At 40.3% G+C, this 67163-nt stretch overlaps 3 protein-coding genes across 5 annotated transcripts in view; all 3 read left to right on the top strand.

The window, feature by feature from the left end:
- LOC127003973 (pre-mRNA-processing factor 17-like) overlaps positions 1-6478 on the top strand; it is a 14633-nt gene extending 8155 nt beyond the window's left edge. The window contains exon 3 of the mRNA XM_050871054.1: positions 5054-6478. Within this exon, the coding sequence (XP_050727011.1) occupies positions 5054-6396 (1343 nt within the window). The 3' untranslated portion in view covers positions 6397-6478. The remainder of the gene's footprint in view (positions 1-5053) is intronic.
- A 5497-nt stretch (positions 6479-11975) lies between these two features.
- LOC127003947 (uncharacterized) lies at positions 11976-43394 on the top strand. Of its 3 annotated transcripts, none has more exons than XM_050871038.1 (10): positions 11976-12293; positions 22942-23126; positions 23488-23616; positions 24521-24622; positions 24788-24973; positions 26565-26847; positions 35347-35445; positions 37334-37477; positions 38982-39226; positions 41192-43394. In XM_050871038.1, exons 2-10 carry the CDS (start codon positions 22962-22964, stop codon positions 41756-41758), a joined length of 1920 nt encoding a protein of 639 aa, XP_050726995.1. In that variant the 5' UTR covers positions 11976-12293; positions 22942-22961; the 3' UTR covers positions 41759-43394. The 3 variants fall into 3 exon arrangements, with proteins under 3 accessions (XP_050726995.1, XP_050726994.1, XP_050727002.1); XM_050871037.1 differs by having other exon boundaries at positions 24521-24634; XM_050871045.1 differs by lacking the exons at positions 11976-12293; positions 22942-23126; positions 23488-23616; positions 24521-24622 and having other exon boundaries at positions 24873-25010.
- Positions 43395-53550: 10156 nt separating this feature from the next.
- The window catches only part of LOC127003933 (uncharacterized), a 34594-nt gene continuing 20981 nt past the window's right edge, over positions 53551-67163 (top strand). Inside the window, exon 1 of the mRNA XM_050871035.1 lies at positions 53551-53822. The gene's annotated coding sequence lies outside the window, so the exon portion shown is untranslated. The remainder of the gene's footprint in view (positions 53823-67163) is intronic.

The following is a 67163-nucleotide window of genomic DNA, read 5'->3' as shown; positions in this document are numbered from 1 at the left end:
GAAAAAGCGCTTATTGGATCTGGCCCGTGGAAAAAAATTACTTTTTTTTTTTTCGACTTGACTCCCTTGTTATCACAATTTTTTCGACTTTACTCTCTTGTTATCTCAAAATATGTACCTTGGTAATAGGCAGAAAATGGGAAGTGAGAACAGGTCGTTCTGAAGCCACAGTTGAAGGCGGCTGCCTTACACTTGGCTGGCAGTTCTGAATACACGCTTGTGATCCATGTGGTGTCGTCTGCTAATGTAAGGGTGGTTGCTCGCGGTCACCCGTGGTACAGTTGGACAAACCTATAGCTTCTGGTAGTTTTCTGTGTGTTATGGTATAATCTGCTAACTCTTTATGTTATAAATCATGAAATCACTAACATCATGATTGACTTGTCAATGCCTATCGAACGTAAACCACTGCCGCCGCCGCAAAATAGCTCGCAGAGAGGTTCAACTTGCTTACTACTTCCATATTTCCCTCACCGCTCACAAAGACCACAAGCAGACAAAAAAGAACAAATCCAGGCAAATTAACACTTTTAATGCTGTGTATTCCCACAGCGCGCATGCGTGGTGGACAGCAGAATGACTAATTTCAGCGGGGAGATATTTCTCGCAACACCGGCCAGTGTATAGTGAACCTTCTTCTTCTTTTGACCTGTAACACTTTGTATTGCTTCTTAGGTCCTCCTCCTCCACACTTTTACACTTCACAACATACATTTAGGGCCGCTTTCACAGTCATTTTGTTTGTATTGATCATTATCAGTCGCGGGTATCGCCGCTGTAGTAGTATTTCCATGTGAAACTGGCCGGTAGGTAGTGATGTGATGTGATGGTGTCGGAGGTATTGCCTTTACAACGGCACCTCATGGCAGCTGCGGGGTTAGCCTCGCCCTGCACCTCACCACACACTCTCTACACCTGTCGCTTTCTCTGCAGCCACCACTATCCCATAGGCCAATTTCACGTGGAAAATTATAGCGTCGATCGCTGCCATTGGTAACGATCAAAACAAACAATGACTGTGAAAGCGGCCGTTATTTACTTCACAGTGTGCACTTATACACTTCACCCTGAACTTAGGTGTTTTTTCTGTTCTTTTCTTTCCCTGATTTTGGTTTTCTGTGCCCTTTTGCTATTTTCCACTGTTACTTTTCACCGTCGCTGCCATGCATTACAGGTCAAAAGTAGAAGAAGAAAACAACACCGGGAGATCTACAATTTTCATAGACTCGAGAAAAAAGTTTTTTGGACTGTGGTTCCACAGCAAGGGGTGTTCTCTTATCTTGTTAATCAATTAGTAAGCAAAGCAGCTCTGCCAGTCCATTTTACGAGTCTCTTGGTGGGCCACCTTCCACTGCTCCTCGCTCCTCAGCCACTGCCGTCGTCTGTTTGTTTACATGCAGCCATTTGATACCCAGGTACCCACGCTTGTACTCTCAACTGTTTTCCATTCATACGGACAACCAACAACTCGCTCCTGGTTGGGCATACAGGCAAACGCAGTTGCCCATAGCCCCAATAGTTGGACACCGCCTTTTAAGGCAGCACGCATGACGCCGACGGTAGGTAGACGTGACCCGAACATGTCAAAGCACCACGAAACTCGTGGCGGTAATGTGCGAAAGTCGTGATGGTAAGAATTTAGGACTAAGCGCTAAACTCGAGGATCGTGAAACTCGAGAGGGTACTGTACTTCTGTCTAATTTGGACTTAAATGCGCTTATTGACTTAGCCTGTACCACTTCCCTCTCCAGCCCATTCCAGACCCCCACCCATCTCCGTGGGAAGCTGTTCTTCTTGATGTCTCTTCTACAAATTCCTTTTCTCAGCAGTTTTCCATTTCCTCTTTAGTTTCTCTCTTCTCTTATCAAAAGGTCATCTCTATCCAATTTCTCTGACCATTCATCACCCTATACACTGCTATTAAATCTCCTCTTTCCCTTCTAATTTCCAATGTAGGGAGGTTCAGTCTCAGCAATCTTTCTTCATAAGGCAGGCCGCTCAGCCTAGGTGCCATTTTTATTGCGCTCTCTGTATCCTCTCCAGTTTTCTAACGTGTTTCTTAAGTGATGGCGACCAAGCTTCTGATCCATATTCTAGTCTAGGGTGTATCAAGGTCACAATTAATTTCCTTACCATGTCCTCATCAGGGTATGTGAATGCTGCTCTGATGTTCCTCCACAGGTTGTATGTCTCAGCTGATATTTTATTCACATGTCTTTCTGGAGACAAGTTTTCTGTGATCATCACTCCAAGGTCTTTTCTTCTTTCTTCTTGTCTAACTTATCCTTACCCAACTTATGATGTCCCTCTACTCTCATTACACTCTTTCCAAATTCAATAACTGCACTTTTTGGTATTATATTCCATTTCCCACTTCCTGCTCCACTCCCACACTGTGTCCAGGTCTCTCTGGAGCAGCAAGCAGTCCTCCTCTTTTTCCACTCTTCTCATTATCTTAGCATCATCAGCAAACAGACTCATATAGCTATCCACTCCTTCTATCATATCATTAACATACTGCAAACATAATTGGGGCCAACACAGAGCTTTGCGGAACTTCACTCATGACATTTTTCCAACTTGATTTCCTGTCTAATAGTTGTTCTCATCATCCTGTTCTTCAGAAAATCATCCATCCACTTTAGAAGTCCTCCTCCTAATTTACCCACTGTCTCCAGCTTCCACATCAACCTCCTATGCGGCACCTTGTCAAAGGCCTTTTTCGAGTCCAGGTAGACAGCGTCAGCCCATCCATCTCTCTTCTGTACAATATCTATCACCCATTTCACGTCCATTTCTTTTTTACAATTCTTTCACATATTTTTGACACTACGCTCGTAAGGGAAACTGGTCAATAATTAAGTGGGTCATTTCTTCTTCCGCTCTTGTAGATGGGGACTATGTCAGCTTTTTTCCAGTCCAGAGGGGCTACACCCTCACCCAATGATCTTTTTATAACTTTGTGTATTTTATCCACTAATTGATTCCAACACTCCTTCAGCATCCATTTGGAAACACTGTCGGGATCCTGTGACTTCCTCACATCTACTGTAGATTCTCCATTTCATTAGTTATCTCCTGCACTGTGATTTCTATGTCACACAGGAAGGGCCCTCTTGGGCCCTGCCCCCTGTGTGTGTGTGTGTGTGTGTGTGTGTATTTACCTATTTGTCGTCTACCGGGCGCAACCTAAGCTCTAATAGTCCTGTCTCCATATCTACATTCATCCAGCCTTTCCTTCATTTGTTGGACACTGCTCGCCTCCACCACCTCTTCCCGCAAGCTGTTCCAAGTGTTAACACTTCTATATGGAAAACTATACTTTTTCAAGTCACTCAAACAGGTTCCTTTATTAAATTTCTTTCCATGTCCTCTCAGCCCCTGCGTTCTCGCAGTTAAGAAGAAATTGTCTCTATCCACCTCATCAAACTTATTTACCAACTTATACAGCATGATCAGGTCTCCTCTCTCCCTTCTTTGTTCCAGTGTCGTCAAGTTTATCTCCTTCAATCTGTCTTCATACGTCATATTCGAGAGTTGTGGGACCATTTTAGTTGCAATTCTCTGCATCCTTTCCAACTTTTTGATATCCTTCTTTTTGTGAGGCGACCACACAACTGCAGCATATTCAAGTTTTGGTCTTATCAGTGTTGTTATTATTCTCTTCCTTTCTTTGTCCTTGAAATGGAATGCTACCCTTATATTTTGCATCATCCTGTAGGTTTCTCCAAATAGCTTGTCTATGTGCTTTTCTTGGGGTAGTGTGTCTAGCATCGTTACTCCCAAATCTTTTTCTTCATGTACTACCTATATGTTTTCATCAGTCTTTTTTTACTTTTCCCCATTTCCATAACATGGCAATTATTTACATTAAATTCCATATCCCATAACTGGCTCCATATATACACTCTATCCAGGTCTTTTTTAAGTTCTTCACAGTCTTCCTCCGTCCTTACTTTTCTTATTAACTTTGCATCGTCTGCAAAAAGGCTCGTATAACTTTTTATACCTTTTGGCATATCATTTATATATATATATATATATATATATATATATATATATATATATATATATATATATATATATATATATATATATATATATATATATATTATGAACATTATTGGTGCCAGAACTGAGCCTTGAGGAACTCCATTCTCTACTCTCCTCCAATTAGATTTCTCTTCCCTAATCACCATCCTCATTTCTCTTCCTGTTAAGTAATCCTTCATCCACTCGATAACCTTTCCCCCCATTCCTCCCCACTGCTGTAGTTTCCAGATTAACCTTTTCTGCGGAATCTTGTCAAAAGCTTTTTTCAAATCGAGATATACACAATCAGCCCATCCTTCTCTCTCTTGCACCACATCTATTGCTCTTGAGTAGAAACATAGTAAGTTGGTGACATACGATTTCCCTTTTCGAAATCCAAACTGTCCCTTATTTATCATGTTTTCCTTTTCTAAATGTTCAACTTTTTTTTTTTTTTTATTATACTTTCACAAATCTTGCACATTACACTTGTCAAAGAGACTTCTATAATTCAGTGGTTCAGTTTTATCTCCACTATAATAAACTGGTACAATGTTTGCTCTCTTCCACTCTATGGACACTTTTCCTGTATTTATAGAGCATGTTATTATGTCATAAAGTGGCTCCAATAATTCATTTCTACACTCAGCACTGCGTGTGTGTTTGTGTGTGTTTTCTCTCATCCCTAATCTTTTCTTACTGAATCGTGTCAAGCCTTTCTTTCTCTAACCAATCTTTTCTTTAATGCCCAACTCTTTCTGTACTTTCTCTTCAGTTTTTTTTTCTCTCTCTCTCTCTCTCTCTCTCTCTCTCTCTCTCTCTCTCTCTCTCTCTCTCTCTCTCTCCCCCCCCCCCCCCACACACACACACACACACACATTAGGGTTGATGCCCCATCTCCTCCAGGTAGCAATGGTAGAAGTTTTCTAATCAGCCTGTTTTTTTCATGATTTTTGGCTACAATTAATTAATAAAGATAAAAGGTTATAATTAATTTCAATCACTTTCTTTCCCTCTACAGGCTATGCTGTTGACCCATCCATATCTGGTGCACCAGAAGATGGCAGAAGATATATTGGGGATGTGACCAGTGCTGAGAAGACTTCAGGGATCACAGTGTTTGAAACTCAGCACAAAGCAGACTTGCCAAAGAAGAGGAAACGTGACAAGAATGATGATGCAGGAGATACTGAAGGATTCAAAGGGCCTTGGGCTAAGTTTGAAAATGAAAAGACTGTAATGAAGCCATCAGAGGAAGAGCAACATGAACTTGATGAGATACTGGCAAAGCGGCAAAAGAGAGGGAAGCAAACTGATGATAAGCCAATTGAGGAAAAATCTTTGTTGCATATCAAAGATGCATATGACTATCAGGGAAGATCCTTTTTGCATGTTCCACAAGATGTTGGTGTTAATTTGAAGTCCACTGATCCACCTGAAAAATGTTTTATGCCCAAGAAAATGATTCATACTTGGAAAGGTCACACCAAAGGTGTGTCAGCTATACGATGGCTTCCAAACTCAGCTCATCTTCTTTTGTCTTGCTCTATGGATACCAAAATAAAAATATGGGAAGTTTACAATAATAGGAGGTGCATTAGGACATACATGGGACATAAGCAAGCAGTTAGGGATGCCTGTTTTGATAATACTGGTAAGCAGTTTCTCTCAGCTGGTTATGACCGGTTTATCAAGCTATGGGACACTGAGACTGGAGATTGTATTTCCAGGTTTACAAGCAGAAAAATACCATATTGTGTTAAATTCAACCCAGATGATGATAAGCAAAACCTCTTTGTTGCTGGCACATCAGATAAAAAGATTGTGTGCTGGGACATTCGAAGTGGTGAGATTGTCCAAGAATATGATCGCCATTTGGGAGCTGTAAACACAATCACTTTCATTGATGAAAACAGAAGATTTGTTTCCACATCAGATGACAAAAGCTTGAGGGTATGGGAATGGGATATTCCTGTTGATTTCAAATATATTGCTGACCCTTCAATGCATTCAATGCCTGCTGTTACTCTTTCACCAAACAAGAAGTGGCTGGCCTGTCAAAGTATGGATAACAAAATTGTAATATTTTCTGCCTTAGACCGCTTTAAAATGAATCGGAAAAAGGTTTTCACAGGCCACATGGTGGCAGGGTATGCTTGCACTCTAGATTTCTCTCCAGACATGTCATATCTGGTGTCAGGAGATGCTGATGGAAAGGCTCATGTGTGGGACTGGAAGACAACAAAACTTTACCAGAAATGGAAAGCTCATGATGATGTATGTATTGGTATATTGTGGCATCCACATGAAACGAGTAAAATTGCCACAGCTGGCTGGGATGGTCTTATCAAGTATTGGGACTAAGCATTAAGAATTTATATGTACAAGGAAAGATGTGTACAAGATGTTTAATTTTATATATATGTATAAAAATTACACAAATGGTTCACTAAATATTTTATTTTTCCTGTTTAGGATAATTAATTTCTCCTAGGCTGCCACGGCATAAGAAAACATTTTGTGTGGGATGGATTACTCCCTCAAACATATTATTTCCTTTTGTAACTAAATACAATAGTATTTGATTTACATCCCATATTAAATATTCATTGTATTTGAATGCCAAATGTGTCTAAGAGAAAGGTTTAGAGTGATTGAAGGTGGGTATGAATGGTGCATATTTCTTAAGAGGTGAAGAGATGTCAGCTGATGAAATTGAGGAAGATATATAAATGAATGGTTGGTGTGTAACAAAATTATTTGTCAGTTAGAAATTATTGGGTATGTAGCCTATATAATGTAGGAGTTTTTTATGTGAGACACTGGAAAAAGAGGATGCAGATGATGTGAATAACCCATTAGTAGGGAGGATGTTATAAGAGGTGTGAGAAGATGGAAAGGCAGCAGAATCAGATTAAATCCGTTATGATTTAATAAGAATGGAGGAGAGGTGGTGATTGATAGAATGGGTGAATTATTTGATTGAATTAGGTAAGAATGCACCAGAGAAATGGGTTGAATATACATAGACTGACTTAGAGGAAGATACAAGAGAAAAGAAAAGAGTTGAATGATGCACATACTGCAGTAACAAATATGACAGGTGATTTTCTTTGTTGCAGTGAATGAAAGACTAAATGGATTGAGAATGCAAAGGGGCTGCATGAGGAGCAGGATGGTTTTTGCTTGGAGAGCAGAGGGCAATATATTTTTGGCAAATCACCTGATTAAGAAGGTAAATAAAAGCATGGAGGTAAGTTGTACCTCAGTTTTCTGGAATTTGAGAAAGTTTATTATAGGATAAGCTAGGAAAATGTGCAGAGTCTAAACACACCACCTGCGGTTATAGCAGCCTGGAAATTTCTTGCCATGTGATTTCCTTATGAAGCCATATTAGTGGCTCACGCCAGTGAAGTGAAAAGATTGAGGTGAGTGACGTCTCCAGGTTCTACTGAGTGCATTGGCTATGCCAGATTGTTTGTCCACCAGTCGGTCATATCGCATATCAGGAAAAAATGCATGAAAATAGCGTAATATATATTTGTGACTCCAGTGGGCATACTATATTTGTCGATATTCTCTGCATATGTTTCCACTCATCATAGTAGTACCTATGCTTATTCATTGTTGCTTCATATTTTATTGATAGATAAAATGACTGCTGCAGCATCTTATTTTTTTATTTATTTATTTATTTTTTACAACAAAGGAGACAGCTCAAGGGCACACAAAAAAAGGAAACAATAATAAAAAACAGCCCGCTACTCGCTGCTCCTAAAAAAGAATCAAAAGAGGTGGCCGAAAGAGAGGTCAGTTTCGGGAGGAGAGGTGTCCTGATACCCTTCTCTTGAAATAGTTCAAGTCGTAGGCAGGAGGAAGTACAGATGAAGGAAGATTGTTCCAGAGTTTACCAGTGTAAGGGATGAAAGAGTGAAGATGCTGGTTAACTCTTGCATAAGGGGTTTGGACAGTATAGGGATGAGCATGAGTAGAAAGTCGTGTGCAGCGGGGCCACGGGAGGGGGGAAGGCATGCAGTTAGCAAATTCTGAAGAGCAGTCAGCGTGGAAATATCGATAGAAGATAGAAAGAGAGGCAACATCGCGACAGAATTTAAGAGGTAGAAGACTATCAGAAGAGCTGTGTGAGTGGAGCCCCCCCACCTGTGAGATGCATACTCCATACGAGGGCGGACAAGGCCCCTGTATATGGATAGCAACTGCGCGGGGGAGAAGAACTGGCTGAGACGATACAGAACGCCCAACCTCGAGGAAGCTGATTTAGCGAGAGAGGAGATGTGAAGTTTCCAGTTGAGATTTTGAGTTAAGGATAGACCGAGGATGTTTAGTGTTGAAGATGGTGATAGCTGAGTGTTGTCGAAGAATAGGGGATAGGTGTTTGGAAGATTGTGTCGAGTTGATAGGTGGAGAAATTGAGTTTTTGAGGCACTGAAGGACACAAGGTTCCTTCTGCCCCAATCGGAAATGATAGCAAGGTCTGAGGTGGGCAGGACACTTTGTTATGGAAAGAAGATCATTGATGAATAACAGGAAGAGAGTGGGTGATAGGACAGAGCCCTGTGGAACACCACTGTTGATAGGATTAGGGGAAGAACAGTGACTGTCTACCACCGCAGAGATAGAACGGCCGGAAAGGAAACTGGAGATAAAGGAACAGAGAGAGGGATAGAATCCGAAAGAGGGCAGTTTAGAAAGAAAAGACTTGTGCTAGACTCTATCGAAGGCTTTCGATATGTCTAGCGCAACAGAGAAAGTTTCACCAAAACGGCTAAGAGAGGATGACCATGAGTCAGTTAAGAGAGCAAGAAGATCGCCAGTAGAATGCCCCTTGTGGAACCCATACTGGCGATCAGATAGAAGGTTAGAAGTGGAAAGGTGCTTTTGAATCTTCCGGTTAAGGATTGATTCAAAAGCTTTAGATATACATGAAAGTAAAGCTATAGGGCGGTAGTTTGAGGGATTGGAACGGTTATCCTTCTTAGGCACAGGCTGTACAAAGGCATACTTCCAGCAGGAAGGAAAGGTAGATGTTGATAGGCAGAGACGAAAGAGTTTGACCAGGCAGGGTGTCAGCACGGAAGCACAGTTTTTAAGGACAATAGGAGGCACTCCATCAGGTCCATAAGCCTTCTGAGAGTTGAGGCCAGAGAGGGCATAGAAAACATCATTTGGAAGAATTTTAATAACAGACATAAAGGAGTCAGAGGGGGGATGATTAGGAGGAATATGCCCAGAATCGTCCAGGGTGGAGTTCTTACAGAAAGTTTGAGTGAAGAGTTCAGCCTTAGAGACAGATGAGACGGCAGTGCTGCTGTCAGGGTTAAGGAGAGGAGGGAAAGAGGAAGAAGTGAAATTGGAGGAGATATTTTTGGCTAGATGCCAGAAGTCACGGGAAGAATTAAAAGAAGCAAGGTGTTGACATTTTCTATTGATAAAAGAAGTTTTGGTAAGTCGGAGAATAGATTTGGCACGATTCCGGGCTGAAATGTAAAGGTCATAGTTAGCGGGAGTTCGAAGGCTCTGAAACCTTTTGTGAGCTGCCTCTCGATCTATCTTTAATAGCACGAGAACAAGCATGATTAAACCAAGGCTTTTTAGCATGAGGAGTAGAGAAAGAACGTGGAATGTATGCCTCCATTCCAGAGACAATCACCTCTGAGATGCGCTGGGCACACACAGAGGGGTCTCTCTCCTGGAAGCAGTAATCATTCCATGGGAAATCGTAAAAGTACATCCTCAGGTCGTCCCACTGAGCTGAAGCAAAATGCCAGAAGCATCGCCTCTTCGGTGGGTCCAGAGGATGTACAGGAGCAATAGGACAGGAAACAGAAATAAGGTTATGATCGGGGGAGCCCAATGGAGAGAACAGTTTGACAGAGTGAGCAGAAGGATTAGAGGTAAGGAAGAGGTCTAGTATGCTGGGCCTGTCTCCAAGACGGTCGGGAATACGTGTAGGGTGCTGAACCAACTGCTCTAGATCGTTGAGGAGAGCAAAGTTGTAGGCTTGTTCACCAGGCTGGTCAGTGAAAGAGGATGAAAGCCAAAGCTGGTGGTGAACATTGAAATCTCCTAAGATGGAGATTTCAGCAAAGGGAGAGTGAGTCAAGATGTGCTCCACTTTAGAATTCAAATAGTCTAAGAATTTTACATAGTTAGTAGAGCTAGGTGAGAGATAAACAGCACAGATGTATTTAGTAATAGAATGACAATGAAGTTTTAGCCAGATGGTGGAAAATTCAGAAGAGTCAAGGTTGTGGGCACAAGAGCAAGTGATGTCATTGCGCACGTAGGCGCAACATCCAGCTTTGGATTGAAATTTAGGATAGAGATAGTAGGAGGGAACAGAGTAGAGGTTGATGTCAGTAGCCTCAGAAACCTGTGTTTCGGTGAGGAAGAGAAGATGAGGTTTAGAGGAGGAGAGTTGGTGTTCCACAGAATGAAAATTAGAACGAAGACCACGAATGTTACAGAAATTGATAAGGAGGAGGTTCGAGGAGTTATCAGGACACCTCTCAAGTCGGCAGCCAGAATTAAGGGGAGTCCTCCCTGGTGGAATTTATGGTCCCCCCCCTCCCAGGCGGGGACTCCGAGGCAATGTTATTTTTCGCCATTTTGAATTTTGAATTTTGGGAAAAGGTGTGTGTGTTGTGTGAATGTAGTATGGTGTAGAAAGAGAGAGGAACTGTCTTTAGTGAGCATGCTGAACTGCTCTCTGGTGTTGATGAGAAAAATGGGAAACGGTTCTATAGTGAGGACATGGGAAGGGCCTTTGGAGGGCTTCAGCACCCTCCTCGCTTCCCATATATACCTCACCGGGAGTGGATTACGCCCGTTCGGTAGGTGTCTTCCTACCTCCTCCTCCTCCTACTACTGGTAGCTACAAAGAGAAGAGAGAACAGCTCAGCTGAAGACTCCCCATTCTCTGATCGATAAGTGAGTCAAAACTAGAAACCTTTTATATGCATGACAAAACATAACCTTTTGCCTACAATATGTATAAGGCACAACTCTGGAAACATTTTACAAGTAGGTGAAACATTGGCCTAAATTTTTTTTCAAACTATTTAGCCAAGCATCCCCCGCTAGTTCCGCCATTGCTGAGCTGTGCGCTTACGTTTTCTCTAGTACCTGCTAGAGGGAGACCATTGTAAAACTATAAATGTGGCCATGGGTGCCCTATCATTCCCAACTCACCCTACACCTTACGAAGCAGTCTTCTTGCTCAACTGATAGTCTTTTCCATTCACAGAAAAGTAAGAACACTGTGTAAGAGCTTCACCTTCATCAGAAGATATGCTTTTGAATGATAATATATATAGTAAATGAAACTAATTGCTATGCAGGTCAAGCTAATCATAGGATATATCAAACAGCATTTTGAAGTACATGTCAATAACTATATGATTTTCTTGTGTTCTCAAAAGGAAAATATAGGATATAACATTTTTTTTAGAACATGCATATATCGGAAATCTGAAGGAAAATAAAAAAAATAATGAAAATTTGTAAGTCTATAATTTACATATCTTTCTTATATACTAGACTACTGGGTTGAGCAAAAGGAAATGAATATATGCCGGAGATGATACTATATATAATTATGAGTCGGCAGAAAAGCCATAAAGCCTATATATATGCTATATTATAGCTATATATACGTACATGATGTATGTACGCAGTAGTATATATATATATATATATATATATATATATATATATATATATATATATATATATATATATATATATATATATAAGTGGGTATATGAAAAAGCGAGTATGTAACTCAAATTGATGTTGTAATGGTAAATAGCTATTTTATAGGTCAGACAATGAATGAAATACATACCTTACTTCGAAAAAGATGAAAATTTCACAAGATTAATAAGAATAAGATCAATAAACATAAACAATCAGATATGTACGTGAAGAGGAAGGGTACCCAAGAAAGCCAGCAGGTAGAAGTAAACAAACCCGCGCCACGCCTCCCATCCCATCCAGAAGCAGCATTACCGTGGAAGGCTGATGAGTGCAGCAGTACACTATTATAAGATCACGATGGAAGCTGTTATACTCTCACCCCTTTGCTACTGAGAATGATATCAACACATCCTCCCCTCAATAACTCGGCTGAACCCCGCGGCCGCCAACTCAAGCCATCCCTGGTGACCTGCACATCCCTGGGCCGTGGTGCCATGGCCCGCCCAGCCCCCTAAAACACTGGAGGGGACAATTAATATAAGGTAACCTACAGATGATGAGTGCTAGCATTAAGAGCAGAGTAACCAAGGGTTTTATCCTTGGTATTACTTTTGAGTAACACCCAACTCTGGTTGTTGACATAATTATTGATCTTGATCTTTATAAATAATGCACAGGGCACCTGTGCAGGTGCATAATATTCATATTTGGGTTTGCATAGACTTTAATGTTTTAATATTGTCTGTCTGATAATAATTTGTTTCAAATCAAGAGTTAATGAAATTTGAACAACTTTATAAGCAACAATAGTTACAATTTCAATGGCACATCTTTTTATTCTTTATTGGGTTTACAGGCCCCATTCCACCCAAAGGTGTTCTATAGGATCTCCAGTATTATTCAATAATAAAATACAATCTTGCAAAACAGTAGACAATACAGATTTCGGTTAAGATTTGTTTTAGGTCCGTGCCAGTATCTCATTACCTACCTTATGAAACATCAGTATCTCTTCATATATCTTTTCTACAAACCTTCAACAGTCATGGAAACGCTTTGAAAATCCAATTCAAGGACTTTTTACTCTTGAAAATAGGGGATAATGTTTACGAAAGCGTCGCCTCCTCTGGTGCTGGCCACAGCGACGCTGCAGCCGGTGTTGCGAGAAATACCTCCTTGCTGAAATAAGTCACATACATGTGGGGGGGGGGTAGAAGGGGGGGTCGAGGGGGGTGCAGCCCCCCTGTTAGTAGGTCGTAAAGTTCGGTTGGAGTAGTTTAAATATGCTACCCGACCCTAAGCCCTCTGCGAGCTATTTTACGGCTGCGGAGGCTGCAGCGTCGCCGCGGCCAGCATCAGAGGAGGCGACGCGCTTTCGTAAACATTATCCCCTATTTTCAAGAGTAAAAAAAAAAAGTAATTGAATTGGATTTTCAAAGTGTTTCCATGACTGTTGAAGGTTTGTAGAAAAGATATATGAAGAGATACTGATGTTTCATAAAGTAGATTATGAGATACTGGCACGGACCTAATACGAATCTTTACCTAGATTTCTAAAGCACACACACACACACACACACACACACACACACAACACAAGAATATCACAACACTATCAGAGTGGTAGAGGAATGATAATATTCCCTTACAGCCGATATTACATGAATGCAGAAATATAAATATGAAGTACAAAGAATATAAATACCTGAAGCTACTTTCATATACAAAATAATATAAGATTATATCCTTTTGACTTAGTACTACACTTAACACACTAAAAATATATATCATTTTGAGTTAATATATCACTTAACATACTAGAAATGTAAATCCTATTCACTTAATACTACACTAAATATACCGAAATATATAGAATGTATATAAACATCTAATGAGATCATGCGATAAATTTAGTAATACTAAATCAGAATGACTGACATTTCTTCGCCTAGCAATTATATTACAACACACCACAAACAATGAAAACAAAACAAACTAACACACCACAGAAACGCACATTTATAACATAATACAAAAAACTGGGAAAAAATCAAATCATAAGGCATAGTTATCTGTGATACGCATAGTTTCCATATCATAAGCATCAGTAAATAGATAGGTCTTCAGCCTTTTTTAAATACAACTACATTAACACTATCTTTAACATCTTTTGGTTATTTATCAAATAACCTAGGTGCACAATTACTAAAAGCTTTAAGCCCATTGTCTGTGTTATAGCGAGGTTCATGCAGCCTATGTTCATCTGACACATGTCTTAAAACCACATTTGTTCCTAATCTGACTGGCTGTAACAATTGTCTGAGGTATTTAGGTTTACCCGTCATGATTGCCTGATACGTTAAGACACATGTTTTGAACACAATTCTTGCCCTAATAGGCAACCAGTGCAAATCAATCAGTGAGGGGGTCACTCTATCATAGGGCGACAGCCTTTTTATCAATCTCGCTGACTTGTTCATTATAAGCTGCATTTTTCTTAACTGATAACTAGATAAATTATAATACAAAGAATTACAGTAATCTAATCTAGTAATGACATAGTTGTGTATAAGCATCCTTAGGAACTTAATCCCTAATGTTACTCTAATAATAACCCCCTAATGTATGCTAAGATGTTCTTTTAGCCTAATGAGCAATCCATGTCTTTTTACCATAGTGAACACCAACATAACCTCAATGAACATGAAATGTCATATTACCCCAATGATCCCTGATCATGAACTCTAATCCAAAGTTGATTTGGATAAAAAGATGTCTTTTTACCTTAATGGTACCCCAATGTTAATATCTTTTTGTCACTGGTGATATCCCACAGTTCCCTGAAGTAGATATCTTTTTACCCTAATAATACCCCACTGTACCCCAATGTAGACATTTTTTACCCCAATAATACCCCACTGTACCCCAATAAAGATTTTTTTACCAGTTCTGCCTGTTCCCATTGGAGGTCCACCTCAGCTGCCTTCTCAGGGGAGAAATTTCTGTAAAGTATGGAATGATAGATACAAACCTTTTAACATTTAAAACAAAGTCGTCAAAAACAATGAATAAACAAAATAAGCCTACCCCATCCTCACCTTCACGTGGTGCGCACCGTTACTATACCTTGTGGGGTAGAACCAACGTGGAGGGGGGCAGCGACCATCAGCTGGTTTGTTTTAATCCTTTTAGCCTTGACAAGGAGCAAGTCTCCATAACACTACATTGGACTGGCCACCCATTGGTGGCCTCTAATACTTTTATCGAGTTTTTAGAGGCAGGAGTGATGGCCAGAGGGCGGCAGAAGAGAAAGGAATGTATGAGACTGGTGTCTATAAATGTGAATGGTTTAGGTGTTGAGGAAAAGAGGAGAGTGATGATTGAAAATTTTGTAAATGGTAGAGTGGATGTGTTGGGAGTGAGTGAAACACATATTCAAGGAACTGGTGTGAGTGATGGTAGAGAGGGTACGTGGGAGGGTGTGCCTGGGGGGTTGTATGGATGGGGATAGATGAGAAGTATAGAGGCAGGAGTAAGGAAGGATGTGCTATTGTGATGTCTGAAAGAGTGTGGAATGGTGTGACTGATTATGGTTGGAAGGGATCAAGAATTGTGTGGGTGAAAGGAAAAGTAGGTTTAGTAAAATATGCATGGGTGTGTATTTATGCACCAGTAAATGTGAAAAGTAAAAAAGGACTGAGAGAAAGGGAAGCTTTTTGGGAGGAAGTGAATGGATGTTTGAAGGGTTTTGAGAAAGAAAGGAAACTTATTATGATGGGAGATATGAATGCTAAAGTGGGTGATGAATGTGTGATGGATGTGGTGGGAAAATGGGGGATACCTGGGAAGAATGAAAATGGAGAGTGCCTGGTGGATGTCTGTGCTGAGAGGGGAATGTTCCTAGCGAACACCTTTCAGCATAAGAATATCCACCGATACACATGGAGGAGGGGAGAAGATAATGAGCAAAAGGATTGATTGATTATGTGGCAGTAGATGAAAGGCTTAGAAAAGAAATCTGTGACGTGAAGGTAGTAAGAGGAATGTACGATGGATCTGACCATCTTGCAGTGCTGGCAAAGTTAAAGTTGAAAGAAAAGTGGGTGTTTGAAAAGAAAGGTGAAGTAAAAAAGGAAATACTGAAGATAGAAAAGTTACAGGAAAAAGAAATAAAAGGTGAGTATAACCGTGAAATGGAAAATACAAACATTGAAAAAGTTTTTGGAACATTTAAAGAAATAATGGTAACTACAACAAAAGAAGTGTTAGGGATGAAAGTGGTGAGAGATGGAAAAAGAAAAGGAAATTCATGGTGGACAAAAGAGGTAAGGAGGATAGTAAAAGAGAAAAGGGAACTTTTTAAGAAAACTCAAGAAAGAAATGTGGCTGAACAAGTAAAAAGGGAAAGGAAAAAGAAAAATAGAGAATGCAAAATGAAATTAAAACAAGCAATAAAAGAAAGTAAGAAGAGAGTTGATGAAGACTTTGGAAAAAGACTAAGTAAAAAATATGAAGGGAACAGGAAATCATATTGGAAAGAAGTAAAAAACGAAAGAAATGCAGAATATATCTCCCCAAGTAAAATAAATGAAGTTATGGATGTGAGTGGAAAGATGTTGAAAGATGGGGAAGCTGTGAAAGAGAGATGGAGAGAATATTTCAAAAACTTAATGAATTTTGAGGATGGACGTCCAGCAGCTGTAACAGCAGCAGTTTTGAGTAGAGGTAGAGGAGAAGTGTATAAAGAAAGAAGTATAACATATGAAGAAGTAAATCAGGCAATAAAAATATAAGAAAATGGAAAGGCAGCAGGAATTGATGGAATCACAGCAGAAATGTTGAAGTGTGGAGGAAATGTAGTTGTTAAATGGATGGCCAAGATATGTGAAGTAGCATGGGGGGGGGCAGCAGACTGGACGAAAGCCATCATTGTCCCAGTTTACGAGGGGAAGGGCAGGAGAGGGGAATGTGGGAGCTATAGAGGTATGAGTCTCGTGAGTATACCCGGAAAGGTATATGGAAAAGTCATAATAGAGAGGGTGCAAAGACTTACAGAAGAGAAAATCAGTGAAGAACAAGGAGGCTTCAGGAAGGGAAGGGGATGTGTGAATCAGATATTTGCCTTCAGGATGGTAGTAGAAAAAATAATAGCAAAAGGAAAGAAACTATACGCTGCCTTCATGGATTTGGAAAAAGCTTATGACAGAGTCGATTGGATTGCATTGTGGGATGTTTTAAAGATTTATGGTGTGGGAGGAAAACTGCTTAGTGCAATAAAGTCTTTCTATGAGGATGCATCTGCATGTGTCAAAATTACCGTAGAAACAAGTGAACATTTTGAGATAAAAGTGGGCTTAAGACAAGGGTGTGTCATGTCACCATGGTTATTCAGTATTCATATGGATGGTGTTATTTGAGAAATCAAGGGCAAAGTTGGAGAAGTTGGAGTAAGACTGTTCGATGAGGGAAGGAAGTGGGTACTGAATTCGATACTGTTTGCTGATGACACGGTGCTCATTGCAGAAAATGAAAGTGACCTACAAAATTTGGTCAGTGTTTTTGATAGTGTCTGTAACAGGAGAAAGCTGAAAGTAAATGTCAACAAAAGTAAAGTGATGGTTTGTGAGCGAAGTAGAAGTGAGGTTGTAGATTTTGTATGCCCATATAGAGTGGGAATTGAATGTGAAAAAGAATGCAAAATAATTTTGAATGGTGAAGAAATGGAGGAGGTCAATGAGTTTAAGTACCTTGGATCAGTTATGTGTAAGCATGGTGGTACGGAGGGAGAGATAAGAGAAAGGGCATTGCAAGGAAGAAGGGTGGTAGGGTCTTTGGGACGAATCATGAAGGGCAGAAGTGTGAGCATGGAGGTAAAGAGGGATTTGAGAAATACAATAATAGTACCAACCCTCACATATGCAAGTGAAACGTGGGCCTGGAATGAAAGTCAGAGGTCTAGAGTGCAGGCAGTGGAAATGAGTTATTTGAGGAGTGCTTGTGGTGTGAGTAGAATAGATGGAATGAGTAATGAAAGTGTGTACGAGCGTTTTGGAATGTGTCACAGGGGTGAAGGGAAGAAGTGAAGCGACAGACTTTAAAGTGGTTTCTATAATACATTGAGGTGAAAGGATGTCTTTGTACCCCAGTGAACACTGTCATAATCTTCTTTTTTAATGGCTATGCCACTTTGTATGGCTTCATAGGTCTTTATACTTTGATCTTCCTTCCTTTGTTTCCTTTAATTATTTCTAGGGTTGCACCAATTAATCGGTAAGCAATCGTTAATCGGCCTAATCGCCATTTTTCCGATTAATCGGTAATCGGCCTTTTGACCGATTAATCGGGGCCGATTAGTAATTTCTTTTCTCAATTTTATAATACAATGTACATAACATAATATCAATAATGTTAATGTAAGGATGGTGATGTCACCAAAACTCTGATACCTTTCCACAGCATTTATTTCAAATAAGTCCCTATGTAAATGTATATTAGGTAATTCAAATTGATATATAAAATTATGATATGAACTAAAGTACCGGTGTTTGCTTCAACTTTGAAACTAGAAAAAAAATCAACATATTACTTTATATTACAACCAAGAAAAGTTATATACCTATTTCAACTTACTTAGTACAGTAATTAAGTATAATATCATTCACCATGCCTGCCGTGCATAAGGAAACAAGTTATTATAATATAATGAAAAGTATGGAACTAGACAAGTGATTTTTCTCAGTACTTTAAATGCTCACTGAGACACACTGACTGACTGATAGGCAAATGATAGTCTGTGGCGTGGGTCTCACGGACTCTCACCGAGTCTCACCGTGTCTCACCTTTCTGGTACCAGACATGTTCAGATACAGACTTCGTACGGTACGCTTATACCATTTTCAGTTTTACCTAATTGAGGGACATTATTCAACTTTTTCATCACTGTAGCTACATAAAGTTGTTATTTCATATGCAGTAATCATACTGTATAATTTGTACTAATAATACAAAATCAAAACATGCGTGTTTTTAGTTTAGAAGTAAGCAAACGGAGTGTAACAGACAGTAAATTAGTAGAAGACTTGAGAGATTGATAAACTTTCTGTACACTACCATTTCTAGTAGCACCTAGGATCACCACAAGAATGAGAAAACTGGCAAATTCTAACATATTAAAACCAAGATGTTTCCACAAGGCAAGGCTAAAGTAACAGAGTAACAAATTACTAGAAGCATTTGCTGTCCATACAGGAGATGATAGTTTGGCAGTAAACAAAGTTGTAAACATGAGGGTTACGGTATGTCTTCAACTTTGTGGTACCAGTGTCCAGAAATTAATGAAGATTAATCACATTTACAATTTCTAAATAATCGGCTGATTAATCGGTAATCAATAATCGGCCAAATTGTTTATCGGTGCAACCCTAATTATTTCTTTCTCTTTGTGTCCAGCTTTCAATAAAGAATATTTTCATGAATGTTTCAGTGATTTATCAATGGGGATAGAAGATGTCATTTTACCCCAATGAACATTGTTGTACAGCTGGGTATTTTTAGGGTAAAAGATGTCTGTTTTCCCCAATAAACATTGGTGTAGTGAGGTATCATTGGGATAAAAATGTCATTTTACCCTAATGGACACTTGTGTACAGTTGGCATTCAAGGATCATTGGGATAAAAGATGTTTCATGTTCGTTGGGGTAACATTAGGGTAAAAAGACACCTCATGCTCATTCAGGTAAAAAGAGATTTTGTGTACATTGGGGTAAAAAGACATTCCTATTTCAGCTGTGATAGATTACTATCCATTTGGTAGAACTATGAGGGTGTTGCAATGGTGTCATGTACTCTTAGCTTCCCAAGGCAGGTGCATAGTGGGGCCCCTCAAGACTCTTTGGGTCCCCTTCTTTTTCTTATGTCAACCACCTGCCATCATACATTAGATTTAAAGGATTTTTTTTGCTGATGTTCTTAAGCTATACATGAAGATTTGCCATGATTCCATCTTTAGATATCAGTCCATGTATAAAGGGCATAGACATGGTACGGTACTCAGGGTTGTTGATTCATGGGGCCTGAGTTTCCTTTTTGGTAAATGTGTAGTATTGTGATGTCTGTGTTGTAATATTGAATGGTCTGGTATTGGCTCTCTCCAACATTATCATTTACACAATAATAATCTTTCTTTGCCTGAGAATTGGAGAGATTTGAGAATTCTTGATGCTAATCAGTGGTGGGCACTGCTAACTAAAAAGTTAGCTTTGCATACTGGCAATCCACTAACTAAAAAGTTAGCTTCGCTTACGCTAAACCGCTAAACTGATAAAGAAATTAGTGGAAGCTAATGCTAACCGCTAGCTTTTTAATACGGATTTAGCTTTGGTTTAGTATTCGGAACCGTGTCCACCACTGCTGATAATACACTTGTTCCATTCCCACATTAATCCAGTAGCAGTGACGGGCCAAATTTGTGGCTTTACCGTGTACCAGCGATGGGCCAAATTTTTGCCATGATATAAACCCCCCAAAATAGATGATGCATAAACTGATCACAAATGCATTGATATATATATATATATATATATATATATATATATATATATATATATATATATATATATATATATCTATATATATATATATATATATATATATATATATATATATATATATATATATATATATATATATATATATATATATATATATATATATATATATATATATATATATATATATATATATATATATATATATATATATATATATATATATATATATATATATATATATATATATATATATATATATATATATATATATATATATATATATATATATATATATATATATATATATATATATATATATATATATATATATATATATATATATATATATATATATATATATATATATATATATATATATATATAAAATAAAATGGTTTGGGTGAGTGATGATTTTTTTTGTCATTAATTGATTAATTAAGAAACATGATCCCTGCACCTTACATGTTACATAAGAACGTAAGGAGTCTGCAAGAAGCCAGTTGGCCTATACAAGGCAGCTCTTGTACAGTCAACAAAGCTGCAGACCTGTCCAATAATATGATTAGATCCACTCTGTGTTGCTCAAGTGACATGATAACTCTTTACAAAACCCATACCAGAGCTTTGCTGGAATCAGGATCCACAGTCTGGAATACTAATTACTTTGGTGATCTGAGGCTTCATGAGTCAATACAATGTCGCTGGACTAAACAGGTAGATGGTCTCTCCAAGTTGAGTTATGCAGATTGTCTAAGGTTCCTTAACTTATATTCAGTACATGGTAGATTTATGAGAACAGATCTCATAAAAGTTGGCACATCTTTCTTGATTTTTCTATCATTTCCCTGTCTGATTTGTTTACAATGTCACCAGTTGCTACCACAAGAGGATCTAGGTACAAAATTGCCAAACCCCATGCAACAATTGAATGTAGACAAAGATATTTCAGTGTTAGATGCATTGATTTCTGGAACTCTTTTTCTGATAGTGTTGTAATGCTGCAGCTATTGTCTTTCAAAAGGGGCGGCCTCCACCAGTGTCTTGAAGAGACATTATTTTCTTTCATTGGTTAATGTGCATTCTTCGTGTTTGATATACTAGTCATTTGGACTCACTCACATATTGCTGACATACATCAATTTGCGCATGGCACACAATTTTTCTCCCTATACCATGCTGTACCAGGGGCGTCATTTGGGGGTCTTGGGGGGGGCAGTTGCCCCCAAGACTCAAGTTGCCCCCCCCAAGCCTCAGTTTGCCCCCCCTACCAGCAAAGCCTCAAGAAGTAACAGCTGGATTTAGTTATATATATATATATATATATATATATATATATATATATATATATATATATATATATATATATATATATATATATATATATATATATATATATATATAACACAGAGAGAGAAAGCTGATGAAGCTCTTTGCTCACCAAACTGTCTCTGCCCCCCCCAAGAAAAATCTGAAATGACGCCCCTGTGCTGTACTCTTTGTTGTTTGTCTAACTGGTGGGTTGGCATGCCAGCAGATATGGACTGCCCATCTTTTGATAGTAGGAAGTTTGAGCCTGTCTGTGTGTGGCAACCTGGGTAGTCAGCCAGGTAAGTTAAAAGGGACTCTTGTCAGTTTAAGAAAAGGGAGAGGCTGTATACTGAGCAGTACTCAATAATATGTAGTTATTTGTTGAGTAGTTTGGCAAATATGCCCATGTTGTGTAATTATTTACCACACCAAGTGGTAAAAATGGAAGCTTATTGGTGCTTAGTTAGTCAAGAACTATTTATAAACTAATAATACCCTACCTGGACCTAACCTATAGCCATAAGATAGTGATGAAAAGACCAAGACTGCACACTTAATTTTTTTTAATGTTTATATGTTCAGAACAGCTCATCACAAAAACTGTTGGTAATACTTCACTTTGCTGGGGATTGAGTATTTTGGGAGATTACAAATACATGTTCACATGTGTTTTATTCCAACACTAAGGGGGATGAAGAGGCGTGAAGCTTTGATGTAGGAGATAATGTGCCTTAAGCTTACTGGAAGATAGGTATTGACTTGATTTATTTATTTGGCACACCTTTCAAGTATCTCCTCATTCTCCCATCACTTCTTACATCAACCTCCTTCTCCTTCTCCTCCTATCATGATTCCACTCTTCTGTCAGATAATCAAAAGCATCACACCAATATTTCTTTCTTTCAGCACTTACAAGGACAAAACTATTTTTCTCTAGGTTTTGAGATGTTTCATGTAGTCTGTTGGCTGTTTCATAAATTGCTAGTTCATCTCTGGATAGGGGATGGGGGAACTAGTGATTTGTGATGGAAGTGATTATTATATTTTTTCAAACACATCAAAATCTGTCCCAAGAGTCAATCATCAATGAAATTCATGGATAACCTTTAACAAAAATTTAATGGCAGATCAGTACATAACCACTAATTGAATTGCAGCTAATTATCTTTTAAATTGGTACTTTAAACCATTATTGGATTTCATAATGAAACTTATTTTTTTCCAAAGTATTTTGGAAAACAGAAACATGCTATTGGATGAAAATAACCATGAAAAATAGTGTTCATGTGAACTGTATATAACACATTTTTATTGAGTGCTGTCTTGATTTCAGAGTCCAGTAGTGCACAAAGGATGGCTTCAACATCACTGAAACCACCTGCTGTAGATGAGGCAAAAGAGAGGTCAGTACAGTCACCATCTATGGCTGGTGCAGATCACAGTGAACAGTTATTACAAGGAGAGGGAAGTGCAACTGAAGTTGGGGAAGTGGAAGATAATAACAAGTTGGTCATGGACGTAAGTTTGTTTTTGTTCCCTGATTATTTCATTGACAATGTATTCATATTTTACTTCACCTGTTAGTCAAATCACCTGCTATTTGACTTTATTCCTTCACAACATGAAACAATAGTTGATTTTAGCCAATGAATAGCATGTCAGTATAAAATGATATCCATGCTTCTGTTTCTGCACCCAACAAGCACAGCATTCCTGAATGCATTTTTTTCGATCACAGTGTTTTCATTTAATTCATGTTGTCAGGATAAATGGCACTAGATTGATATTCTGTTCCTATATAGCTAGAGAGTTTGATAAAAAAGAAATAAAAGAATAATTGATTGATGTTTGATATTTTGTTCATGATCATTCTTTTTAGAGTTTAGTGAACCCTCCCCTACCAGCTGAACTAGGAGAGGCAGAATGTGCAGTGCTTCGTGGGGATGCTATTGGTTCCACTGCATACACGCACCGCTGGGTCCTCAACACTCTACTAACCATCACAGAGGTTTGTTGGCAAGTGGGAATGTCTGTCCACCTTTGATAGATGCTTCACAGTTTTTTCTGTTGGGGACCCTAATTTTCATGCTGAACCCTCTGTCTAACTTGTCATATTGTCTACTCCATTTCTTGTTTTGGAAGTATAATACTATTATGTCTTACTATCCTCCCATTTTTGTCATATACATCAGGGACTTAGAATAGCAAAGTACCTCTTATTGCTTTTGAATTTAAGAATGGAATTTTAAAACCTGTGTAAAGTATCTTTTAAATTCTTACAGGAATATACATAACTACTACTTTTATAGTTGAATCTATTAATTAACACAATATTTATGACACACTTGTGAGACCAACACTTGAATACTGCTCCACAGTGTGGGATCCTTACACACACAGAAACATTGATCGGTTAGAACAAATCAACACCAAGGCGGCTAGGTTCATTATAAACAATTACACTTGAACGCCTGGCATCACAACACAGATCAAACAACAGATAAACATGGAACCTCTTCACTTATGCAGACAAGCACACAGACTTACACTGATGTACAAGATCACAAACACTCACATTGACATTGACCCACAAACATACTTACACGACGCAAACAGTCAACGCACTCGTAACACACACATCCATAAATACCAAACATATCACACTAACACTGACGCATACAAGCACTCATACTTTCCATGCACCATACATGACTGGAACAGCCTCTCTCATCAGATTTTAGACTGTGGTACAATAGACTCATTCAGAAAACAAATACACACTGCACACTCGGCTCCCTCGTCCCCCAACAGCCAACACAAATATGTGTGTTATGCACCTGTACGGGTGCTCTGTGCATCATAGATCCAGATCCAGATATTTTAAGTTAACAAAGTATGTCTTGATATTTCAGGCATTGCCACAGTATTTGGCCACCAGTGATAAATGTATGAAAACTGATAGCAAAAAGGTTGTAGAGAGTGAGGAGTCTAATATGGAGCATTTTGAACAACAGGTAACCAACCAGGTAACCAATATTTTGGTAGTTAAAAGTGTATGCAAGTTGATAATGGTTATATATACTTTCCCCTCTCTCTTTGATTGATATTCACTGTGAAATGCACTTTTTATAAAATTTTCATAAAAAAATTAATAGCAATGAAACCTATCTTTTAAACAGGAGTCCAGCCATCCAAATGTCAATGCCATAGTAGAGCTTGCAGAGGATGTTGAAAATGCAGCATGTCAGTTGTGGGACATGACTGCTGAGCCTGATGTGGTGTCTTATTTGCTGAACTTGAATGTGGTGGATGTCCTGCAGCTGGCCAAGGATATCATCACACTCTCTAGAGCACCACGTCTCACTGTGAGGAATCGTAACTGATGTTTAAGATTTAGTGCAGGTTTGGATGAATTTTGATGTATACTTGAGCCAGCTTTCTTTCATAGATCATTATCATCATCATGTCACCCCCATTTCCTACATAAGTTGTTTGAGAAGTTAATCTTCAAGAAACAACAAAGTTTTGACAGTTAAAGAACAAAAGACTACTGAGATAGATACCTGTGACACTACATATTCCTAAATCATTCTTGTACTATCGCTGCTGATGTTGACATTAGCAATGATCACTGTGTCATTGCTGACCCTGTATGGTGCCTGCCCATTAGCCATTAACCCCTAAAGGGCCGGAGGCGGCTATAGCCGCTTTTCCATGGAAGGGCCGGGGGCGGTTATAGCCGCTTTGCTTTTTTCGCGCTAAATTTATTTACTTTTCGGTAATTTTCGATGACCATTCGTTGGCAACACTGCCAGAGATATGTTTAGGCTACTGCTTCAGAATCTTGCCCGCTCTCACGATGGACAGGCGTACTGACACGGATTCTGACGCGTCCGATTTCCTGCCAGACCCTGCCGAGCCCAGCAGAGCAACACGAGAATGAGAAGAGTATGCTACAATGACTCCCAAACCACACATCACAAGACTGTGTTACATAGAGAAAGCTTAGAGTATTGACTATATATAAGAATTAGAGCATGGGGGCATCCGTTTCATTACGCACTAGTCAAGGCCACACAAGCGAAAGCGAGCAGAAGCGGGCAAGAGCCTCGCTAACTCCAAAAGTCTCTCCTCTTCAACTCAATATTTCTCCAAAACCACAGCACATAGAAACGTTTTCATGCAATAATTAAAAAGAAGAAGAGTTGATGATGACTATGACGACAAAGTAATTTGTTATTGCATTGTAGTTCAGCAGAATCAAGTGTGTGAATATAGGCTATTTTCGGTGTTTGGTGCTGAGGAGCCGGTCCTGTGGATGTTGTAGATGACCACCCAGGCCGGCCCTTTAGGGGTTAAAGCTCTAAGGCTAGACAAGGGCTTTTCAGCTATGACAGGTTGCAATCTTGATTTGTACATTTTGTCACAGATATCTTACTCTCCATCCAACACTGACATTCATGTTTGCGTTTAGTCTCTCTATGAGCATCCAGATTCTAAAACTTTGAAAATTTATTCCTTGCCTTCATCATAGTACTATTTTTTTCAAATCCATTTCAGTGTATTCCCTCACTATGGTCACACTGTTTCAAGAATGCTCTTAGTTTGTCTCATAACTTATGAGTTCTCTTCCTAGTGCCATAATTATTAATTTAGCATGGAAAATAGTTTTATTGCAGGCAATTGTGAAGAGGACTCTTCTGCTGCTGCTTTAGTACATAAGGGAAATCAGAAAATGTTGCCACATAGTTTTAATAACAAACAGAAAGGTTCACTGTTAAATAAAATTAGACAAAAATCACAAAATATTTTACAGTACTCCACCAATACCAGTTATTTGAATTAGAGACCAGAAATGTACAAATTATCCAAGCTGAGCAGACATTTTTATTTATATCATCTGAATGCAACAAATGATTACCACCAAAATATTGATAACACTTTTTCCCCATTCAGGAAGTTGTGGTTGGTGTAGTTGCCAACCTATGTTGTCAGGCTGAGGGTTGTGAAAAAGTTGTTGAGAGTGAGATCCTCCTGCCCTCCTGCTTGGCCATCTTACATACAACCGATGATGTTCCTACCCTGGTGGAAGCCTTCCGTCTTCTGAAGCTTCTGCTGTGGCATGCCACATATCGAGTACCTGTGGAGAAGCGCTGCCGGTACCCATTGGTTACTGCACTCAAAAGTCATGAGTCTATGAAGGAGGCTCTTGTGTTTATGCTTAAAAACAGTTTGAGTGGTTAGTATTAAAACTTAAAAACTGTATGACCTGAATCTAATGAATTTTGATAGCATGAATTCCAGCTGTAAACTATTCATTCCATTTGAATAATAGATGTGAATGGTGAAGCACACTCAGTACAATTGTCTCATGTCACCTACCAAAACAATCAACTTCCAACTAGGTGATGACCCATGAGTGTCTTTCTGCTTCAGTTGCACTTGGTACTATAGACTCCATTGGCCTCGAGAACACCAAACTCGAGCTGTCACTCACGGAGACAAGATATGGCAGTGTCGCTCTTCCCCCTCAGATCCCACTGGGGCGCTGACTGTCAAGTGTCTCTAAATAGTTTCCAGGTGTAAGAGAGAGAGAGAGAGAGAGAGAGAGAGAGAGAGAGAGAGAGAGAGAGAGAGAGAGAGAGAGAGAGAGAGAATCAATCGCACACACACACCTCTCTCTCTCTCTTCCACTTCTCCTCATTTACTTTAATCCCTCCTTCCTTCCCTTTCTTCCTCATTCCCTCCTTCCTTCCCTCCTTTCCTTTCCTTCTTATCCTTCCCTGCTTCACTCCAGTTCTCCATTCTTTCCTTCAACAAGAGAAAATAATCTGCTGGATCTGGTATTAGTAAGCGACCCCGACCTCATTCGCGACTGTGAAGTTGGTGAAAAAATTAACGGTTGCGATCACCACTTAATCTATTTCAATGTCAACATAAGTCACAAACTCGTAGACAATCCGTGAGTGATACCAGACTACAAAAAAGCAAATTTCAACCTCGCCCGTGAGCTGCTTCCCTCTGCGACCTGGGACCAACTTCACCCAACCGACAATACAGTCGACAACGTGTGGAACAACTTCAAAGATAAGCTTTTGGGAGTAGAAAAGGCTACAGTGCCTACGAAACCCAGGCGAGTAAATGGTGCCGTAGATCCACCGTGGATGACCAGAAAAATAAAAAGGGCGGTAAACTTAAAAAAAAGGAATTATAACCTAATGAAAGAGAATGACACAGCCGAAGCCCGTACACAGTACCAAAACAGCCTCAGAGCTTGTCGCACCTTTATTTGGAGTAGTAAACGCAACTACGAAAAACAAATAGCGCGTGACATCAAGACAAACTCAAAAAAATTCTTTTCATACATTAGATCGAAAAAGAAAGTAAAATCCAATATTGGTCCCCTGACAGACGAGACTGGAGCTGTAACTCAGGACAGCAAACAGATGGCCAGAATCCTCAACAGTAACTTCGCATCCGTATTCACAGTTGAGGACATCGAAACCATGCCCGAGAGCCCTGACCCGCCAAGGGGAATCACGCCCCTGAAAATTGACTCAATATGCGACCAAGAAGTGAAAAAGCATTTGGATAAACTCGACACGAACAAGTCAACAGGACCTGACGGTTTGTCCCCGTGGTTATTAAAAGAGCTTAAACAACAAATACTTCAGCCACTCACTAACATATTCAACCAGTCTGTTCAATTGAACAAAGTCCCGGAAGACTGGAAGATGGCGAACGTAACACCGATTTTCAAAAAAGGAGACAAAAGCGTTGCATTAAACTACAGGCCCATAAGTTTGACATCAGTGGCAGGAAAAATACTCAAAAAGATTATTAGAGACAAACTTGTTAAGTTTCTAGAAGACAATAATGTAATCTCCGACACCCAGCATGGCTTCAGAAACAAGCGCTCCTGCCTAACGAATTTATTAGACTTCTTCCAAGGTATATATAAGAACTGGGATGCCCACATCCCCAGTGATGTTATATACCTGGACTTTCAGAAAGCCTTCGACAAGGTACCGCATGAGCGACTCCTTAAGAAACTGCACTCGGCGGGCATTGGAGCCAATCTGATCGCGTGGATAAGAGATTGGCTCACCGGCAGAAAACAACGAGTACTACTCAACGGACAGCCTTCCGGTTGGCTTCCAGTCACTAGTGGAGTGCCTCAAGGGTCAGTGCTGGGACCCATTCTCTTCATCATATATATCAACGACCTCGAATCAGGACTGAAATCCACAATATCGAAATTTGCTGATGACACCAAGGTGGGGGGAAAGGCCCTCTCAAAGACCGACTGCAGAATCATTCAGAAAGACCTCAATCACATTATCGAATGGTTGGAAAAATGGCAAATGTCCTTTAATGTTGACAAATGCAAAGTCATGCACATTGGGTCCAGAAATAGTAACCACACATACATCATGAATGGGAGACCTCTGCAAGCGATGCAGGAGGAAAAGGATCTTGGAGTCACTATCAGCAGTGATCTGAAACATGCGAATCACTGTAAAAAAGTATACAACAAAGCCAACACTGTGCTTGGGTTCACAGCGAGGAACTTTGAGTGTAAAACGCCAGATGTGATGCTGTCCTTGTATAATTCCATGGTAAGACCACACCTCGAGTATGCAGTACAGTTCTGGTCTCCTAATTATAGAAAGGACATTGATTTACTGGAAAGGATTCAACGACGCGCCACGAAGATGATACCAACCCTAAGGGCTCACCCGTACGAGGAACGACTCAAGCGACTCAATCTCTTTACATTGGAGAAAAGACGCCTGCGAGGGGATATGAATCAAGTCCTCAAGTATCTGAAAAAATTCAATAACATCGATTACTCCAAATTCCTTGAACTGCAAACCAACCTAAGAACTAGAAATAATGGTTTACCCATTCAGTCTAGTCGGAAGTCGGAAGGAGTTTCTTTTCAAACCGAGTCATCCGTCACTGGAACAATCTTCCTTCAGAAGTAGTAAATGCGAATACTATCAACTGCTTCAAATATAGAATCGACCGTCACTTCGCTGCGTCGGGAGTGAATTGAATATCAAGGTGCTTTCATCTGCTCCTCAATGCCGTGGTGCTTTCATCTGCTCCCCAGGCCCCAAGTGGCTGCCGAGTAGATTAAATCACCAAAGCGAGCAACCTCGTAATGAGCCAATAGGCTTTCTGTTGCCTGCATTTTCATGTTTCCATGTTTCTCTCCTCTCTCCCATACTTTTGGCTTTCTTAAATCTAATCTCTCTCTCTCTGACGGCAATGTAGAGGACGCCTGGCTAAGCTTTAAAAATCACTTACTCAGCAGGATACATTTGTCCCCTTGTGTGAGAAGCGAATTAACACTAATAAAAGCCCACCTTGGTTTAATAGCGAAATTAAACACTCAGTCAAGGAGAGAAAATTGTTTTATAGATTAAAGAAAGAACAAAGCTCGCCCGAAAACATTAGACTCTATAATGATGCCAGGCGACGAGTAAACAGATTAGTATGTCAGGCAAAGCGTAGATATGAAGAAACTATTGCAGCCGACTGTAAAAATAATCCGAAATCCTTCTTCAGTTACATAAGGAACATAAAGGCGATCAGAAGTGGAATTGGACCCTTAACAAACAGCGACGGTGCACTAGTGACTGACAGCCAACACGTTGCAAACCTATTAAACAATTACTTTTCCTCGGTGTTCAATACTGACAGTCCTCCCACCACTACCACCAACACCAGTACTAATGTAAATCCCGAACATGCATTGCCTAACTTTGAAATAAAACCCGATAAAGTCCTTAAAGCCCTCCAGTCACTTAAAACAAATAAAAGTCCTGGACCTGACAAAGTATATCCAACTCTACTCAAAGAAACAAAGAGCGAAATACTCTCCACCCTCACAACCGTATTCAATATGTCCTTGCGAAAAGGCATCGTCCCTTCAGATTGGAAAAAGGCTAATGTGACACCGATTTTTAAGAAAGGAGACAAAAAAGTACCAGGTAATTACAGGCCCATTAGTCTAACTTTGGTTGTAGGTAAGCTACTTGAGGGCATAATTAGAGACAAAATTGTGAGTTACCTTGAAAGCCACTCATTAATTGGGGACTCACAACATGGCTTCCGAAACAAAAGATCCTGCCTATCAAATCTATTAACCTTTTATAACGACCTCGTCACTGTTTATGACGTAACTAAATCACTGGACGTAGTCTATCTTGATTTCCAGAAAGCGTTTGATAAAGTCCCACATCATAAATTACTTTACAAATAAAAGCAAATAGGTATTGACGGTCAAGTAAACCAATGGATCGCGAATTGGTTGAGCAACAGACAACAAAGAGTAGTGATTGATGGATTTAACTCAGAGTGGGCGCCGGTCACTAGTGGCATCCCTCAGGGCTCGGTTCTTGGCCCAGTGCTCTTCATTATTTACATCAACGACGTGGATGTTGGACTCAATAATCGCATTAGTAAATTTGCAGACGACACAAAGATTGGTAACTCAGTTCTCACTGACGAAGACAGGCAAAGCCTCCAAGAGGATTTGCACAAAATTTCAGCTTGGTCGGATAGATGGGAGACGCCCTTTAACGTAGACAAGTGCCAGGTCCTTCAAGTTGGAACGAGGAATAAGAAGTTTGATTACGAAATGCGCGGCATCAAACTCAAGAGTGTTCAATGCGTTAAGGACTTGGGGGTCAAAATTGCGTCAAACCTAAAATTCTCACAGCAGTGCATCGATGCAGCAAATAAAGCGAACAGAATGTTGGGCTTCATTAAAAGAAACTTTTTATTCAAGAATAAAGATGTAATACTTCCACTCTACAATAGTTTAGTCAGACCCCACTTGGAATATGCGGTACAGTTTTGGTCTCCCTACCATGCAAAGGATATTGCTAAATTAGAAGGTGTTCAGCGTCGGGCAACGAAAATGATCCCTTCCTTGCGCAACAAATCCTATGAAGAAAGGCTTTCCACCCTTAACATGTTCTCTCTTGAGAAACGTCGCCTCCGAGGAAAACTGATCGAATGTTTTAAAATACTTAATGGTTTCACGAATGTAGACAGATCAACATTGTTTATGATCGATGACACTGCGCACAAGGAACAATGGCATAAAACTCAGATGTAGACAAGTAAATTCAGACTGCACCAAATTTTTCTTCACCAACGTTGTAGTGCGAGAATGGAATAAGCTCCCACCATCAGTGGTCCAGTGTAACACGATTGACTCCTTCAAAAAAAAGCTCGACCGTCATTTCCTTCAACTTAGTATCAACTAGAGTAGAAATGCAATGTTTTGGAGTCTTCTGATTAATGTAAAATCACTTAGGTTTAAGGACAGACCACCTAGTCTGGACCTTGGGGTCTGTGTGGTCTGATTTTCTATGTAATTCTATGTAATTATCTATCTTTCTCTCTCTCTCTCTCTCTCTCTCTCTCTCTCTCTCTCTCTCTCTCTCTCTCTCTCTCTCTCTCTCTCTCTCTCTCTCTCTCTCTCTCTCTCTCTCTCTCTCTCTCTCTCTCTCTCTCTCTCTCTCTCTCGTGTGTGTGTGCACGTGTGTGTGTGTGTGTGTGCATTTGTGCGTGTGTGTGTGTGTGTGTGTGTGTGTGTGTGTGTGTGTGTGTGTGTGTGTGTGTGTGTGTGTGTGTTTTAGGGTACCAATGTATCGGTATCAGTATCAGTGGGGCTCCTGGGGTCAACTCAAAACGAATTGACTATAGTACTTCTGCCTGTGTTCTGTGTTGTGCCACTTTTTTATTTCAGACACTATTTATATACTAATGTTGCCAAGGTTTTTCATACATAATCTTCAACAATATACTTCAACTGCAAGGCTATTAATTAGGCTCAAGATGTAGTGACACGACTAGCCTGATGGGTGAGCCTCCCATAACCCACTTAGCCAGTGGGGTATCTCTTTGGCCAACTGGTAAAGGAGTGGCTCTCCCGTTACGCTGGTCGCGGGTTTGATCCCCAGTGCCGGCAAACCTTTCCTTGTCTGGATTAATTTCTCGTGTGTTTCGTTACACCCAGTGGTTGTGTGTGAGTGTTGTAAAGAGAAAAATTCTGGCTTTTCAAAGAGAGATATTTAATCATTAACTGTTCCATTTTATAAGCATGTAAATAGTTCTATAGCTGTCCCAAAGTGTCTTAACTATTAGTTTTCTATCAATTATTTCATATTTTGCCACATTTTTCTCTCTTATATGCAAGATATTTTTTTTGCCTCTATATACTGCATTGTGACAGCAATGAATTCTTTGTACCACATGCTTTCAAGAAACAGTCTCATAATTTCATAAAAGTTTCAAAGAGGAAAATTAAGATTCATACTGTTGTCATATGTTCCTGGAGTAATATAAATACACATCCTAATGAGATAAAAACCTAGTGTTCTTGGAAATAGTTACTGATGATTTTTACAGTCCAAGTTTCTCCTCTTGTCTCTAATGTGTAATAATCAAGTGGTATTTGTTTATTCACTTAGTCTTGTTACACTGTAGTATCAGGTAGCAGTCCATTTCTTTAATTTAAAAGTACAATGTTCAATTTTCACCCAAATATGTGGAACAGAGACTTGTTTGTAGCACCCATATATTGGGCTTTACACTGATTGCCGAACTAGGATTTTGTTACATTAGAGTTCTAAGACATTTTACTGAGGCATAGTAAAGGGTTGGTGACTTAATTGTGTACCTTCATTCCCTGTTTTCTTCATTCTTATATTTTTTTTCTCATTTCTTTCAGCGTACAGTATAACCTATTTTCCTATCACCATTAGCTCTTACTCCTTCCTTTATACTCAAGATACTGAAAATCCTCCATTTTCTTAATTTTAAGCCAACCTAACGTACTTTATATTTTTGATTGGGGTCTTTATTGCAGAGGGTGTTGCAAAACCAGCTAGTTTGCCTCGCTGAAATCATAACCCAGCTCATATCAGTTGCTCTCAAAAGCACCTTTCCACTTCTAACCTTCTATCTGATCGCCAGTATGGGTTCCGCAAGGGGCGTTCTACTGGTGATCTGCTTGCCTTCCTAACTGACTCTTGGTCATCCTCTCTTAGCCGTTTTGGTGAAACCTTTGCTATTGCGCTGGACATATCAAAAGCTTTTGATAGGGTCTGGCACAAATCTTTGCTTTCCAAACTACCCTCCTACGGTTTCTATCCTTCTCTCTGTACCTTTATCTCCAGTTTCCTTTCTGACCGTTCTATTTCTGCTGTGGTAGACGGTCACTGTTCTTCCCCTAAACCTATTAACAGTGGTGTCCCACAGGGTTCTGTCCTATCTCCCACTCTTTTTCTGTTATTCATTGATGATCTTCTTTCCAAAACGAACTGTCCTATCCATTCTTACACCGATGATTCCACTCTGCATTACTCAACTTCTTTTAATAGAAGACCCACTCCACAGGAACTTAACGATTCAAGGCTGGAGGCAACAGAACGCTTAGCCTCAGACCTTACTATTATTTCCGATTGGGGCAAGAGGAACCTGGTGTCCTTCAACGCCTCAAAAACACAGTTTCTCCACCTATCCACTCGACACAATCTTCCAAACAACTATCCCCTATTCTTCGACAACACCCAGCTATCACCTTCTTCAACACTAAGCATTCTCGGTCTATCCTTAACTCAAAATCTCAATTGGAAACTTCATATCTCATCTCTTACTAAATCAGCTTCCTCTAGGCTGGGCGTTCTGTACCGTCTCCGTCAGTTCTTCTCCCCCGCACAGTTGCTATCCATTTACAGGAGCCTTGTCCGCCCTCGTATGGAGTATACATCTCATGTGTGGGGGGAAGTCCACTCACACAGCTTTCCTTGACAGGGTGGAGTCAAAGGCTCTTCGTCTCATCAGTTCTCCTCCTCATACTGATAGTCTTCTACCTCTCAAATTCCGCTGCCGTGTTGCCTCTCTTTCTATCTTCTATCGATATTTTCATGCTGACTGCTCTTCTGAACTTGCTAACTGCATGCCTCCCCCCCTCCTGCGGTCCTGCTGCACACGACTTTCTACTCATGCTCATCCCTATACTGTCTAAACCCCTTATGCAAGAGTCAACCAGCTTCTTCACTCTTTCATCCCTCATGCTGGTAAACTCTGGAACAATCTTCCTTCATCTGTATTTCCTCCTGCTTACAACTTGAACTCTTTCAAGAGGAGGGTATCAGGACACCTCTCCTCCCGAAATTGACCTCTCTTTTTGGACACTCCTTTGACCTCTATTCAGGAGCAGTGAGTAGCGGGCTTTTTTTTTTTTTTCTTTGCGCCCATGAGCTGTCTCCTTTGGTGTATAAAAAAGAAAAAAAAACAAAAAAAGAAAAAAAAACTACTGTCTCTTGCAACTTCTGATGAGCTGCACACGACTTTATCTTTGAACTTCACTCCCCTCAGAACTTTCAGTTTCAAACCAGCTGGTCTGGACTGTTCCACTTTGGTCAAATGAAATTGTATACTTCTACTCAGCAGTCCTGCTATCACCTTTTCTGATGCATCCATCCTAATCAAGTGCCAAGACAACTTTGCACGTCCCTGCCTGACTCAGCAATCCTAAATCTCATGGTGTTTTCCACTTTTGGATGTTGTAAAAAGCTTATTTTGTTTTAATATCCATAGACATTTAAAAGTACCATAGTTTGATTATTACTAATTATTAGTTTTTGTAAATTTAATAGATGGCATGAAAGATGGAGAAAGTCATTAATAACAATCAGTTTATTCATTTCAGATAACCTTTTGAATGCAGTATTTGAGTTCCTGGAGGCCTTGCTATATCTATGGCTGCCACTTGACCAGTGCTATATGGCTGCACACTATTCAGAGTCTGGTAAGTTTAGTTAGTTTCAGTTTTTTTAGATCCATCAGTATTATTGTCATTATCAAGTTTTTCTTTTCTTGCAAAAAGTGAGTGCATTTATCAGTAGGACTTCTGTGGTAGCCATCTTGGTAGAGAATTCTAGAGCAGCAGAACCATAGATGAATTGATAGATGAGAAAAGACTGATAGATAGGACGATAGCTATTTATTCCACTTGTAGCTTCTCCATTCCAGTTGTATAATTCTTATTTTTTGTTTTGCTGGATTTAGAATCCTCACTTGTACATGCAGTTTTCCATCACCTCTTGTAATGTAGGATGTTTCTGCTTGCTCTGTCAGCTTTACCTGTGAAAATAATTTTCACCACTTTCCTCTTCATCTGTTCAAAATGATCGTCGCATGGTCTTATGTGTTCCATATGTACCTCCCACAATTCATTATCCTTCACGATAGCTGGGCACGATAACAGAAAACCTTATTCCCGATAACCGATTACTGATAATGGAAAACCTTATCGGTGATAACCGATATTCGTTAACTGGAAACACAAATATAGGCGATAACCGATACCCGATATTAATCCACAATTCCGATAGTACTAGCTAGCGATAAGTCCGATAGGCGAAAACGATACTATATTGATATTTCAAATAAAAAACATACATTAATTCAAATTTTCATTATCTGTATTTTAGAAAACTTACAAAACCTGAAAACCACATGTTGACACCTACCTATGGATGGTAATACTTGAAACGCCTGAACCGGTGTTGTGTTATTTGCCGTCCCCACCGTCAAAAGCTGGCGCTTTTGTTTACAAACACTGATCTCTCGTGAACTGTGCATGCTCAGACCAACAAGCGTAGACCTGTACAGTCTCACAAAGTTTTTTAACCGTAATTAAGAGTTGCTGGAAGGCTGAATCAGACATACAGTACCACTACCACCATCCCCGCTGTTTCTAGAACGACACTCTGTACGAGTTGTATTTATATGTACAGAGTGTCGTTCTAGAAACAGCGAGGATGGTGGTACTGTATGTCTTATTCAGCCTTCCAGCAACTACTCTTAATGTGTTAAAAAGCTTTGTGAGACTGTACAGGACTACGCTAACTGGTCTGAACATGCGTAGTTCACGAGAGACCAGTGTTTGTAAACAATTTTGACGATGGGACACCAAATAACACAACACCGGGTGCCTTCAGTACCATGGCATGCTCACAAATGAATATGGAATATCAAATTTGAGGCAGTGAATAATCATTTTTGGGGCAAAGTTAAATGATTTTTCTCTTTGATACATTTATTTTTGAGTCTAACATGAAAAAATAACCAAGTGTTTTAATGTTGATGATCAAAGTATGAAATCTCTTCACCGAAGATATTTCATACCCCGAAGTTTTTTCATACAACACCGGGCGCCCGGGCCACGCATGCGCAGTAGGGAGGAGACAACGTTTTTTTCTGAGGTGGAAAAAAGTAGCGATTATCGCGTTTGGTTACAAAAGTAACGAAGATACCGATATATATTTAAATAAGCAGCGGATGGCCGATAACCCGATTTTGTTATCAGCGATAAAGTATTGCGATAACTTATCGCGATAACGCCCAGCTATGTCCTTCATCCTATCAATTGTACCTGCCCCACAGATGCTCCTCAGCATATTAATTTTTATAGTTTCTATTCTCAGTATTTCTTGCATATCAGATGGTAAAATTCTTTTGGATATACCTTTTGTTGCATTCATGGTAATCTTTCAGAATCAGAATAATTTTCAAACAAATTACATTTCAGAGGGTGCATTATGTATGACATGATAATTTTCTGTTAGGATTCATGTGCTTCTCAGATTACATGTCTACCCTTTACTGGCTGATGAATTTAATTCTTTTAACAGGTCTAATTGAGGGAGTGGTTGAGGTGATGAGACACTTCATGAAGGAGTGGGAAAAAGGTGGAGGACAAGAGGAGCCAGCTGCTGTCAGTCGAGGGATTCTTATCCTTTACAGCTTTGTAGCCACGCCAGCAGTCCACACCATAAGTGAATATTTTGATAGTGTTTGATATATTAATACTGAAGGTGCCAATAGACCGTATTGGCTATACGCACAGTGCTACATTTGGCCACCTGGAAAACTGTTTAGAAAGTATTTGCCTTAGTGAACTTGATCCTTTTTTGTTGTTGTTTCGGAATTCTGGAATACGAGTCATTGTTTGGAGCCCACTGTTCAAACACTGTGCATGCTTATCGGGAAAAAATGTATATCACTCATTGCTCATAGGTTTTAAGATTTGCGCTGATTTATGGTATGTATGGTCACTGAGTGGCATATGTAAGCAGGGTCATATCTATGGTAATCTACCTCATGAACACCAAAAGTTCAGTCCAGAAGGTATCCTGAGTTGTTTTGTCTCCTGAATATTTTGCTTCTGGCTGTTTTGCTTTGTGGCATCTCTGCTATACCATATTTGACGGCTTATAAGACGCACTTTTTTTTCCCAAAAAATGTCCCAGAAAATCACCTTGCATCTTCTAAGGTCAAGGTTCAGTTTTGGGTAACTTGCTAGTGAAGTTTTAGTGCTGCAGTGGTACTTCAATAAAACTGCAAACCTCTCTGCAAACAAGGTGGTGATCAGTTCTACACCAACAATGGCAACTCTTTTCTAAAGTAACAATGTATAACAGTAGTACTTACCACTACTTCATATGAAATAACACCAGTCAGGAAGAAAATTAAGTGATGACGATTAACCGTGCTTGTACCTAAACAAACTAGTGGACAGTTGTACACCAGACCTGACAACACATGCAAGACACACTTTGTTTTGTTATAAAAGTGTACAATATATTTCAACTAAAAATATGATATAGATAATAAGTAAAATTTATTTTCACACTTCCTGATATTTTAAAAATGTACTAAAATATTACGACAACTAGAATGACGATGTAGAATAATAATACCAAAAATATGATGTACAAAAGTACTCTTGAGTCTTTAAAAGGAACCAGTTCTGGTGGGTCCCAGCAATTATTAAGGGTTTTAAATGTAACATATTGGGATTTGATAAGGATCTGAATACATATCAAACTTTAAAAATGATCTGATAGTGGGGAGGGCTACGAATGTCAGGCGAAAAATCTTCACCTGGCACTCATAGTTTAAACCTGTATTATATTTTTTTTCTTAAATGCCTGCCCAAATTGGGGGGTGTATCTTATAAGCCCATGCATCTTATAAGCTGTCAAATACGGTAATTTAATTTGATGTTAGATGGGTATTATTTCAGAAAGTGTGGTAATTTTAACTTTTGATCTTATAATAAGTACTTTACCCATGTTGCTGAGGTAGACAACACCGAAACTAAAAAAAATGAGCAAACAGAGTAAAGCGTCGCCGTTGCCTTGGAGATGCACACGAGGGGCCTCAAGCGGCTAAGAGGTGAAGTGATAACCACTACAGTCTATTAGGAGTTTATTTGTGATGAAAGAGAAGAGAAAGTAACATATATAATTATATCTGACAAATCTAATGCTTTTTCAGGTAGCTTTGACCAGTATGAATCACTTCTGGAACCAATCTTGGTTAGGTATGTTGAACACTTAGCCAAAGTGGAAAAAGTGGAGGAATTGTATGAAGAGGAAAGATCAGAGAAGCTGGTGTATGCATTAGGTCTGTGTGAGCTGTTGGTGCCAACCATGCGACACCCAGGCATTCTGTTGCATGTTGGCAAACTGTTGGCTCTCACACATGGGGCCAGTCACCATTATGTTGCTGTTCAAAACAAGGTAAGACATTATTAAACCAACCTATTTTTTGTGTTCATGCATACATGTATCTTTATCTCCTGACATTTGTTCCTTTGACTCCCCTCAGGGGGGGGGTTACCATAACAAAAACCCACTTCTTCCATTTTGATGTACTTTTCATTTTTATGTATACTATTTCTCTCCCTCTCTCACCTTCTCTTTAAAAAACTAGTCTAAGTCTGCCTGCATATGAAATACTTTCAGTGGCCAGTGGCTGCCACAAAATATGGCAGCCACTAAAATAGTGGCCGACAGTACTGCCTTGTACCTGCACATAGGTACTTTTTGTGGTGGCCACTGATGAATTTCCAAACAGTGTTGCCATGGATTCTGTAGAGGGTGCATGTGTCTGTGCTTTGTTACTAAAGAGAGTGAAAAAGAAACATAGAAGAAAGTACTGGATGCACCCCACATCAGGTCCTTAAACTCTTGTCTATGATGGTAATCTTAAGAACATACCAGAAAATTCCCTGTCTATTCTATTATTTTTTTTGTTTATTTTTTTACTTGTCTGTAGACCAGTGGTTCCCAATGTATTTGCACTTGTGACCCTTTTCAAAAATCTTGAAACCCTAGTGATCACCATCAGTTTGTTTTACACTTTTTAACACATCAATTTTCAAACATACTCACCCCTGACATGCCTCTGAAGGATGCCCTGATATTCCCTCTCAACACTCACTAGCAGAAGCTTATAGTAGCAGAAAAATTAGAACATAGAAGACAATCTCAAAACGCTGGTAAATTTTTGGTCTTTCACCAGTCCCTCTATTCCGGACAAAACTTGTTTTTTCTGGTAGTTTTTGGCCTGATTTGAATTAATCTGCTTGTTGTTTTCCCACAAATCATCAAATCACTAATAAAATGAGACTTTTCAATGCCTGTTGTGCACCCGTCTCTGTTATAATTGGCATATTATTCTCACCATCACTCATAGGTTATGACAAACAACTAGGCAAGGCACAATTCACATGGTTCTGGTGACACGCAGCATGCAGCTGTTTGTTGTATGGGTGTGGTGGTTGTGTGCTTTTCAAACAATGCAAATGGCAGCCGGGCTGATGTGCGAAATATCTCCTCGTACATATTGATGATGCACAGCTTCTGATATCATAATTAGCATATTATTCTCACCATCACTTGTAGGTTATGACAGACAACTAGGCAAGACACAATTCACACGGTTTCGGTGACATATGGCATGCAACTGTTTGTTGTATGGGTGCGGTTGTGTGGTTTTAAAACAATGCAAATGGCGGCAGGGCTGGTGTTGCGCGAAATAACTCCTCGTACAAGACTCATGATGTACAGTTTCTGATATCATATTTACCCCATTATTTTCACTAATAGTTATGATTAATAATGAACACATGGATATTTTTTTTCCAATATGATTTTTTATGTAGCTTGTACTGCTTGAATTGGCAACAGTGCTTCTTAGTCATAGTCCTTAGTCCTTAGTCATACAAAATAAGAAGCTCTATCTAATGAGAAGGGTAAGAAAAGCCATGTTGAGACTGGTGAAAGACCGAAATAATACCAAAATGATAAGCTCTAAATATTATTCTGCCAATCTGTTTCTATCAAGGCTTGGTGAACCCCCAGCCTCTGCAATCCCCCAGGGGGTAGTGATCCACTGGTTGGGAACTCCTGCTTTAGCCCAATGCAAGAATGAAGCAATCTTTATTTCTCCTTTATAATTTTTTCTTTTAATATCTGGAAGTCTACCTACTACTGTCCTTCATTTTCATTCAATAAACTTTAAAAATATAGTGTCAAAATGTTTGAAGTTAAATTTGCACTTGTTTGGAATTCTTTAGTTCTTTGATAAGAAGTAGCATGTAAGATTTTTGTCTTATCTTTTTAGTACTTAGTCTACTTTTTTTAACTTAAAAAATGATGCATTTTTATAATTTTCAAATTGTACCCCTTTACTTGTCTCAGGATTTGCAAGGATCACAAAACAAGACGGAAGAGAGATCAAGGAATAGATCGGGGAAAAGGCATCGAAGACATAGCAGTGCACATAAAAGGCGCAGCTCTTCAACGGAGGTGAATCATATGGAAACAGATTGTTCAGTTTCATTAGATTCAAATGTATCTACAAGTGGTGAACAAGCAGTAAAAGAACATTGTAAAAGGGAGAAAGAAAACAAAGAAAAAGACTGTAAAACTAAGGTCTTGGGCTCTACAGTGAGTAGTGATATTCAAAAGGGAAGTGTAAATGTAACCACCAGCATTAGACAAGAAAGTGGAGAAAAAGATACAAAAGGTATCTCAAGCACTTTAAAGGAAAGCTTAGCAGATTATTGTGTACGTGTGGTAAGGTGCTGCCCGGACCTGTGTGCTGTATTAACTACTGTAAATGAGTGCCATGTACATGAGGTTGAGCTTTTCTTCCAGGCTGTGAGGTTGCATGAGCCAACTTTAGTTGGTCAGCTTCAGGAACAATTACTGGACTCAGGCTCTCATAATAGATTGGTAACTATACTGTCTGACATGTATGCTTGATAATTACAGGTAAGATAATATAAAGGAACAGTAGGCAGTTACCTGTAAATTCATGCCTTGAGAATGTAATGAACTGGGCACAATTTGTACTTTTGGTTCCTGATTCATTCTCATGTCATCCAGTTTGCTGTACAAATCTTTCACTCCAGGCTATTGGTTGTCAGCTCTTACTTCCTTTAGATCAGTTCCACAGTCTTTCTTCAAATCTGGCTATCTTTTATGTCATCCCTGCTTGCTTTTGCCACCAATTTTACTGCTTTAGATTTTCCTTAACACTTCTCCATTCTTCAAGTGTTTAATGTCATCAAGTCTAATTTCCACAGTTTATGATTGGCATATCACAATTTTTATGTGTGTATAGTAACATAAAGCTGAGACTGGTTGGATGATTATTGACAATGATAAATTTTAAATTATTGTATTTTTTTTTCAAAATAATGGTTACTTATACTCTCTATTTAAAAAATGGTAGGGAAATTTAATAATTCTCTAACAAATCATTGTAAGGATTTTGGTTTTATGTAGATACCATAATTCCTCCCATATCCAACATAATTGGGCCATCAGACCATCCAGATGCAGAAGAAATCCAGATATGGAACAATATCTGGATAGACCTTACCGACAAAATATGTACAGTCATTAGTACCCCTTTTTTACCAACTGCATCCCCTGCACACCACCCACCTCCCACACTGAATTTTACACCTGCTCTGCCTATTTTCATAGGGGTAGATTATATTCATCTCTATACCCTAATTTACTAAATAACTAACAAATAGGGAGCTTATACCCAGGAACACATCGGTACACTCACTCGCTGCCTATACAGTAAACCCTCGATATAATGGACCCGCTTATAGCGGATTTTGGATATAACGGACAAGGTCAGCCGGTCAGAAATTCATGGGGACCGACCAAGAATAGTTTTTGAACCACCTGCCTCCGGTAACTTCAATAGCTTCTGCTAGCCACCTGACCCTCCTCCCTTTATCTGCTGCCCCATTCTTCGGTTACCGTAGTCTTTTTCAGCCCACCTGATGAAATGTTTTCCTCTTCGTGGTCTCCATTCAAATGAAAAATGTATTTATACCACAAGAAAGTGTTATGCATCAATCCAGGACGTAAGTGTAAGGGAAAATAGCCAAGTGTTTGTGAGTGTCGGTACTGACACAAATTAAGGGGGTCGAGGGGTTTCTAAGCCCCCAGTTAAGTAGGTTAGGTTAAGTTATGTTTGGTTAGTAAATTTATTCAGAACGCTGTGTGGGGTAAGGAAATACGCAGCTCGGGACAGGACATGGAGGCAACGTGTGTGGTCCAATTCGTGAGCTGGTGTTGCGAGAAATACCTACCTCCTTGCAGAAATAAGTCACTCTGCTGTCCGTCGTGCATGTGCACTGTGGGAATACACTGTAGGAAAAACATTAATTTGCCTGGTTTTGTTCTAGTTTGTCCACTTGTGATCTTTCTGAGTGGTGAGTGAAATGTAGAAACAGTAAGCAAGTTGAACATCTCTCTCTGCGAGTTATTTTGCGGCTGCAGCTGCAGGCTGTGCCAGGTGTAACACAGGCATTAAAAAGTCAGTCAATTAATGATTTGTGACAGAAACAGTTAACAGATTATTTTATAACACCCCCCCCCCCAAAAAAAAAAAAAAAAAAAAAAAATTTTGTCTCCCAGTGTGAGATTGGCAGTGTGAGATTGGCGCACTTGTAAAATTTTACCTGTTCCACAGAATGTCCCAGAGTGCCTCATGATGCACTGAGTCAAAAACCATCTTGAGATCAACATAGGCTGTGAGCAGCCCCTTTTGAAACTCATGTTGGAATTACACAAGGACGCGAAGTGCTAGGACCCCAATTACCTGTTGACTTGCTGGAATTGAACCTGGATTGCTCAGGTCTCTGAAACTTTAACAGATGAGATTGAATTCACATTAGCAGCAGATGAGTGAACATTTTGCCCAGCACATTGAACAATGTAATACCACAGTAATTGTTGCAGTCCCCTTTCCCTATCCAGATAGGGACAACCAACCCCCCTTTTCTAATTAAGGGGAATGGCACTAGACTGCCACATGGCAGACAGCACTGCATGCAACCCATGGATCATGACTTAACCCCTGGCTTTGAACACCTCTGTGCTGACATTGCAGACCCCAGCTGCCTTTCCACTCTTCAACTTTCTCACATCCTCTCTCACCTCCACAAGAGATGGTGGAGTTTTGTCTATTGGTGGATCAGCAGCTGCCATTTGCAACCCAGCCAGAGGGAGTTGTCCACTTGGGGGTTCTGCTGTGTACAACTGCTTAAAATACTCGGCCCAACGAGCCCAGTACCCATTCGCATCTGATACTATCTTCCCATCAGCTGTTTGGATAGTACTCATTGGAGATGTGGATTTGGAGCGGAGCTTCTTCAGAGCTTGAAAGGCAGGTCTAAGGTCGTTTGCATTTAGACAACCCTCAACATTGTCAATGAGACCTCTGACATACCTCTCTTTATCCCTCCTCAGAATGGTTCTAGTCCTTTGTGAGAGTCCTGTATTGTTCCGAGTCCCCAGCCAGCTTGGCAGCATGGCTCTCCTCTTTATTCTCCCATGAATCAGTGCTCTCCAGTGTACTCAGCAGCTTTGAGAGATTCACATTTTGAGGTATTCCTCAACTAGCCAGGGTCCTCCAAAGTACCAAGCATTTCAAACCGATTTAAGACTGGCACTGCTTACTCCTGAGCACAAGCCTGGTCCCTCAGTTTCTCAAGATGGAACCATGGAAGGTTGCATTTTGAGATTTTTTTGGACCTGAAGCATATCCTCAGTTTTGCAACAACAAACCTGTGGTCGGTTGCAAAGAACTCATTACTCCAGAAAACTCTACAGATTGGAAGAATCCTCCAATGAGTACTAACAAGAATGTGATTGATCATCTTTGCGACACCAACAGCATTGTTATACCAAGGCAAGTGGTGATAGTACAGGGGTTAATTTTAGCTGTGTTCCTTGGTCTCTGAGTTGCAGTATTTAGACATCAATACACACATGGGGATACTCAATGTAATGCTAGACACAAGGAAAATATTGCATAAACAACAAAATTCACCAATACAATTCAGACTTGAAAGATTACAACTTTGACCTTTATGACATTGACCATTCTGTAAGGAGGTGGACAGCCATATTTGCTCAGCTGGTGGCTTAGGAGCTATTATCTGTGCATATCAAGAGAGGTTGGCTAGTTGACCAACCAATTTTTTAAAATTTGTAGTCTGGCCCAGCCAGCCATGTCAGAACTTTATATCCGGATACAGACAAGTAAAATTGGATATAGACGTAATAGAGCCAAGACCTAATATCCATATATGATGCATGTCCGGATATGGAACATCTGGATATAGGAGGGATTACTGTAATAGTTGATGAGATAAAAAATATATACTTATACCTTTCAATCAGTCATCTTGTTCACAGGAAAACTAAAGAAGGTACATATAAGGAAAACAGCAATGACAAATAGAAGTTATTACTAAAAAATTTTATAATACCTTTTTAGGATATATGCCAGTTTTGATGTTGATTTTGAGTTACAGAACTCAAGTTTCTTTGCCCAGGTAAATCCCAATTATGTATCATAATGTTGTTGGCATACATCAATATGGTGTTTTGTAGAGCTAAATGATATTCCACTATAAGCATGGCATCTGGTCTGCCTTCTAAATAAGTAATAGTCACTAACAGGTAGGGGCATCAGGAAGTGTCGCCTTCTTCTTTGTAGTCAAATTTTGCCTTAAATTAGTAGGTTCCCAATTTGTAGTCCTCACTCCTCTCCTGGGGTCTTCCTCTCTGAGGCTCTCTCCCCCCTCCTGTCTTGATGAGCCAGCACTGTTAGGTTATGCACAGTCTTCAAAAAGGTGTGAAGGGAGTGACATTTTGTATCCTTAGTGAGGTGGAGCCAAGAAGGATGTGAAGGGTTGTGATGGTGAGGGACTGGATGTGGAAGGCTTTGGTAACAAGACAGACCATGTATCAGGATCAGGGGAGGGTGCCATCAAACAGAGTTGTTGGGCTGGGGAGGTGCAGGAAGTGGTGTTCCTTTCAACAATATAGGACTTCATTTCTTTTCATTTATTAAAATTCTTAATCTTTGCTTGTAGGTAAGCCTTCCAATCGCCAATGGTCTTGCAGGAACAACAGCTTAGGAATGCTGAGGGAGCATTCAACCCTCCTCTTTATTTTGATAGTCACTGACATACCTCTCACTTGGCTGGTGTCTGGCTGTCTTACTGACCAACATTTTCCCCCAACATAGGAAATGTTACTTTGGAACAGAAGAAAAGTATCTATTCCTAAATATCTATGCAATTTCTTTTGCTAGCTTATTTTATCTTAGAGCAAGTTTCATTCCATGTTACCTTGAAAAGCAGGTGTGGGGTGTGAGGTAATTTCCTGAGCATGTAAGGTGATATATCGTCATTAACCCCTTCACTCCGGTGATGCCAACGTTGGCGTCCGACGGCGTCACCGTTAGTCCTCTTCTAAACCTCTTAATCCTCTTCTAAACCTCTTAAGAGGAAATGGAAGAGGATTAAAAGGAATCTAGAGGAGGATTGAGAGGTTTAGAAGAGGATTAATCCTCTTCCATTTCCTCTTGACCCTTTCCATACTATGACGCCAACGTCTGCAGCACGGATGGAAAAGGTTAAACAAAAAAGTATAAATTTTCACCTATAACAAATGAGGCAGTTCCCTTAAATGTTACTTTCAGTCCAGCCTAATTTCCTTCATTTGTTTATATATTCCACACCTCATTCCTTGCATCACCAATACTATGCACTCTAGAGGGGTTCTTTATCATTTTTATCTTTCTAACCTTAGATCTTCTCTGTTTATGCCAAACAAGCTCTTTTTTCAAGAAAGCAGAACTGATTACTTTTTTGCATATCCTGTTTTGTCTCAATGGCAAGCTTTCATTTAATGATGTGTATTTACTGGTCAGCACTATCCCATTGCTATTCTGTTCTTTACTTCTTCAAAGCATTTTCCTTTTACCAGTCATGGATTCTAGATACTCCAACTCCTCCACTGATACAGGGCTTTAGACATTATTTCAATGTTACACTTATCTTCCTATTCCGTTACCAAGAGTTATTTTCTATCTTTGACCTCCATAGCCCTTTATTCACAAATGCATGTAGATTATGTTATGAAGCAGTAGCATAACATAATCTATATGCATTTGGTTTGATTTTAATTCTATGTGAAGGCCCATTGTGCCAATAGGGTTTCTTAAAGGGCACTGTGGCACTGTAATATATCTTCTGCTTGGGACATGTGATCCCCTGGTGCTTCTCAGGACAAAAAATGCTGAAGTTAGGGTTGATTGATGGATATGTGGAGAGCATGGGAACTCTTGGCTAGACATTGATAGCTAGTAACAGCTGGGCTTGTCTGTGCGATTTTGGGATCATTAAATCCGTACACTTTTTCTAATTCTTCCAGAGACTTCTGGCATCTAGCCAAAAACATCTCCAACTTTACTTCTTCATCTTTCCCTCCTCACCTTCCTCCTGATGGCAACAGCATCATCTCATCTGCTGAACTCTTTGCTCAAATTTTCTCCAAAAACTCCACTCTGGACGGTTCAGGGCATATTCCTCCTACTCATCCCTCCCCTCTGACTCCTTTATGCATGTAATTAAGATTCTTAATAATGATGTTTTCTATGCCCTCTCTGGCCTCAATCCTCAGAAGGCTTATGGACCTGATGTAATTAAGATTCTTAAGAATGATGTTTTCTATGCCCTCTCTGGCCTCAATCCTCCCATTGTCCTTAAAAACTGTTCTGTGCTGACACCCTTCCTGGTCAAACTCTTTTGTCTCTGCCTGTCAACATTTACCTTTCCTTCCTGCTGGAAGTATGCCTACATGCAGCCTGTGGCCAAGAAGGGTGACCGTTCCAATCCCTCAAACTACTGTCTTATAGCTTTACTTTCTTGTCTATCTAAAGCTTTTGAATCGATTCTTAACTGGAAGATTCTTAAGCATCTATTCACTTCTGACCTTCGATCTGATTGCCAGTATGGGTTCTGCAAGGGGCGTTCTACTGGTGATCTCCTTGCCTTTCTAACTGACTCTTGGTCATCCTCTCTTAGCCATTTCAGTGAAACCTTTGATATTGTGCTAGACATATCAAAAGCCTTTGATAGGGTCTGGCACAAATCTTTGCTTTCCAAACTACCCTCCTATGGTTTCTATCCTTCTCTCTGTACCTTTATCTCCAGTGTCCATTTTGACCGATCTATCTCTGCTGTGGTAGACGGTCACTGTTCTTCCCCTAAACCTATTAACAGTGGTGTCCCGCAGGACTCTGTTGTATCTCCCACTCTCTTTCTGTTGTTCATTGATGATCTTCTTTCCAAAACGAACTGTTCTATCCATTCTTACGCCGATGACTCTACTCTGCATTACTCAACTTCTTTTGATAGAAGACCCACCCAACAGGAACTATACAATTCCAGGCTGGAGGCTGTAGAATGCTTAAACTCAGACCTTACTATCATTTCTGATTGGGGCAAGAAGAACCTAGTGTCCTTCAGTGCCTAAAACACTCAATTTCTCCACCTATCCACTCGACACAATCTTCCAAACACCTATCCCCTATTCTTCGACAACACTCAGCTATCACCTTCTTCAACACTAAACATCCTCGGTCTATCCTTAACTCAAAATCTCAACTGGAAACTTCATATCTCTTACTAAATCAGCTTCCTCGAGGTTGGGCGTTCTGTATCGTCTCCGCCATTTTTTTTCCACCGCACAGATGCTATCTATATACAGGGCCGTTGTCCATCCTTATATGGAGTATGCATCTCATGTGTGGGGGGGCTCCACTCACACAGCTCTTCTGGACAGAGTAGAGTCTAAGGCTCTTTGTCTCATCAACTCCCCCCCCTCCTACTGACAGTCTTCTACCTCTTAAATTCTGTCGCCATGTTGCATCTCTTTCTGTCTTCTATTGATATTTTCATGCTGACTACTCTTCTGAACTTGCAAACTGCATGCCCACCCTCCTCCCGCAGCCCCGCTGCACACGACTTTCTACTCTAGCTCATCCCTATACTGTCCAAACCCCTTATGCAAGAGTTAACCAGCATCTTCATTCTTTCATCCCTTACACTGGTAAACCCTGGAACAGTCTTCTTGTCTCTATTTCCTCCTGCCTACGACTCAAACTCTTTCAAGAGGAGTGTATCAAGACACCTCTCCACCCAAAATTGACCTCTCTTTTGGCCACTTTTCACTTTTCTCTTCATAGGAACAGCAATTAGCAGGCTTTTTTTTTTTTACACCTTTTTTTGTTGCCCTTGAGCTGATTCCTTAGCTGTAAAAAAAAAAAAAAAAAAAAAGGAAATAACACTGGCTTATGAATTACAGCCCCAGTATCTCCAGTTTTATTTCTCTTAAACCTCTTTTCAACATTATGAACCTGACCTCTATTATATGGGAAACTGAAATTTATTTTAGAATAAACTAACTCTTGTACAAAAGTGTTTTATTAGTGTAATTTTTTTTTTTTATCTACATTGCTTTACTATATCAATAATATATCATAATTATGTTTTGAATAAGCTTGATGTTACATTGTTCATAAAGTATGTTGAGCATGTCTCCAGGTTTGTTGAATGATCATTAAGGAATGGCCATATCTTGTTAGTGTTACATTCCTGAAATGGGAAACTTGAGCATTGCTGGAACACATGAGGCCCTCGGCATTACAAGGTCTGCCTGTGACACCCTGCCAAAATCGTTTTCATGTTAGATAGCATTATCTCAAGGTGTCTTATTGGATGAGATATGTTAAGCATCTCTTTTCACACTGCAAATAGGTGTGGAAGTTCTTTGAAAAAACTATTATGTGCTGGACCATAAGTATAATCAATTCCCTCAGTGTGCAAGGACATACTCATTAGAAAGGGTTCTTGTGCCATAGGAGTACAATGGAGCAATATGGGATGAGCAGCCTTCTTCTGTATAGATGCATGCCCAGTCCTCCTACCTTCTTCCCAGGATGCACAGGCAGGCCAATTCACACAGCCCACAGTAAACGGGAGCCCTGGGAAGGCAGCTGCCATGGCAGTCCTTTGTGTTGTCATACTGCTTGCAGCAGCAACCTAGATACTATGTATGTGCTTGATACAACCATTCTGCAGTACTGGTCTGTGATTCAAGGCAAGTGTCCTTGTTACATATTATTTTGAGCCCGAAATGAATTTTATAACTTATAAACTATCAAAGTTATGGTTGTTGGAAGTTTGCCGAAATGTGACTGCATTTTCTGAACATTATTATTTTGGCATGAGTGTGGAGGGCTTCATATATGCAATACATATCATAAAGTCTGTGACTACTTGAACCATCCCTCCAGGTGGTTCCACCTACATACATCCTTCAGCATCCTCTTGTTACATTTCATCAATACATCCTCCAGCTGCTTTGTCAGAGCCCACACCTGTTCTATATAACAGCACAGATTTAATACAAGTATCACATCATGCCTCTGTTCTTCAATGGGCAAACAACCCAGATATTTATCCATTCCTCCATGCTGTTGCTATTTCCCCTAACTGCTCACTCCACTCTAGTCCAGGATATTTCCCAAGTAACAAAACAGCTTCATCTCTTCTGTCAGTCCATTCACCTCAGTTGTCTCCTTCTCCACCTCCATTGCACTTCCACTCCTGACACATTCAGTGCGTTGATTTTCAACCAGTATATTGAGGGTCCTCAACTCTGAACACATGGCACCATCCCATCTGCCACACAAGTGCACATGATTGAGTTAAAGCCTCATTCCACTCCCACAGACACTGGAATGAATATCAACAGAGGAATTTGGGTATTGCCTAATGAAGTTAAACATGTATGTCATGAGCCAAAAAAGACAAGGATGCAAACAGTAAACATGAATGTGTTAAGGAATAACTTTGTATTCAGTATAAAGGTTATATAGGGCATATGATAAAGAGTGTAGTGAATTTATGGGAGATTAAAAAAGTGTGTAGAGAGGTTATGATATCATTGGAAAGATAATGAATTATATATATTGAAAATTGTTCAAGTGCAGAACAGAAATGTATGTTGAGTGGGAGCTACAGTAAGATTGGCAGGAGTGATGAAATTTGTAAGAAAGGATGAACTTGTCTCTCAAGGCACTGATGGACTGTTTGACATGATTATCAATAATGTCAAGATTGAGAATAGTGTATTCATATAAGGAATGAGGTCAGTCACCATGCAGTCACCAATCTGACCTTTTCATCATCATCTTGCCTCACTATTACAAAGAGGTTGTTTGAGATATTTTAAGTAAAGTATGAAATTGCTATCACATTATTCAAAAATGGTATACTGTGCAAAGAAAAAGTGGATCAGGTTAGTGAGCGGAAATGTGTGCCATTTGCAGACTATTATAGCAACTAAGTATGTAAATAGAACCTTTATCAATCTGTGAAAGAGAAAAGTGCCTCCCCCAGGGAGTGGTGAAGACCTCTTTCAAACAAATTGATAGTGACTGCACTGACAACAGAGTCTGGCAAAGAGTTCCAATGGTTGATACACCTAATGCTAAAATATCTATGCCTGCATACGGTTGATACATGGGGCTTGGCAACCTTAAATCTGTGGCCTCTGGTAGAAGTGACCTTAGAAATAGTAAATAAGTCAGTGGCAGTGGAGTTATGGAAGATTTTCCAATATTATATAAGGTCTGCTCTAAGGAGTCTGCCCTGCACAGAGTATAGATTGAGGGACTTGAGCTGATCAGCATAGCTTAAGTTGAAGAGGCGATCTATTTGCTCGGTCCAGTGGCACTGTACAGATTCGAGAAGTCTCAGGTCACTCAAGTAGCCAGTGTTCCAGACAGTGGATCCAAATTCAAGAAGAGGTCTGATGTGGGCCATGTAGACAGTCATCATGAAGTCAGAAGAGTGGCATTAAATAGTGCGAAGAAGGTTGTTAGCCAGTCCAGATACATTATTGACTGTCATTTTTATATGGGCATGGAACTTCAGCGAGTTGTCTACCAGGATATCTAAATCCTTCTGGCAGTTCCCCTTGGATAAGTCCCGGGAGTTTAAAGAGCCCATGGCTGCCCAGTCAACATCCTCACTGACATCTAAGAACCATGCATTTGCTGGGATTGAAGTTTAGACCCCAGGACTCAGCCACCCTACATATGAGGTCTATGTCTCTCTGACAGAAGCTTACATCTTGGGCTAGATGGGAGGTAGGGTCATGGTGTATCTTTAGATATAGCTTAAAGTCATCAGCAAAGAATTTACACAAGGTAGGTGTAGGATATATATATATATATATATATATATATATATATATATATATATATATATATATATATATATATATATATATATATATATATATATATATATATATATATATATATATATATATATATATATATATATATATATATATATATATATATATATATATATATATATATATATATATATATATATATATATACTGTACATATGAGATAGCCAGGTTGACATGAATATAGTAAAATTGGAAAACAAATGTGTTTAAAAATTAGAACCAGCAGCACCTTCATAATTTTAAGAGTATGAATCATATGAGAAACATGTAATAATTATATTCATGTCTAGCTAACAGTTTATGGCTCATTGCATCCTTACACACACTGCCAAATGATGGATTACATTTCATTGTGTTTATGTGAAGCCAATGGAGGTTTTTCTTTGCTCCTAGTGTTTGGGAGGTAGCTACATATATGGGAAGATAAACATGGTACACAAGACATTTATTTTTCCTTAATTTGTTACCTTAGGAGTGCCAATAAGAAGTAGGTAGCTCAAATGTGTTAAGATCACATCTACATTAAGGGTGCACAAGTAGAAACCTCTTACTTATTCCATTATTTTTTGACATATTCTATATATCTTATTTTTGGCCCTCAAGATATAACCTAACATATCTGAATAAATTTTTTAGTTCCACCCACTTCATGTACCCTCAGTGTCACATTCCCCAGACTGGCTCTTATATTGTTAATTGTGTTCTGTTGTTATCAGTTAGAGTTGCTGATTAAGATTTTTTAAGCAGTTGTGTAGAAAGTAGAATAGCCTCCACATGTAACTTCTGTTATGTATCATTGCTCTGGCCAAGACAGGAACTCTGGCTTCCTTGGCTTGGACAGTTGAGATGAAAGATGAAAACAGGCTAAATAACATTGTTTACATTGAATGTGGTGTTTCACTGCCCCTCTGCAACATTTATGTTGATGAACTGCAAATAGAAGAAGTCCTCAAGTTTGCCAATGGAAACATGTCATTAAGAAGGGCTTCACTGCCAGGAAAACACTTAGATGAGCTTAATTGATCAATATTACATCTTAATTCATGACACTGTTATTGATGAGTGATGACAATGATTAGTGTTGTGGTTCCGGTACGATAAGTTCCTGACTGCATAGTATTACTTCGTCATTTTGTTACATAAATTCGATCACTCTCAGGAATAAGCATAGGTCGAAGGTGACATATAAACAGTTGGAGAAAACATTATTCATCAGACATTAGCCACCTATAAGTCATCAGTCCAAACAGCGTTTCATACTTTCCTTGCCACGATATACGTATTTCCTGGACATTGAGGCAGGCGCTCCTATTTGGTGAAAAAATATCCTGTTTAAATTTGGCAGTGAATGCGACGTGGCAAACACAAAGCATGTAAGAAAATACGGATAAAAGCAATTCCCACGTTTCCATCATACGTCTGGCAGAGGTCACGTGGCCGCGCGGGTGTTTACAGAGGGCCGAGACATTTTCCCTCATTGGGGCGCTTTATGACGGCCCTCCCCGGGAGCCACCACTGCCAAGCCCCGCGGGAGCTGACGCTGGTGGCGGCGGGGGTGTTGCAGGCGCTGTCACTGCACCGGGCGCGGAGGAAGGCGGCGGAGAAGGGAGGAGCGGCCGCGTCACCAGAGTCTTGGGGCCTAGGCAAGATGGCGACCCCTGGCCCTGTGGCGGTAAGGGCTCAGGGCGGCCGTGCCCCACCACTCACCGCCAGGCTGGGGTGCCCTGCGTGGCGGGCCGGGTATTGGCATGCTGGCGTGGGGGCCATGCGGGCAGGGGGGGAGGGGGTCAGGGGTGGGGCACACCTGGGCCTGGCTGTGCCTGGGCCTGCCACCATGAGGTTTTGTCCTCCTGTGCCTCCCCCGCCCCCAGGACACCCTTGACAGCCAGTGCCTTGAGTGGTGGGGCCTCATCAGTAGTGTGTGTGTGTGTGTGTTCCTTCCTTCCTTCCTGAGGTTTACCTGCTATTACCTAATTGTATGTTTGTAGGGTTGAGTCAAGCCTGTTTGTGTCTTTTAAAACTCATCTATATTCATTCCTAAACAGTGAGTTTTGTCACTCATGGCTTTTTTCAGTAATATATTCTGTTGCCTTTACTGCTTTGTTTGGAGAGCTGTATTATCTCTCTAGTCTTCAGTTTTTTTCTGTTGTTTTATAATTTGCTGTGCTTGGTTGACAATGGCTGTCTAAGTACTATTAACCCGGAAGCAGCAGGGATCATGTTTCTTAATGGTCCCTCCAAGCGAGAAAAATGAGAAAAAAATCACCCCTCACACAGACCATTTCATAATATATATCAAAGCATTTGTGACCAGATTATGTATCATCTATTTTTGGGGGTTTATATCATAGCACAAATTTGGCCCGTCACTGCTACACGGTAAAGCCACAAATTTGGCCGGCGCTGCTACTGGGTTAAATGTTTATTGGTGTTCTTTTTCTTCGACACATAAATAAAACATGATCAAACCATGTATGTGTGCTGGGGTGGAGACGCATGAATTGTTTATTTATTTTTTGCTGCAGCAGTGTTCTAATGATTAAAGTGCCCAATGCATTCACAGTCATCCACTTCACTTCTGTCATTGCTTTTATTCAGAATAAGAATATAGAACAACCTTAGCAACAGTTTTTGAGTTATGAACAGTCATGCCAGAGATCAGTTCTGGTGTCATCATCCTTCCAGCCAGGCAAGGCAGATAGACAACTACTGGAACATACTAATTTCTCTTCAGCTTACCGTTCACCAATTTTTAATATTTGAATGGAAATAACAGCACTTGATGCGTCTAGCTACTGTCCAGCCGCTACACTTATCACATGAAATGGCCTTACTTATTACTTTTAATATTTATATTGCCTTTCCCTGGTAATCATGCAAGAACATCTCCAGATAATAGGAGGCATATATATTATTGTACTTTAACTTATTGGTTTGTTATGTTATTTAGCTCCACCTTGTTCTGTACTTTGTAAAATATTGAAATGTAAAATATTGAATATGTCTTAAGACCTAGCCCCACATAAGAACATAGGGAGACTGCAAGAGGCTGAATGGCCTACACAGAGCAGCTCCAGATTCCCCCCCACTACACCTGTCATCCTCGCCCATGTAGCTATCCAGTCTACTCGTAAAATAAGCTATCGTCCCTGCACTCACTATGTGATTGCTGAGTCTATTCCATTCCCCCACCACCCTATTACTAAACCATTGCCTGCCTATTTCCCTCCTAAATCTACATTTTTCTAATTTAAATCCATTATTGCATGTTCTATCCTGCTGGCTAATTCTTAGTAATTTACTTCTATCGCCTTTGTTGTAACCCTTGACCCATTTGAATACTTCAATCAGATCTCCCCGCACTCTTCGTCTCTCTAGTGAATGTAAGTTGAGATGTTTCAGCCTATCTTGATATGGGAGGTTCCTCAGTCCCTGAATCATCTTGGTCATCCTCTTCTGAACTGATTCTAGCAATCTAATGTCCATTCTGTAGTGTGGGCACCAAAACTGGACAGCATAATCTAAGTGTGGCCTAACTAATGCTAAATAGAGTCTGAGGATGACCTCTGCACTTTTGTTGGTTACCGTCCTGTTAATAAAGCCTAATACCCTGTTAGCCCTATTCCTTGCACTAATACATTGCTTCCTTAGTTTTAGGTCAGAGTTCACTAACACTCCCAAATCCCTTTCACACTCAGCTCTACCTATCACTGTGGAGTCTAAAGTATACCCGTGTAATGGGTTGCGTGTTCCTACACTTAGTACGCTACACTTGGTGATGTTTAAATTCATCTACCATTTCTCTGACCAAGCTGACAGTTTGTTGAGATCCTCCTGCAGTGATCTAGCATCCTTCCCTGTCCTAATAGTGCATCCTATTTTGGTGTCATCCGCAAATTTACCTATGTCACTGGTTATCCTGTTGTCTATGTCATTGATGTAGATAATGAATAAAAACGGGCCTAACACTGAACCTTGAGGAACCCCACTGGTAACATTACCCCATTCGGATTTTTTACCGTTAATGGTAACCCTCTGTTTCCTGTCGCTAATCCACGCCCTAATCCAATCATAAACCTTCCCTTCTATTCCATGAGCCCTGACTTTATTTAACAGTCTCTGGTGAGGTACCTTGTCGAAGGCCTCAAAGAACCCTAACAATTATCAGACAATACCATGTAGGAAACACAAGTTACCTGCAAACAACTTGATGCCAAAGATAATCTTATGATAGCCTGATACAGTCATAATTTACATATTATCCTCCTTATGGCCCACAAGTTCATTAGGTCCAATCTCACTGTTAAAAGCAATGCAGGTAGGGTGTGTATTACCAATGGGGGAGACTTTCAATCTGTGCCTCTTAAGGCACCTGTTTAATGATTCATATCCAATTCATATCCATTATTTCTCACCCAATCAAGCTGAATGCTTATACATGATAAAGTTTAACCCATTGACTGCGGACTTCCTACAAGAAGACCTCACTAAGCTACAGGAATGGATCAAAAAGTGGCTGCTACAATTCAATGAAGAAAAATGTAAAGTCCTGCACCTTGAGAGGGGATATCCGACATACCAATACCACATGGGAAGCACTCCACTATCCACCACAGAGCCAGAGAAAGACCTGGGAGTATATATTATCAGGCTACCAGTGAAAGCCAAATTCGTTTCAATCGCAGTCGACGGGTTAAAACATACATTGTTCAGTGGTGTCATTCCCCAAATCAGTGATTTCCGAGTTATGAGTAAGCCAAATTCCTTTCAGTCACAGTGGACGGGTCAAAACATACAATGTTCAATGGTGTCATTCCCCAAATCAGTGATTTCCGAGTTATGATTAATTTATTATTTTTTTCCACTGTAGAATTAAATCAGGTGGTCTATAAAAAAAATGAGCTCACATTATTTTGCTTGACATAGTAGATAGGTAAGGTATTATGCTACATTCCTATGCCAGGAATCACAGATAAAATAGAGATTAGATTTTCAGCCATTTTTTTTTTTTAACCATCTTTTCCTTCTGATCTTCAATAAAAAATTGAATTTTTAGGTAGAGCATTAATCTGGCATTCAATCATATACCGTATTTAATGGCTTATAAGATGCACGCCCGAATTTGGGCAGGCATTAGAAAAAAAAAATATATATATAATAAATGAGTTTAAACTACGAGTGCCAGGTGAAGAGTTTTTCCCACTATCAGGTTTTTCAAGTTTCATATGTATTCAGATCCTTATTAATCCCAATATTTTACATTTAAAACCCTTAACGCGCATTCCGGAATCACTGAAATTCATTTTTTTTTTTGGAAAATTAAAACATCAATTAAATAAAACAGACTCACAGAAACTTTGCAAAAATACTTAACTTTTAGCTACGCAAATATGAAAAGTCAATGATTTAACAATCAAGAGAAATATCAAGTTTTATTCAAACTTCTAAAAATAGCCATATATGCCAAACCAAGAAATATATTTTTTCCTTATTTCAGGAGACGTTCCATCAGATCAAAACATAGTATTAGGCCAATTTGCAATGTAAAAAATAAGGTAGTTAACTAGATATAAGAGTTTTCCCAAACCGTGTCAAATCCGTTGGGGGGGCCCTTAATATTTGCTTGGACCTACCAGAACTGGTCCTTCTCAGAGATGCGAGAGTACTACTTTAAGACGTAAACAAACATGGTGCAGACAGTGACATAGTTAGAGGGGTAATGGGTATAAAGTTTGTAGATCATATTTCTTTATTGCAGTCACCTTACGATTAACGCGAGGGCTATGTTCCTGGAGATGTCGCGTTATTTAAAATCGTGTTATTTAAACATAATTTCCCCAGAGGAAACAGTGGTAACAGCGGGGGATACGTTCCTGGACACTGGGAAAGTCTGCCTATTTTGGGGATTTTGTTACTCTAACCTTAAAAAAAAAAAAAGTAGGTCATGGAAACAACAAAAACATACGTTCTCATTTTATTTAAATTTGTTCTTCACCTGCGTCGGCCACCGTCCCTCACCTCACTCTCCCGTCACCAGCCGCTCCCTTCACCTCCGCCACTCCGCCTCCTTCCTCTTCCTTTGACTACCCATGCTATTGGTGTTTAAGTTAAAGTTTTTTAAAGAAAGAATTGCTACATTACATTTGTAAGTCACTGACACAACAAAATCACGTCCTCACACTCACCATCACTTTGCACTGGTCGTTGTCGTCTGCCGAAGCCTCACCCCGCTTCAATGTTCCCATATTGTTGTACTCAGCTGCTTATATTTCCCGACTTCCTACCCCCAAACTGTCTTCTAGGCTCCAATAACGAAACTAATTTATAGTTATCGTTAAAAGAGTTAGATTCTGATGTTTCTTGGCAATAGATAGGCGTCAGAAACCGGTAAATACAATGCTCTGAGTACGATAATCTGGCAACGGTGCCCCGCTCTCCCTCCTCCCTCCTCACCCCGTCCTTCCACCTCCTGTGAGGAGGTGGAAGGATGCGTGGGTGCCATAGTAGAGGTCAAAATGCAGTGTTGGTATTCCAGAGAAACGTTCAACTCACGGTGCCGGCTACCTTCAGATTGAGGAGATAGACAGCGTCTCCACGCGGTGACGTCATTGGACAACTCCTCAAATGACTCAGACGATGTAAGAGCTATCAGGGGTGTGTTTGAGAGAGCAACTCAGGCCGCCCCGGGCGCTCAGCAACCTGGTCTTCTCTATCAAACGCTTTTGTGCGCCTCTCAGTTCCTCGTCGTAGCTATGGTAACGGTGTCTCACTGGCAGCAAAATGGCATCCGCTGATCTTCTGAGGAATTTAATAGCTGTTCTGGCAGCAAAATGGCGTCTGCTGATCCTCCTGACGATGTTTAAACATGCATCACAAGCTGTTCTGGCCGACGAGCTCCTTGCAACAGAAGATGAAAAGGAAGCTGCAGTGGTTATGGTGGCACAGAGAAGTGAAATGCAATGGAAGCACCTATATGTGTTTGGGCCGCCATATTTGCTGATGACGTCATCACAGCACGGAGGTGCTCTACCTCCAAACCGGGCTGCAGTGGGCGGTCCGAGTTGGCAACTCGGGCTGCGGCTGCGGTCCGGGCGGCCCAAGTCGCTCTCTCAAACGCACCCCAGGGGTATTTTAGCCAGTATATAAGCCAAGTGGCTTAAAATTACTCAATCAAAGGTCAAATAATGTGTGTGTGTGTATATATATATATATATATATATATATATATATATATATATATATATATATATATATATATATATATATATATATATATATATATATATATTTGAGTCGCGTATGGCGCGGTTAATTGGTTCTGAGCAACGGCCGCGCCATAGGAAACTGCGTCATAGGAATAACTAAACCTATAGAAAAAATACAATTTGGTTCTGGCCCTTGCCTTTTTGCCAAACTCACACCCATTTTTTTTTTCTTCGTTCGTTCTAGCCTGAGTGCACCGGTAGGCATTATCTGCCTTTTGATGTTGTTCAGTTCGAGATGAGTCTGCAGAGATGAGGCAAGATGAGGCGCCATGCGTGCGGGTGCAGCTGCCAGCGTTTGAGAGAGCGACTCGGGCTGCCCGGACCGCCCCAGGTCCTCTCAAACGCGTGACGCCGCAGCCTCCTTTTCATCCTCTGTTGCAAGGAGCTCGTCGCCCAGAACAGCTTGTGATGCATTTTTAAACGTCATCAGGAATATCAGCGGACACCATTTTGCTGCCAGAACAGCTAGTAAACGTTGTTAGGAAGATCAGTGGATGCCATTTGCTGCCAGTGAGTGATGACGTTTACTAGCTATTCTGGTGGCAGCAAAATGGCGTCCGCTGATATTTCTGATGACGTTTAAACATGCATCACAAGCTGTTCTGGGCGACGAGCTCCTTGCAACAGAAAATGAGAAGGAAGCTGCAGTGGTTATGGTGCTACAGAGATGTGAAACGCAATGGAAGCACTTATATGTGTTTGTTTGGGCTGCCATATTTGCTGATGATGTTATCACAGCACGGAGTCGCTCCACCTCCAAACCAAACTGCAGTGGGCGGTCCAAGTTGGCAACTTGGGCTGCGGCGTCACGCTTTTGAGAGCACCCTGGGCGGTCCGGGCAGGGGAGACCACGAACCACGTCATAGATGGTTTTACCCGCGTGATCTAAAAATACGGTTCTGAAACCATACTGCATCATAGGAAACCGCGCCTTACGAATCCGCATCATACGCGACTTGACTGTATATATATATATATATATATATATATATATATATATATATATATATATATATATATATATATATATATATATATATATATATATATTTTTTTTTTCTTCGTGTGTTTAATTGGGCATTGATTGTAATACAGTTGTTAACTAAAGCATTGTATGCCTGACATTGAAATAGTTTCATAGGTGGGCAATGGGTAGGCGGTGGCTGAGTGGAAAGCATGAAGGCGCCGCGTCCAGAACGACGCGGGGTCGCACCCTGCCCGGTGCCATAATCTGGGATTTCTCAGTCACCGCTGAGTGTCCTACATGCTGTCCAGAAGACCACCTATCAACCTGGACTTTAGATTATCTTTCTAAAAAGAGAGGATCAATGATGAGCTCCAGGGGGCTGCATGAGCCAAGCAATATGGCGCCACTATAAATACAGTAAAACCCCGATTATCCGAAAGCGGATTATCCGAAAAACCGAATTATCCGAAATTGATCTGGATAATGCAATTAAAATTTTATTTTTTTTCTATACTAAAACGTTATAAAACATAAAAAATAAATAAAAGTAACTACATATGTACTATATTAACACATTTAAAATTGATAAGAACAGTTAAAATGAATATGCTTTCTAATACGTATTGCCGAAATAGCTTGTAACGAATAGATCAATGTATTAGACAAAAAACATTAAACAAACTCTCAACAACACCACGTCCGCACCTTCGCCCCAGCAAGGATGTATAGTCGGCCGGCCAAGACCCTCAAAAGTGACTTTTGATGGCATTTTTTGTTAAAAGTGGGCAACCACCCTAGAAGTTATCAGTATGGTCTAGGGATCCAGAATCACCCGGTTGCCAAAATGGCATTTGACCTTGAAGGTCAAATTTTGAGGTCAAAAGGTCAATTGAGGTCAATTTTTTTATTGTGCTATACATTCATACAATGTATAATTTGGTGCAAAGTTATGAATATTAAGTGAGATATTTATGTTTTAAAATCAAAAGGTACTGGTAAATGTGATAGATTATCTGACTTAATGCGCATATAACTCCGTTATGCTTCAAGATACAAAAGAAGACTCTGCGAATTGCATGAATCCGCTTTGTTCCCAACAATGTCTCTGCTTCTCCAATAAAGTAATCAAAAAGATGTCCTGTAATCATATCTTAGACTTTCTAGTCCTGTTCGTGTTCTAAACCTGCAGTATTCAGACACCCATCAGTGTCACAACCGCAAGCAGGAATACACAGCTGTCTTGTCTTGTTGCAAACGCAAGCGTGTGTTCGGCATTTCGTTTTGCACCCGCACGTAATCAACTCCATGCAACTACTTGGAACGGAAGGCTTTCTCAGCCACACAACTTCCAAGTGTCCATCCACTACATTCCATCCACCAGTCTCCTCAGGGTTTTCAGTCACCACATCTACCTTGTCCGACTGCAGCCACACCTTTGCCTGATGATTTGCTCGTGAGATGCAATTCCAATCGCGTGTGGGTGGCAGCATTTCAATAGCCTTTTTCCTTTCTGAAATAAGTCATACCTTGCCTTGTCAATGCCTCCAGATGGACATGGTGCTTTGTACAGGTAGCACAGAAACTTTTCAACATCACCTAGGGGCGCATCTCGACCAACACCGTGTAACAGTTCTGGGTGTTGTAAAAACACAGTCCAGCAAGACTTCTTTCCATGTCCAGCAAATGAGGAGACAGTGTCGCAACCTGTTAAAGCATGGAAGCCCAGCACGTTATCCACTACTTCCTCATGTAGGCTTCTGTTTATAAGATGCACTGGGTAGCATTCCTGCTCCTTCGATGTTCCACTAACCATCCACACCTTGCCTTCTCTTCCCTCGTGAAGTGAACAAGAAGTAGCAGGGCGCCGGTGTCGCGGCACTTCACTAGGATGCTCTCATACTGCAATCAAATGCTTCTAGCATGTGCAAGATTATCCTCGTGTCTGCCTCCTCGTGGTTTGCCTTTAGCCTGGGAATCAATCCACGTGTAGAGGAGAATCCGTTAGAATGCTTCCGCCAATGACAACCTCCTTGCCTGCCTCTCTAAATGCTGAAAGTTTGCCGCTCAGGAATATCGCAAGGTCTTCCTTGTTCTCATCTAATGCAATGAAGTTCTTCCAGGTCTGGGGGAGTGGAAGATCATCCCTGTCAATAACCTTACGGATTGGCCTCTTTCGACCAACTCTTTGACTCCTTCTTTCCGATTTAATTGAGAGTGGCCTGTATTGGTCAAAGACCACATCAATCCGAGAAACTCTGTCAGTGAACTGTTTTGTGACAGTCTTGATGAAGCTCTGCGCATAGTCACCAAATGTCTTACATTTGTGCGGTATTCCGAGGACTGAATCAATGCATGCCCATCGATGATGATGCAAGTTTTTCCTTCGGTCTCTGGTGCTCCCTTGACTTTGTCTACCCCAAGATCTTTCGTCAGCAAGGGAAGCATTGCAGACTTTATGTTGGTGTTCATCTTTTTCGCTCTGTTCGCCAGACTAAGTGGTACAGCTGACAATTCATGCTCCAGCACCTTGTGGAGGTCAACTGCACGACCAGCTTGCGCCGCATTGAAGAGTCTCTGCATCAGTTGCCTGTCTGCTTTAATCGTCTTGGTGGTCTTCGGTTTTTTGTCATGTACAGGAGTTTCGTACAGTGTTGCGAATGTCTTTGACTTCTGGCGTTTTTGCTTTTCAAAAAAAGGCACACTCCTTTCAACTAGTCTTTCCTTTACATTCTGCTTCACCAACTCGACTCCTTTCTCTTCAGCAGTCAGGAGATCTGTAGTTATTCCATCAGTGGCTAGGTCGTTGGTTGTCAGTGAGCTCAGCTTTACGTCGCCGGATGTGGCATCTTGGTCAATTTCTGTGAACACCTTAAACCGGAAACTGGGTTTCAAGATTCTACAACATCCCAGTCCTGTATCCTTTTAAATGGAAGACCGTTTCCTTGTTGTAAAATCGACCTCGGCGTCATCCTTGCAAAGTCCAAATAGCTGCATGGTGTCTTCTGAAATTTGGCACCTCTCAGACCAGGTCGCAAAATCTGTCTCTCGCTGTATCATTCTGGGTGATTCCAATAATCCCGTTTGATAATTTACAGACCTTATTCATCCATTCGGTTGCCTGGTCCACTGGAACTTGGTTGAACCTTCCACTGTGGCGTTTCACGACGAAATTCCCAGCTAAGAACTCTTCGTATACGTCCGGTGCAGTTTTCGGCAGCCCTTCATTTCTGCAAGGTAGACAGGACCCCAGCGTGAATTGAGATGGTCGTAGATGGTCAGCCATGGAAGCATTGCTTCGAAAGAATCAAGATGGAGCAACCAATCCCCATCTCGATTGGCCGGATGAAGTAGAAGAGTATCTCCACCAACTCAAGATACTGAAGCCAAAAGGCATTGTTGGGATTCTTCTTCAGCATACTGTGGAACTCTTTTGCTTTCTCCACGTTGTCTGGACTAGCAAGGAGCTCACTCAAATCAGTCACAGCACTCATCAGGCTTTCATCATGGCTTCTTGCGCCATGCTGCTTGAACAACTCTGAGATTGCTGATCTACGCACAGCAATTCCGTCATGCTGTTCTGGACTCTGTTGATGTAGCCAGACTAAGTAGGCCTCGAACCTGATACGACTGAGTGCTTCATAGGCCCAGATATGTCCCTGAACAGCCCTGTAGTAGTGCTTCCCATCCATGATAGACTTAACGGCATTTTGTCCGAACAGTCCCGATTCAACCCAAACGTCATCCAGTCCTGCACTTTCCATGTGCTGACCTATTGCTCGGAGGAAGTTGAAGGTGATATGAAGCCCACCAAGTAAGACGATGACTTGATCATATTCTTCAGAGGCCCATACAACTTCCTTCGCTTTTGCATAGAGTGGCTGGTCAAAAAAAGTGATCGTATGGTTCTGACCAAGGTAGCTGTTGACCTGGACAAATCGATTGATGATCGTTGTGATCGTCCCATAATCATCCGCAGTTGCATTGAGAATCGGTGCCATCCCCACTGTCGTCACCGGTGGATCAACTGTACTGATACTCTCGTTGAAACCTGCCCAAGGAGGAACATGATGTCCATCCTTGATAATATCCAGGTGTGATCAAGGCATCTTGCCGCTATCCAACGCTGGCTGCTTCTGAACCAGCCACTTGGGTCAATATTGGATGAATCTTGCAATCTTGGTTCCACTCTGCTTCCAATAGGTAGTTTGGGTGGATCAACAGCGTGTAACTTCTCAACTGTCTCTTGTTTCAAAGCTTTCTGCCTTCCATGCACTTGCTTCACCTGAGGCCTCAGAGAACGTGGTCCACGTTGCCATGTATTCCACTGTGTGCAGTGGAATGTACCTTTACCATGTATTGTGTACTCGTTCACATCTATGTTGTCAGCTGAGCCAAGGATAAGTCTTCCCGGTTCGTAAGAAAAACATCAAGTTAATGACAAAATCTTAACCTCTTGCCAATACGCAAGCGTTATGGAGAATCTTGCATTTAAAAACCGAATTTTTATCGCATTTACCAATACAATTTGAATTTAAAAAACTTGTATATCTTTTAATCCTGCACTATTTACACCAAACATGATTTTATTGAAAGTATAGCACAAAGTAGAAAAAACATAAAATTTGACCTCAATTGACCTTTTGACCTCCAAATTTGACCTTAAAGGTCAAATGTCTTTTTGGCAACCGGGTGATTCTGGATCTTTAGACTATACTCATGACTTCTGGCATAGTTGCCCACTTTTAACAAAAAATGCCATCAGAATTTTTTTTTGGCATATTTCCTGGACTTGGCCGGCCGACTAGTAGGTGCGGCGAACGAACAAACTACTGCACGACTACTCTCACACCGTACTCTCAAGACAACGACACAAACACGACTCCCCTCTCCACTCCATGCCACATTCCCCTTCCAACATACGAGTTGCGCGATAATATGAGTCATCATACTGTGTCTCCACCTGCACGATGCATCAAGGTCACACTTGCAAGCTTGCACAACCATCCACAATCGCACTCTGCAACATTCACAATTCAGATCTGCAACGCTCACAAGTATCAACATACACTGGTCCAGACAAGGAGACACACAGACAAACATACAATAAAACATTTACATCACATGTTTTAAGCGTACTACTTTGTTTAGCGTAGCGTGTGTTTGTTTGGTTTCAAAATCAAAATGGTGGCCATAAATCCGGATTATCCGAAAAATCGGCTTATCCGAAAGAGGCTTCCCCCCTTCCATTTTGGATAATCGGGGTTTTACTGTACTTGTTTGCTCCACAATGGACTGGGGTCGGCCATTAGGCCCTGCCAAAAAAGCCTAACGGCGTTATAATAAAAAAAAGTACAGAGCTACAGTACTGAGTTGCAATTCAAGTACCAATAGTTGTAACGCTACTTTTTTTGTCATGTATGAAAATTGGCAATGACATTTTAAGCTTATTTTGCATGTTAACAGTACTGTTTCATTCCATTAATCTATATTAGGTGCATACGTGATAAAAAAAAGTTTAAAAAATTGCATATGGTCAGCATGGTGGTATCATTTTGAATTTGGTGCATATCTCTGGGCTCGGGCTAGGATCCATAAAGCACTTACATACACATAAGCCATGTTTACATGTATATAAGGTTGTGGGCCTATCCACAAAGTGTTACAATGTCGTCTGGCTGCTGTTACTCAGTATGTAAGCTAAGTGAGGGCCAGGGGTACTGTATGACTTGCAATGTCTTGCAGATTTACATGAAATATGTTATATTTAGTGTTTTCCAACAAGAAAATAGGAAGAACTTGTGTCAAATAAGGAAATCTGTCCATTTTTTTTCCCACATGTTAGCCTATGGTGCCAGTAGGCTTTCTTCAGGGGCCTGGTGGTCGGCCCCAGCCCGTCAAGGCGCGGGCAATTTTTATAGTGGCGCCATTTATCTTGGCTCATGCTGCCTCCCGGAACTCATTCTTGATTCACTTGGACGGTTTCTTCTAGAGTCCGGGTTGATGAGTGGTCTTCAGGACAGCATGTGGGTAGTCTTAGGCCACTCGGCAGTGACTGAAAAATCCCAGGTGGTAGTGGGCGGATTTGAACCCGCGTCATCCAGAGCTCGGCGAATGTGGAGCCCATACGCTAACCACTCAGCCACCGCCTAGCTGACAGTGAGATATTAACAACGGAGAGGTTTATTTTTACGCACTTGTGTTGGAGGTGCAGTTACTGCCCAGACTAAAGTCAGATCTCACCAGACAATTGTCACAGCTTCCTGTTATATGTTAAATACTTGCTAGACTTCATGATTGTGTTCTGAGAAGCCTAAACAAAGTATGAGAAACAGTGAAACTAAACCAATGTTAATTATTTAGTGTTATTTGAAGCAACATTCTCATAAGATCACAGAAACAGAGGGCAGAGACATGTGTCAAGTTGCCACACGCTACCTTTAGTAATTTTTATTATGTTTCTTTGCCTCATTATTTCTGCAAGAGGCTTTATTTGTATTGCTTCATCCACTGTCCCGGAGATGACTTCCCACATAAGTTACGTAATGCTCATCTGTCAATGCTTAACTGCAACTCTGGCAAGACCGAGGGAGTGCCGTTCACCAACAAGAGGTGTTTGGCTTCCTTGAAGCTCCAAACTGTCTCTATAATGTTATACCCTGCCCTACATTTTTAATTGGTTCCAAATGCTGTGACGTAGTTTGTTTTTCGACGTAAACCAAACCATAATGCCTTACCCTTAAACAACAACTATCATTTATTTAATCAAACATGTTTCGGTCCG

The sequence above is a fragment of the Eriocheir sinensis genome, chromosome 3 (genome assembly GCF_024679095.1).
Source record: "Eriocheir sinensis breed Jianghai 21 chromosome 3, ASM2467909v1, whole genome shotgun sequence".
NCBI classification, from domain to species: Eukaryota; Metazoa; Arthropoda; class Malacostraca; order Decapoda; family Varunidae; genus Eriocheir; species Eriocheir sinensis.
The sequence above is the reverse complement of the archived record's forward strand: the minus strand, read 5'-3'. Positions and strand labels throughout refer to the sequence as shown.

Bases quoted from the DNA above. Each gene is read 5' to 3' on its own strand.
- LOC127003947 (XM_050871037.1), top strand. From the start codon at position 22,962: ATGGCTTCAACATCACTGAAACCACCTGCTGTAGATGAGGCAAAAGAG. The intron at 24,974-26,564 runs GTGAGGAATCGT...TTCCCCATTCAG, and splicing joins CTAGAGCACCACGTCTCACT to GAAGTTGTGGTTGGTGTAGT. The intron at 37,478-38,981 runs GTGAATATTTTG...ATGCTTTTTCAG, and splicing joins GCCAGCAGTCCACACCATAA to GTAGCTTTGACCAGTATGAA.